This window comes from Silene latifolia, chromosome 1 (assembly GCF_048544455.1).
Source record: "Silene latifolia isolate original U9 population chromosome 1, ASM4854445v1, whole genome shotgun sequence".
In the NCBI taxonomy this organism is placed as follows: domain Eukaryota; kingdom Viridiplantae; phylum Streptophyta; class Magnoliopsida; order Caryophyllales; family Caryophyllaceae; genus Silene; species Silene latifolia.
The window spans coordinates 22,962,172-23,033,665 of record NC_133526.1 but is presented as its reverse complement, the minus strand read 5'-3'; the positions used below and the strand labels follow the sequence as shown (position 1 = coordinate 23,033,665).

At 34.4% G+C, this 71,494-nt stretch overlaps 8 protein-coding genes and 1 long non-coding RNA gene across 13 annotated transcripts; 6 read left to right on the top strand and 3 right to left on the bottom strand.

Annotated features, from left to right (window-relative positions):
* The first annotated feature begins 9,436 nt into the window (after positions 1–9,436).
* LOC141655872 (uncharacterized) lies at positions 9,437–11,028 on the top strand. The gene is made up of 2 exons (XM_074462909.1): positions 9,437–10,679; positions 10,805–11,028. The coding sequence occupies exons 1-2, from the start codon at positions 9,472–9,474 to the stop codon at positions 10,815–10,817; spliced, it is 1,221 nt and encodes a 406-aa protein (XP_074319010.1). The 5' UTR covers positions 9,437–9,471; the 3' UTR covers positions 10,818–11,028.
* A 6,678-nt stretch (positions 11,029–17,706) lies between these two features.
* On the bottom strand, positions 17,707–18,962 carry LOC141641956 (uncharacterized). The gene is made up of 2 exons (XM_074450596.1): positions 18,913–18,962; positions 17,707–18,580 (listed from the first exon to the last, which is right to left on the bottom strand). Exons 1-2 carry the CDS (start codon positions 18,960–18,962, stop codon positions 17,707–17,709), a joined length of 924 nt encoding a protein of 307 aa, XP_074306697.1.
* A 12,799-nt stretch (positions 18,963–31,761) lies between these two features.
* Positions 31,762–34,683, bottom strand: LOC141655795 (uncharacterized). Its single transcript, XR_012548201.1, has 3 exons — positions 34,445–34,683; positions 34,247–34,277; positions 31,762–32,289 (listed from the first exon to the last, which is right to left on the bottom strand). It is a non-coding gene; the product is annotated as an uncharacterized LOC141655795 (long non-coding RNA).
* A 713-nt stretch (positions 34,684–35,396) lies between these two features.
* Positions 35,397–36,290, top strand: LOC141641947 (uncharacterized). Its single transcript, XM_074450590.1, has one exon. The coding sequence runs from the start codon at positions 35,397–35,399 to the stop codon at positions 36,288–36,290; it is 894 nt and encodes a 297-aa protein (XP_074306691.1).
* Positions 36,291–39,154: 2,864 nt separating this feature from the next.
* On the top strand, positions 39,155–43,453 carry LOC141601308 (uncharacterized). 5 transcript variants are annotated; one of them, XM_074421590.1, is made up of 5 exons: positions 39,173–39,277; positions 39,691–39,779; positions 40,971–41,548; positions 42,293–42,448; positions 42,970–43,453. In XM_074421590.1, exons 3-5 carry the CDS (start codon positions 40,994–40,996, stop codon positions 43,312–43,314), a joined length of 1,056 nt encoding a protein of 351 aa, XP_074277691.1. In that variant the 5' UTR covers positions 39,173–39,277; positions 39,691–39,779; positions 40,971–40,993; the 3' UTR covers positions 43,315–43,453. The 5 variants fall into 5 exon arrangements, with proteins under 5 accessions (XP_074277683.1, XP_074277694.1, XP_074277691.1 ...); XM_074421577.1 differs by having other exon boundaries at positions 39,187–39,277; positions 39,691–39,774; XM_074421582.1 differs by lacking the exon at positions 39,691–39,779 and having other exon boundaries at positions 39,155–39,277; positions 40,950–41,548.
* A 1,102-nt stretch (positions 43,454–44,555) lies between these two features.
* Positions 44,556–50,920, top strand: LOC141601302 (plant intracellular Ras-group-related LRR protein 7). Its single transcript, XM_074421574.1, has 10 exons — positions 44,556–44,986; positions 46,955–47,024; positions 47,832–47,878; positions 48,587–48,695; positions 48,782–48,867; positions 49,125–49,215; positions 49,909–49,994; positions 50,271–50,357; positions 50,464–50,596; positions 50,676–50,920. Exons 1-9 carry the CDS (start codon positions 44,888–44,890, stop codon positions 50,572–50,574), a joined length of 786 nt encoding a protein of 261 aa, XP_074277675.1. The 5' UTR covers positions 44,556–44,887; the 3' UTR covers positions 50,575–50,596; positions 50,676–50,920.
* LOC141641938 (uncharacterized) lies at positions 50,620–54,088 on the bottom strand. The gene is made up of 2 exons (XM_074450579.1): positions 52,875–54,088; positions 50,620–50,809 (listed from the first exon to the last, which is right to left on the bottom strand). Exons 1-2 carry the CDS (start codon positions 54,086–54,088, stop codon positions 50,620–50,622), a joined length of 1,404 nt encoding a protein of 467 aa, XP_074306680.1.
* Positions 54,089–58,937: 4,849 nt separating this feature from the next.
* On the top strand, positions 58,938–64,432 carry LOC141601299 (uncharacterized). The gene is made up of 3 exons (XM_074421569.1): positions 58,938–59,352; positions 60,350–60,838; positions 63,337–64,432. Exons 1-3 carry the CDS (start codon positions 59,146–59,148, stop codon positions 64,177–64,179), a joined length of 1,539 nt encoding a protein of 512 aa, XP_074277670.1. The 5' UTR covers positions 58,938–59,145; the 3' UTR covers positions 64,180–64,432.
* Positions 64,433–67,188: 2,756 nt separating this feature from the next.
* On the top strand, positions 67,189–68,280 carry LOC141641931 (F-box protein CPR1-like). The gene has a single exon (XM_074450575.1). It carries the CDS (start codon positions 67,189–67,191, stop codon positions 68,278–68,280), a length of 1,092 nt encoding a protein of 363 aa, XP_074306676.1.
* The last annotated feature ends 3,214 nt before the right edge of the window (positions 68,281–71,494 follow it).

Genomic DNA, 71,494 nt, shown 5'->3' with positions numbered 1-71,494 from the left:
TTTGATTCGCAAACCCTAATTACGCTCATGACACCCGTAATAAACATGTAAACAACATACGAGACATAATTAGAACATTAAATCATATACAAACATGCGAAAACATAATTAACATGATAATAAACAATCAAAACATGTACTAATCATACAAATCAATCATTAAATCACATTAATTATATCAATTGGCATAAACACAATTAAAGGAAAACACATAGTTACCTTTTTAGCAATTAGTGATTCAAATTAAGAATGAAAACTCCATGAAAGACACGACCATCAAATCCTTGTCTCCAACGCACATGTCAACTATCCAAAACCGCCTTTAAGGACGCACGAACCCATGTGCAAGAAGTCGTGCATGCAGATCCTCTTTTAAAACGTCAAAGGAATGACACAAAACGAACCCTTGAAAACACCGTGAAAAGATATTCTTCTTTACCCATAAAATAAGAGACCTAAAACGTAGGTCTAAAGGTCCATATAAATAATCTCCATATAATTTGTGTATGAGTTTTGAAGAAGAAAACATATACAACAATGGAGTCAAAGGGAGAAAAGAGAACAAAAGAGAGAAAGAGGAGGAAAGACGTGCGGCAATCTCATGGGAAACAAAAAGGAGAGAATGACCTAGTTGCTTGCTAGGTTAAATCTATTTATAAGAGGATTAAGTAATGGGTTTTGGGTCCATTAGCTCATATAATGGATTATCTGATTATAAATCGGATTGCACCATATTAAAACGCAAGGAGAGCTTAAATAAGAAAAGTAATTATTAAATTAAAATAGTAAAATCGTGCACGGACGTTTTAATCCATACAAAAGTAGGTCAAAACGAGAAATAACAAAATAGAGAACGGAAGCGATAAATATATATTTTCAAAATACATTATTAAATGTCGAAATAATTAATTTAATAAAATACTTTTATAATAAAATTTTATTATAAAATACGGGGTGTTACATTATGGGTAGGTCTAGGGTGGTTGTTGTGGTGGAGCGTGGTGGCTACTGGTGGCAGGACGATTGTTTTGGTTATTGTTGTTGTTGTCAGTCTGTTTTGGAGGTAATAAGGGAGGACGCGCTTTGACACCAGGTTCGACCCAGCCAAGGAGGGCCACTGGACCACACCGAAGGATGACCACGAGGAGTGCCTGGTGGTGACTATGCCTATGTCGATGCTGGTGAAGTAGAAAAGCGGGTTTTCGGTATTGTGGTTAGATGTTGTGGCTGTGGTTGTGTCGGGGAGGAAGGGGAAATTGAAGAAGGGTGTAGCTGGTGGTGATGGGCTCGGTGGTCAGACCAGAGCTTGGTGGTGGCAGGCGTGGCTGGGGTGGCTGCCACGGCCTGTTATGGTGGTTGATGACGGGTGCAAAGGAGGGAGCACGTGTGTTGGGTGTTTGTGTTTGATAGAGTGTGTAGGGTGTCTAGAGCAGCGTGGTGAGGCCATGGGTGGAGGCTGCTGGTGGTGATAGAGGGGTGGTTGTGTAGGCGATAGTGAGGGCTGATGGTGGGAGTGCTTGGTTGTAGTATTGGTGTCGGGAAGATGATGTTTAAGGTGGGTTTGCGGTTTTCGGTTTTCGGTGAATGCGTGTATGTACGTGTATGGGTATGTCGTGAGGATTTGTGGGATTATGGGTGATAGTTCACATTAGGTATAATTTATTTGTTAGTTGAGTTAGTAAATTAATCAAGTTTAATTAAAATGAGTCGGGATAATGGGTTAGTGAGTTATTAACCCGGATTTAATTAATTGTTGGAATATATTAAATTATTATTAGAATGTAATTCTTGTTTATTATCATTTATTTAGGTATCGACTTTGTGAGACGGTAATATTATTACTTGATTGACGTGCTTGTTATTCGGGTTTGTTGAAGGAAGGTTTTGGTATTATTATTATGCTTACTTGACTCGGAATTCGTTATCGAGGTAGGATAGTTACTCAATCACTTTAATGTTTACTTGAATGATATTATCTGATTGTGTTGGTCGAATTGTTGGAATTGTGATGGATGATATATGGTTGTTGGTTGGTTGCTTTGAGATAATTTAATTATTGACTACCTGAGCTCGTGACTGAGATGATTTGATTATTGACTACCTCAACTCGTGACTGAGATGATTATATGATTTGGTTTCCCCAGCCTCGTGTATGGGATGGTAAGTATAATATTGTTTGCATATCATATCATGAGCACTTGCATTGGTTTCCCCAGGCTGGTTCTGTAGGACTTGTCTCTGGGATGTTATTGAGATTACCCCGGCCAGGGATTGGCGGGATGAACGGGAGCGTCGGAGGATTGATCATGAGCATGCATTGCATTTGCATTTAATATTGTTCTTATATTCATTTATTGTTGTTGTTTGGCTATTCCTACTCAACCTCGTGGTTGACAGTGTATTCGTGAACACATGTGCTGAACCTTAATGGGGAGCAGATTTGACAGGTACTAAAGATTAGCTGACTTGGGAGCTTATAGGAATGCGTGAGGACTTGGCCAATCTACCTAGAAGTCTAGACCACATAGAATATTTAATCACTATATTTATTTCCGCTGCGAGTTGTAATTATTTTATATTAAGTTTTAGTTGGTTAAGTTGTAATGAACATGTAATCGCTAAGTTTTAATGTAAAGTACTTTGGTGAGTTGGACTTTGTTATTCACTACCTCGGGAAAGCGAGATGGTAACAGTCCTATTTATTTGGGAATGTCTAGCTAAAAGCTTCTGAATAAATGGGGGTGTTACACACGAGATAACATCTGAATATGAATATGAAATGCAATAATGAAACACACCACTTAAAAGCCTCCTCCAACCACAACTTCACATTCACCTCAACCGGGTGACGACATCGCAACATCGCCACCAAACAGCCGGACCGCTGTCCGTAAAAAGGTACTCGGGACGCACCCGAAGTACCGAACCCGGGTGCTAACCGATCCCCTGCCAAATTTGTGACACTACACGAATCCCTCCGTCCTCAAGCTATAAATGTGCACGTCCTCCTTGGAGTGGGAAGCTTCCAAGGAGCGACATGAGCGTAAGACGGTCCCCCGAACCACCTTACATCTCCTCTACAACAACACAACACAACCACAACACCACCAATCTCCACCAACGCCCACAAGTAACACAATAATCACACAATATACTAAGTATGATGCTTTCTCATTAAACATGAATCTCTATTATGCCATGAACACATCTGCCTAGGGCTGCACATAAAGTAGATCGGATGGGTAAACCGGACCGGCCGGTCCGGTCCGATCTAGACCGAATATAATCCAGTCGGGTATTTGGGTCCATATAAATATTGTGACCGGTCTCCGGTCTGGTCTGGTCCAAGCAAAAAAAATCACCTTAAACTACCTTTAAAAATAGAACTGGTCTGATTCAAACCCGAAAAAAAACGGACCTAAAGGATTTTGGTCCGGTCCGGTCCGGGTTCCCACCTAATAATACTCGACCGAGTGCCACCTACTCGGTCGAGTATCGGTTATACTCGGTCGAGTCTTATGCACTCGTTCTAGCACCACTCACTACTCTACTTGCAAGCAACACTCTCATCAAGCTTAAAGGTCCTCTCATCATTCCCAAAGTGTCTTTTATCACTCTCGGTAAAACTGGGTATTCCACCAGGTGTTTTATATGACGTCATTATTAAGATAGGTAAATTCGTTATACTTGTCGATTTCATTTTGTTAGTTATGGCGAATGTTCGAGTCAAACTTAATGAGGTGTGATAAATAAATATGTTGGGCTATGTTCTTATTGGGCTACACAATAGGAGTATCATCATATCATATATTATATTAAAGCAGAAACCATCTGTCACATGTCATCGGCAGATGGTTTCTGCCACATGTCAAATACAAATGAATTTAGCCTTTTTCTACAAAAATATGGGTAGATACAGTGTATATGTCAGTGGTGTAATTCTAGGATAACAATTGGTAAAAAAAAATGGAAACCTATATCTCTATATGCCATCAATTTAACCGTGCTCCTTAAAATCCGCGTCTAATCAAGGAAATGATCTTCTTTTTCCATAACTATAATCTCTCATATATATACAAGAATACAAAAAATTCAAAGTACAGATTTTGGTATATATTAATTATGGTATATAAATTATGGAAAAGATATATTATAAGACCTAAAAATTACGCAATCATACATTCATATCATATATTATGGGAACAACAATATAAGGTAATTTTTTTTAATTGTGGAATGAGAGTATGCAGGATTTATCTCCAGCATAATTACCTCCATCAATCTAGGAGCAAAAAAAAAGGAAAATACTTCGGTATAATTTTGTGACCATAATTTATTATATCTACTTTATATTATTCATAAACTATGGTGGAACTAGAATGAGTTGTTAGAATATGATAGATACACATATTATATTATATCGTTTCTAATTACATTATAGTTATCTATCTACTTCTCATATTCATTGTGTCATTCTGATAATTTAAATAATGTTTCTAATTTTTATGATTTAATTACATTGATTTGCAACCTTTATCTATGTTTTCCTCAAATCACATTATACGGATTAGTTGGTTTAGGATGTGTTTATTTGATATGTATAGCCCGTAAGTCCCAAAGATGAATCAATCTTAGAGCGCTGAGGATTTGAGGTGTGCATCCCTTAACCGAGGTATGTAATTTCAAACAACTTTTCTTTTGTTATAGACCATTGTTATTAATTTTGATTTGAGTATTTATGTATTCGAAATCCAATTGTTATATTGAACTTGGCTTTACGTTTATGATGAAAGGGTCAATAATGCATTCAAGCTATGTGTGCCTCTTGCAGTGAGTTATCATGTTATTTACATTCTTTTTATGGTTAGTTTTCACGGTAAGTATTCGTTCCTCAAGTTTGTATTTATTAAAAAGTTATGTTTTCATGACTATGTTTGAGAAAATTTTACTCTAAATTGTGATTATAGAATAGAACTTTTATGTTCAAATATAATAGATATGTACAAAGTATGTGAAATTACTCAAATTTCGATTTTTTGGTTTAGGTCTGCAGTCCGCATCTTTATTCCTTGGTATGATATATACAATTCTCAAAATTTCTTTGCATAGTTCTTTAGAGGTTCTTGGCATAGTTAATTAGTTTATATATTGAGATATTTTCTTTTGTTTCTTTAGGTTTGTATGTGAAAGAGGGCGAGTATCTTAAGACGGGAAGAAGCACCCTGAAAGATAATCCTCCATATGCCTCGGTCTACTTTTTACGTCATCGTTTCACTTAAAAACTAAGGAACATGGGAGAATGTATCCTTAAAAAAATACAAAATGAAAAAAAAACAAAGACATTAGCCATAATGTCTTATAAAGCTAAAAGATAACAAATAAATACAAATCTTAGTTTAGTTTATATGTACCACTAGAGGATGCACCTTAGGACTACATAATCAATTTGATAAATGCAAAGTTTTGTTGTCCATTTTGATAACTAACATTTTATTTAATTACGGTTTTAATGGTGAAGTTCTTCAATTATGTATGTTATATCCCACCTTGATATTTAATTTATCACTCCATCAAAAGTTATTGAATAAGACGGTTTTAATATACTATTATATGATTTGTCACTCCGTATATGATTTTTATTGCCTTCTATTATTATAGTGTGCAATGAACAAAACTTTTGATAGCTTACAATTTATACCTAGCGAGTTGAATGATCGGGGTTGTATTTTAATGAGTAGTAATATGTAATTGATGTGTATTGCGCTGAAAAAAGTTAAACTTTGTTTAGTTTCTCAAATATGTTGGTTATTTCCGTATTATAGATTGATAATGACAAAAAGAGATTGAGTCAGTAGCTAAAAATGATGTCCGCTCAAATTTTACTAGAAGACATGACAAACTAACGTCGTTAATAGTCGTGGTCAAATTTGAACATTGATTGCCGAAAAGTGAATGTAATCTTTAATTTAGATAGGATTGAGTAATAGTTACTACTCTATATGTGATCCTAGACAACACGATTACACGAGTATGGTATAAGAAACAACTTAATGCGTTCAAGCTAGCGAAATTCAATAAGATTAAGAGTCGCCACATAATCAAAATTCAATGTTTGCGAGAAATATAATTATTTCACCAAATGATCATTTTAAAATCAAATTGATAAAAAAATCAACTTTATGTCTTTTATAAATAATATACAAATAAATTTTTATTTTTTAAGAATTTTGACAATTTGTGGACCATTTATCATCAATGTAAGAGTTATTCATGAAATTTATAACATTTTTTTTATTATAGAAGGATGTAAATTGTTCACAGACGAATAATATTGTATAGTAACACGGTTAAAATTATTACAAAAAAATTGCTACGATTCAAATAATAATATCAATATAAAATAATTTTTTGTGATAGTTTAATGAGAAATAAAAAAACTGGGTTGCATTTTACTCTTAATTAAATTCATGGGCCTTAATTGCTATAAATGAAACTTATGAAGCCTAACTTCACCATTGTTTAATTCAAAGTTGAGGGGTTCATTGTCATGTTGGAGATTTTAAAAAAAATCATAATAACTCAAACTCGCCTCACGGCTAGGGGTGTTCATTGGTCCGGGACCGGACCGGACCAAACTCTATGGACCGAAGACCAAATAAGAGTTAAAAGGTGGACCAAGGACCGGGCCATATTAATATTGGTCCGGTCCGATCTGGACCATAAAAACGCGTGGGCCAGACCGGACCGAACCAAATGGACCAAAGTGGACCAAATATGATCGTCATTGACATTGTTTATGAAGAGTCACGGACAAGGGCACCTAAGAGGGGGAGGGGGTGAATTAGGTGTCTATTTAAAAATTTAGCTTAATGAAAGCTTCTTTTAAAACTCTTAAACACTTTAAACAATGCTTAGATGAAAGGAGGAGTCGATACTTAGAACTAGAGAGTTAGAAGTACTAACAACGATTCAGCAAGCAGAAGTTACAGTGTACTCAACAGTTGATTCTGTAGATAAAAACGTGAGTAGAGTGTGCAGCGGAAATAAAACGAAATAGACACGACTAACGAGGTTTTTAAAAATTGGTTCGGTCACTACTCCGCGACCTACGTCCAACGCTATTTTATTAAACGTCTCAGAAGTAAACTCATACAAACTAAGACCACCCCGAATAATAAAACAACTCCCCAACCTACTCCGGTTGCTAATGCTTAAAATCTACTCCGCTTCCAAGACTTTTGCTTTGGGCTACTCCGCCGAAAGACTCCTTGCTTAAAGCTACTCCGCAATAAGACTTTTGCTTTGGGCTACTCCGCCGAAAGACTTCATGCTCAAAAGCTACTCCGCTTCGAAGATTTCGTGCTTAAGGATAACTCTATCCTAAGACTTTTTGGTTCTACCCGTTTGTTACAAGACCACTTATCTCAATATTGTTCACTCAATTGAACGGAGGAGATAAAGTTTAAGTACAAAACACGGGATTCTTGAACACGACTAAAACGATTAGGTGCAACAACAAACTCAAGTAAAAGACTCAAAAGATAAATAAACAAACTTGCAAAAAATTCAAAGATTTTGAAATGATAAACGGTTTTGCAAAGTTAATTTACTCGATTGAAAGCTTAAGTCTTTTTCAGTTTAAAACTCGTTTGTTGCACACTTGTAAAAATGAATTAAGCAAGCTATTTATAATGTTCAAGTAGTATACTTTACATTAAAATATCTTACACTCATAAGCACAAGTGATTAAAATAATGTAAGTAGTTTGCTTGGGCAACATGCACAAGCCATCCGAATTCCTCTACAAGCAACCGAGTATTCTTCCTCAAGAAATCGGTGCCTAAGATTGCAAGAAATCAGATTGTGCACACATACAAAAATAGGCTGGGTTTTTCAACAAGAAACAAGCATAAAATAGGCTGATTTCCATAAATGTAAAAGCAAACAACCCATTTATAGTAAGTGTCTTATTGTGCAAGAAACTCCTTAACAAGTCATTGAAAGCTCTATATTCTTTAAAAGACTTCAAAATAATTCCAGAAAACATTTGTGAAAGTTGAAAGCACTTTAACAAAGATTCAAATATTTTCGAAATATTTCTTTCAAAGACGAGCCTTAATTAATTGTTGACTCAATTGTTGTTTTTGCACCTAAACGTAAATTCGTGTTAAACGATCACCTTACAACACATGACATTAGCACTAATGACTATCTTCAACTTTGATCTTCATGATGACATTCTTGATAACCTTGAATTGACAATTGGAGCTTCATGCTACATGGTTAAACTTAAGAGGCACACAATTAAATAACAAATTAGATTAATTTGTCTTAAGGCATCATCAACACTAGCTTAATCAAATTGGGTTTCTTCAGTTTAGCATAAAATTAGAATTCAAGAAGTGCGTAACGATCAAAATAAGCAACATTATCTTCTTACTAGATTTAAGTACATATAGTACACATATTATAATACGTGTAAACAAAGTAGAAAGTAAAATCAACATTATTAGAATTTTAGATATTCTTTTTTTTATATAATTTCGGTCCATGGTCCGGTCCGCGGTCCATTCGGTTTGGTCCAGGACCGGACCGAAGACCAAAGTAAAGTAAATAGGTGGACCGTGGACCGGACCAAATAAAATCTGGTTCGGTCTGGTCCGGACCAAATGGCCTGGTCCGGTCTGGTCTTTGGTCCAGACCACTGAGTGAACAGCCCTACTCACGGCTCACGACAAGGTGACTGGGTGAATGGTGGATCGCGAATTGTGATGGGTGACTGGTGGGTGGTGGACATGGACATGGCCACATGGGTCACGATTGGATGATCATGACACGTTGGGGTTGGAAGTTGACCGGTCATACTAACAATGTTTTATTAATTTTCTTTACTACGTTATGTTATTCACACATATTATATAACAAGACGATCTCATATGTCAATACGATCTTTTTTGCATAAAAAACTTATTCATTATTGCTACTAATAAGTGAATGATTTATATATAATATGATTGTCTTACAATATGAGACCTTCTTACTACATGAGATCGTCTTAAACAGTAATTACAATTTGTTCATATAATTTGGAGACATTAGCATAACATTTAGCACATTTATAAAATAAAATATAACACATGAGAAGGTAATATAATAATACTAAGTCTCCCTTAAAACTCGTATAATTTAACAAGATGAAAAGAAAAAAATCACAATGTACTGTGAATAAAATTAACGAGATATAACTTGACAAATATATACATATAAATAAAAATAACTTCTAAAAAATTTCATCTAAAATCTACTAATGAATTAAGATATGCCATATTTAAGATATACTTTGATTAACACTCTATATTGCCACCCGTGCAGTACACGGGTTCAAAACCTAATTATAATTAGATATTCACTCAATCTTGCACATTGCACGCATAAATTTGGCGCTCTTAAAAATCGAAGCGTTTCCCAACAATGGCGGTCGCAAGAAGACGATGTTTCCTCTCTTTTCCATCTGAATTATGGACGGAAATCCTATTACGTCTACCGATCAGGGTCTTACTCAGGTTAAGGTCTACTTGTACCCACTTTCGCAACTTAATCGATAGTGATTCCTTTGGTTTCTTGCATTTCTCTCGTGGTATGCGTTCGCCTGAGTCCTCTAAGCTAATAGTTGTTCGTAGAAACAATAATATGGTTATTGGGAATCAATATGTCAAAAATGCTGCTAATGATTTTTTAATGTCGAAAGAATTTATCTTTCCCATCAATCTTGAGCAAAATTTTAAATGTGAGGCTGTAGGTCATGTTAATGGCTTGATACTCCTCCATAAATATGTGTGTAGGGCAAAAAACTGGAATTCAGCTTCCCAGTTAATGGTTTGGAACCCATTTACCCACAAAAGTTTTACCATACCTAAGTCGCCCTTGTGTTCGAGTGGGATGATGCATAATCAGCCTGCTAGTATTGCCTTTGGATATAATGGTAAGGATTACAAAATTGTAGTATTGGTTGTTGATTGTGTTTCCGATGAAACACCTGAGTATCGCGTGAGAGCTGAAATCTTTAATCTTAACACCAAGTGCTGGAGTAGCGGGAGCTTTAGTTGTGGCACGAGTTGTTTAATTCTCGGACCTAAAGTTACGTGTGGAAACTCTATCTTATGGTTGGCTGGTCTTCCTCCGGATAGGATGGGAAGGGACAATTATGATGTTGAAGGAGAATTCGTTGATGATGATAATCTTGAGGAGGATATCAGTTTCTCTTGTCTGTTTTCTGTTGATCTACAAAATGGGTACATAAACACTCAAGATCTACCACATCCCCTGTATGACCCTAACGAAGAACCTGAAATTGTCAGAATCCCCCTCATCTATAACGGGTATCTTTCCATTCTAATGAACGGATGTCAAGATGCCTTGATTTTTCAGTTCAATGGTGAATTGTGGCACGAGTTGTCTGATTATGAGGTAGACGAGGAGCTGAATGATTCATTGGTATATAGGAGGGTGACCAATGCAGTCTTAATGGATACAAATCTTGGTACTTTTCTGTTAGTGAGCATTCATGGAGGAGGCATGGTGTCTTGCCAGCTCGAAGCAGGAACTACAAAGCGGCTTATTGCTGGCTCAGACTTCGTTGATTTATATGTAGAGAGTCTTCTTTCTCCATCAAACCCAAGGTTCTTTCTTCTTTTCCTGAGCGCTTGTCTTTTGATATTTGCTTAGTGAATGTATATAGTTCCTAGTATTGTTTTCTTACGACACTATTGAAAAGTCTACTGATGATGCAAATCTTGTATTGCAGTGGCTTGACCTAGTTGCTGGTAAAATTGGTGCTGAAGAGGTTTAAGAAACTTGATGGGCATCTACTCATTAGTGTGTCCCTTCAGCGTTTTGGGTTTTTCTGTAAGTTTTGAGGAGCTAGTTCTTCAATGGGATGAATCATCTCTCTCTTTTTAATTCCTATGCTAGACATGCTAATTTTGGGTTCAGTTAGGTTTCGACCTTTTTTAATGGGATTTTCAGTTGTGAAAAGATTTGAACTATGAATTATATTTTGTGTTCTTCTTGATGTTTTTCTATCTGTTCTCTCTGTTATGCTTTAATTGTGTTGTAAAATTGCTAGATACAGGGATTTCGAGGGTGGAGAGACTCTTTCGGGGATGGAGATTGTTTTCTGGGTGGGTGGTTTTTGGAACCGCAGCAAAAGTACCCGTAGTCTATAGCTGCATACTTGCATCACTCACATGTATCAGGATCCACCTTCCCCTCGTTTTTAATCTTCATATTTGTCCTACTTATTCGTCTTATTCCTGTAATCCTGTCTAAGTGTCTGATGCCGACACCACCAAAACACAATTGGATGATATAATCAACAAACACTCGGGCATGTACCTTGTTGATGTCATGCAACTTCAGTTCCCACTTTCGCTATGCTGCAATTGCTCTTATCCTTGTTAGTCATATCTCCATTCTTGCTCGCATGGGATTATTCTCTCTTGAGGTAGCCCTAGAAAACGCCACAAACACATTGTTGGCAATAAATACTATGTTAATCTCCAAAGAATCCAGTCTTCTTTGTAAAACTTGCTTAGGTTCATGCCTAGAACTATGTTCAGACATGAGTGCAAATTTGGAAGAAAGTGTTGGTGAATACGAGTATATGAATGGAGAGCATGAAGATGTTACTTCTGGATAAGTGCAATACTCCAAGCATCCCTCATATGCGAGTGCAGGTTTGAAGGTAAAGGACTTGGGTCTTCTTTTTCAGAAGAAAAATACTATCAATCTCAGATGTCTGCCATTTTTCTTTGTATTATAGACTTGATAAACCTAGCTTCAAAGTCAATACCCTCTGTCTCGGCTTGTTATGCTTACCTTGATACGAATGTCACTCTTCCTCTGTGAACATGTCTTCTGTTTTGTGTTGTGAGCAAAGACGGTTGAAAATTGGTGCAAAGTTTTGATGTGGTGGCGTATTTATTTGTCATTTTAACCCGACTGTTGTAGTTTAGGTTAATAGTATTCAGCTTTTAAATTAGTGAAGAGTTGGAGGTTGGATATTTTCAGAATATTACATTAATGTGAAATTGTCGCCTTACAGTTTCTGTTGAATGAATGTGTTAAATTATGTAAGGGACTATGGACACAGCGTTCACAATGTTTGTCATGAGTTTTTTATTTTTTCAATACAATCTTTGTTGTAGTTCTCTCTAGGCTTCGTATCAGACTGTCAACCATATTCTCGGGCGGCAGTGTTCTAGGAACTCAAAGACAACTGGATGTTTGAAGGTCCTATAATGCTGGTTTAGCTTTTATGTTCCATTTTTTCATCCCGGTCCTATAAAGCATATCCAATCAGCTATCCAATCTTTGTTGTAGTTCTCTCTAGGCTTCGTATCAGACTGTCAACCATATTTTTTCTGATTTGATGCTTATCATCATCAGTAAATCTTAATATTGATTTGATTCTGGTCATCTTCCCAATAATTAGAAATATTGAATTGAAATGCATATATGCATCAAATAGGCTGGTTGAGTGCTGGAATTTGCATTAATCTTCACTTTCAAATGGCAGGAAAGTGACTGAGAAAATAAACTGCGGACATCACATTGTCTAGAATGTCTTTTCAGTAAAAATACTGATGTGTGTAAGGTTTTACGACCAAATTTAGTAATTGGGCAGTAAGTTAACGGAATCAAGGAAGAACAAAAATGATTCTGAAATTGATAAATATAAGGTAAGGAACATTTATTTTTGTGCTAACTAGGCTTTTCTTGACCACAAACTCGTGTCTTCTGTGGCTTTCATTATTTTGATCCCAAACTTGTGACTTCGAAATGCAGAATAAGACATGTTATTGCAGTTGAGAGGTGAAATTGTCAACATCTAAACCTAAAAGGGAGTAAATAGTGAAGTCTCATATGAAAAAATGGCTTTTAGTGAAAAGTTAGTTCATGTTTTATTAACAAGTCTCCTTCATGTGATCAAGTATGGACTATGGTAAAGCTGCTAATACGGTGAGTGGAGGAATGGAAGTTGATATCTCCCTCATAAACAGACCTGTGTCACATCAATACCTTGTGAGTCAGTCTTGTAGCTCTTGATTGATCATTTGCTTTACTTTGTTTTATTCTGAGAGATTGTGCTATTTTACTCTTATGTGCTTGAGTGTTTTTATGGTCATGTTGCGGGAGACTATGGTGCTGTTGTAGGAGACCGATGTTGCGGGACAGTATGGTGCTGTTGTAGAAGACCTATGGGAATAATGGGAAGTCAAAATAGGCGCTTGGGTGTACTGTGCATGACATGTTTTGAAGATGCAAAAGAACTTGTTCATAGGTATTGTGATCCATAGCATAGTACTCCATATAGAATATCTTAAGAAAAAAAGAATATGTCAGGAAATTCTTTTGTTTGGGTATTTGCGTTAATCAATGAACCAGTGATTGGTTAAGTTGTGAATTTGAATGTCTATATCATTTGCCATTTGTTGTTAGGTCAGTGATATTTTAGTTGGTGAAATATTTTCTTAGTGAATTTGATGAATATCTTTGAACGGGAGAATTCTGAGTTCGGGTTTTGTTTTGCGTGAGGACCATGACCATTATGCTCTATGTCATGCGAATGGATTTTCGGATAAATTGGTTTGAGTGATGTGTATTGGGTTTATGCTGTATGTCTGTACCTGGCAGCTATATAGCTTGTTTAGTGATGTGCATAGGAAGGTTAAGCTTGCTGTGTTGCAATTTTATAAAGCTGATGGCAATGGGAAAGTGCAGAGGTTGAGGGAAGAATGTCTTAATGCTGAGTGTGGTGCTGGTAATTTTAAGACTAATCATTTTGGTAGGCATTATCGTGGCAAGTGTGGTCATATTTTCATCGGAGGGCTTAGGTGATTGATTGATAAGCTGGCTTTTGGGTTTAATTTGATGGGCTGTTTGTGGATTAATTATGTTTGTTTGTTTTGTTTATGTAAGACTTGATTAGTTGGATGATTTATATTATCATGTTGGATTTTCACAGATTTTCATCATGATTTTTATTATTTGGTGAAATGCAGGCTTAATTGAGTTTGTCAGAAGAATGGTTATGATTAATTGAGTTTTTTTCTGGGTTTTGGGTTAGTTTGATGCTATTTGTTGTTAATCTGACGCTTCAGTTCAATGATGTGTTGGCCAAAAGGTTTGGCTAGTGAATTTATTCAATATATTTAAATATATAATTGAAATGGGAGAATTCCGAGTTTGGTAGTTATGTGTGAGGACTATTATACTGTGCGACATGGGGATGGAGTATTCGGATGAAATCTGTTTTAGTGATACGTATTAAGGTGGTGGACTATAGTGTTGTATTATTTTGGGAAATCAGACTTTTATGGTTAATCATTTGATAGTCATTATTGTGGAAAATGTCGTCTTACTTAATACTTGTGTTTATAAGAAGGCTGGTGGTGATTAATTGAGGATCTTGTTTTTGGGGTTTGAGATGTTTTGGTTTGGATTAATTATGTTGGTTTTGATTATGTAAGACTATTGGTTGGATTTCACAGTTTTCATTTGGAAAATGAGATAGCGTGCCGTCGGATGGTATTGAGTTTTGATACGACCCTCTCACAGGTAGGTCTATGTTTTACGTTTAATCCATCTCTGTGTTTTTCTTTTTCGAATATTTGAAATATTTTAGGTTATGGTGTTGGTTGAAATTTTGGGAATGTATTTGTGCTGTTGTGTTAATGTTTGATTTGTAGATTCTGGAATTTTTGAAAGGTTGGTTTGTTGTTAAATTGTGTAGCTTTTATTATTGGTTGATGGTACTATATTTTGACCCCCTAAAAATTTGTTGGACTATAAATAAATGTGTATACCAGGGCCTAAGTCAGAAGTTTTTAACACTGTTTTTGAGAAAAGCAGTAAGATTACCTGTCGTTTTTGCTCTGTTATGTAGATGTTTTGAATGGGGTACGTTGTTTGAACGGAAAAGTAATACAAGGGACCCTTCTATTGGTATTAATCCAGTACGCGTGTTGGATTGTAAATGTGCGGTTATTGATCAATGGTAGTGTGTATGCTTTACCATACATATTGTTGGATTGTAATTGTTTTTTCATTTTTCTGTGGTTGGCTTTCTGCAACGACTTTAAGTTGGGAGGTATCGTTTCAGAAACTGTTGCATAACACAGTGAGATTACCTGTTGTCTTTGTTGTGTTAGATGTCTAATCTTATTCGGAGCCTATGTTCTGAAAATCTTGCTTATGTATAGGATTCTAAATGTAATATACGCATGTATTGTACTGAGTATATACAGAATACTTGTTTGATATGTCATCCTAGAAAATACGAAAATGTATGTTTCGTTAGCCTGTCTAGTTATCAAACTATTTGCTGAATGATGCTATTGATATTTGCATTGATAAGATGCCTGATTATTCCCCCCCTCCCCCCCTAATTTAGCCTGTCTAGTTTTTGCAGCATGTAGATTAATATTGATGAATATACTCTGTAGGCTGCCTTCTTCTTTTGCTATGGAATAATAAATGCCGGAAATGATTGTTAGAGTTGTTGATAAGCTCAATACAGTTAATTGTGCTGCAGCAGCATGTATTTTGAATCAAAGTTGCTGTATTTGAAACTGTGTTTAACTGGTTGGTTGCGTTCTTCATTACTACTATTGCTGCTGATGTTGTTTCTGTTGTATCATGATGTACTGATGTGAATCCGATTCTATCAGACATAAGACCTATGTCTGCTGATATATTTACCAGCTTTCCTACTACTAAATGCAAAATTCTACCAAATTGTTTCGAGTTATTTTGGGGTGCATAAAAGATGTTGTATTCCATCGTATAATTAAGCCAGATATAAGATGGTGTGCATAAAAGATGGTTTTGATTTACGGCTCTTCAACCTGAAACTCAGACCTTAGCTCTTCTTGCTTTCTAATTTCCTATTGCGGTCATTCGTTCCCTTCTCATTGCTGCTATTATTGATAGAGTTTCAGACCAAAATGGTAAACTTCTGGTCACGTGCAGATATGTCACGTCAAAGTCCGCCTTACAGACAAAACAACTGTTTATTTTAGCCGTCTTCCGGTCATTCTTTTTTCTAGGGTGGGAAAACATACGTATTTCAGCCTTGTAAGCGCATTCCCCCTGAAACGTCAAGTAAGTCTTGAACAGCGATAACATGTCAAATGTGCTAACCATACTCCCGAGAACAACTTATAGCCTGCAAGTCTAACACTATGTGATCTCTATGTTTGTTTATAGTGTACCAATGGTTGGTTGGCGCAGCGGTAGCATGGGGCTGCGTTTGGTAGGGAGGTCTGCGGATCGATCCCCCACAACTGCGATTGGGAGGGGTTTAAATACCGTAATCCTTGGACACGCCCCGAAATCCGGATTAGTCAGCCCAATGTGGTTCGGATTACCGGATGGTTTACACCAAAAAAAAAAAAAAAAAAAAAAAAAAAATATGTTTGTTTATAGTGTCTAACTTGCTTAGGCTATGACCGCCACATTCATCCCAATTATGTCCTCTATCTCTTCGTTTACCATTCGATCACACCTGGTGAAATCTCGCAATCCTGGAGATTGTCCATCTGTGTTATGTTTGATACTTTGATCTTATAAAACTCAACTAAACTTTGAAATCAGTGATTGTGATGCTGAAATATTAGGCTTCAAAAGAACGATAAACAAAGGCGTAACCAATATACCGAAAACTTTTTGTAATAATTTGTATTAATTGCTTTCGCATTATAAATCCCGTTACCAACCATCAAAAGCCAGCCGTAACCAACCCTCAGAAATCAGCCATAAACCAACTCTCAAAAGCCAGCAGAAATGGGCTTGCATGGTGTGATGTATGCAAAATCAGCTGCACGAGCAGTGACAGTCTATTCACCGACTTGGAAAGAAACACAAAAGGAACTTGGAGATTCTCCGGAACTCAATCCCGACCTTCACTATTCCTCCATCATCTTCTAAACCATTGGACCCTGTCTCCAACGTCACTATTCCTCCGTCATCTTCTGAATCATTGGGCCTTCTGAGCCTTTTGATTCCGTCTGTTGCACAAGTAGACAATCTTGAACCTGTTGTGGGTCCCATGCCTGAATCTAAGACGAGGAAGAAGAAACGATCTCGATTGATGGAGCCCAAGGATTTACAGTCAACGAAAAGGAAGGTTTTGGAGTGTGTTGCCGATGCAAATGCAGTGAGAACCGGTGATATATGCAATGTGGTTTGTAACAGTGAGACGATGTTCAGTGCTCATATAGTCATATTGCTGGTCAAAAGCTGGAGTAGCTACAAGTAACCATGTCGTCGCGAGTTCAACATAACACAAAATACCCACTTTGTAATTCAAATATTTTGTACATGCGTGTTTAGGTCATGCATCTACATTAAAGAGCAGGGCTTATATTTTTACAATTGGTCTCCTTTGTGACGGGTTATCATTTGTGACGGATATTTTGTGAGATAAAATGGTAACAAAATGGGTTAGTGGAGAAAGGGGACCACATAAATAGTGTTGCAGAGAGAGAAAAAGTGGGTACATTGTGAGGTAAAATGGTATCCGTCTTCAGCTTGTGACGGATATATCATGTCTTCAATGAGAATTTGTGATATTTTTATTCTTTTGGAGTTTTGGTTTGTGTTGTTTAGATTAAAACAAGTTTTTTTTTTTTTTTGACAATCGGGTTAACGAAACCTACATATTTTAATAGCACGCTTAGCTATCCTATGAGCGGCTTTATTACAAATTCTAGGAACATAAGCAAAAGTAATACAATGAAAGTTTGCCGCTAGATCGGTTATATCGTCAATAGTGTTCCTTGTCCAATGTTTGAGTTGAGAGAACCGTAGGACTTGGGCAAGAACCTGTAGACAATCAGAGAAAATGTTTATATGGAGGATGTTGCGCGAGAGCGCCCACTTTAAGGCTTCCCTAATTGCCAAAGCTTCCGCTTGTTCAGCATTCTCCGCCATTCCTTTGATACAGAATTCAGAAACAATATCATTATCAACAAGGATGCATCCGCCAAACCCAGCAGCAAACTCCTTAGACCACGCCGCATCCACATAAATATGAGACCGAGAGCAACTCACAGAACTCTGAATTAGAGGAAAGGGTACTCCATTCCTAAGATTAGTCAAGTCCTCCTCCATCGGTGTTTGGTAAGCTATGGACCCCGGTTTCCCATCTTCAGCAGAAAGAGCTAAGTTAAGGGAGTCTTGATAAAGAAGGATAGCACCAATAGGGGAGCACTCGGTGCTATCAAAAATCTTTTTGCACCTTACCACCCAAATAGTCAAAAAGGTACACAAAAAGGAGAGACAAGCCTCATGCTTATTATCAGCCTTAAAAAGAACAGAGAGCCAATTGCAAACCCAAGACCGGAGACTCAAATTATCCCCTGATTGTGCCCTAATCCCCAGGAGACTTCCAGCCGAAACTCTGTTAGCAAATGAACAGTCCCGGAACAGGTGTTCCGGTGATTCCGTTTCTTGTGAATCACAAAGCACGCAAGTAAAAGGACCATAGAATTGATTAGAGAAATTAATGGTAGAAGTTCTAAGATAAAGTATGAATTTGAGAATTACTGATATTACAAAATAAAAATCGAGTATTTTTGTCAATAGAATTGATTAGAGAAATTAATGGTTCAAGGTGACTTTTTTTAAAATCGAAAGTGATGCATATTTATATGTTGATATAACATTAAAGAACATACGAAGGAAATATAAGATATGAATGAATGCACTTATTAAAAATGAAGTACCAAGATTCGACTTTTTAAGGTATAAGATCTATATTGTTGGGAAATTCTAAAATTGTCCAATCATTAAGGTAGGAATTTGGTTATATACATAATCCTCTATATTTTGAAAAGAAAAAAGACATACCTGTGAATCAACAAATAATAGTTCAATGGCATCGAGTTTCTTCTTATCATCTTTGTTGTTCTTGTTGCTAAATTCTGGCTTGGACCATTTGTGAACAACCCTAACATTCATTTGAGTAAGTCTAACTCCATACTTGAGTTGACTAATAGTAAGAACATTTGTCATGGCCAGAACGTAGTTGCTCTTTCATGTACAAGTTTTACTCTTTCACGGACTTTTTTTCATAATTTTTCCATCACCTACCCTTATTTAAAAAAAAAAAAGAAGAATGTTCTCCCTTTTCCCTTTCATCCAAAAAATTGATCAAATTCCTAACAAATTCAACAATTATACTTATAAATTTTAATTCACATATTAATTAAGTACTTCTAATAATTCTTTTTTCAATCTATGAGCATCAGTTTGATATATTTAAATTAAATTAAGGGTACTTCATAAAATTACACTACACTTGGAAATTTGATCTGAAAATTCAGTTAGAAAATCGAAAATCCAATAATCAATACGTAATATTTGAAAATTCGATCTGGAAAACATTTGTATGAGAATAGTAATAAGGGTACATCGGCTTTGCATATTAGTACTGATGGTGTATGAATCATAGTTATTGTCCGCCATTTTTTAGTGTCCCACTGCCCATATATGACATTGATGCCCATTTATGACATTGATAATGGTTCTACTTGAAATTGGAACCTGTTAGAATGATTAGCGCTTGGCACCATCTCGTTAGTGTCATGCTCATCCATTTCATGCTATAGAAATTGACGGTGAAAATGCTATTAAAGAGGTAGACAATGGTGTTAGGCTTGGGGAAACTGTTATGGCGGGAAGGGGCGGGAGAGGGGTGGACGGGTGGTGGCGGCAGGAGAGGTGGTTGCCTTGTTGGGTAGTGGATGGAGAGTTGAAAGGGAGAAACTAGTTAAAAAACTAGGTATAAAAATGAGAGGGGTAAAATAGTAAATTATGTACATGAATGAGTAAATCATGTACATGAATGAGCAATACCCTTTGAGAAATTGAGAAGAATAATATGAGAATAGTTTTACTGTTTTTTTTTACAGGGTGAAAGATGGAGAAAGATGTGGAACGTATGAAGAGGAAGTGAATGGGAATTAATTAAAGAGGTTTATAGAGAATATAAAGAATTATGGACTGTTTTTTAATAGGGTATATTAGGGGTTTATCGTATAATTTATATTGTTTGTTGTTTTTTTATGTAATTTAATATCGGTTCTTTTTTCCGGTTTTTTAAAAGGGTAGATTAAGGGTTTTATGTGTAATTTATGTAGTTTGTTGTTTTAAATGTAATTTATATGGCCTGTTTTTTTTAGTAGGGGTTTTTTTTAATTGGGTCTGCAATGGGTATGTTGATGATTGGGTTTCTTATGGAAAATTGAAAATTGAAATCTGCTTGAATCAGCCGTTTTTTATCGAAAATTGGGCTGAAAATGTAAAATAGAATAACTGGTTTAATATGTGAATGGTGATTAGTGATTTTTTTTATGGAAAATTGGGTTGAAAATGTAATAATTACACACGGTTTAATATGCTGCTTGAATGGGATGTTTTTTTATGGAAAATTGGGGCAATAAATAACACGGTTTTTATGTATAAATTAAAATCTGAATGTTGCGTTTTTTATGGAAAATTGGGGCAATAAATAACACGGTTTTTATGTGTCAATTGAAATATGAGTGGTGCGTTTTTTATGGAAAATTGGGGCAATAATTAACACGGTTTTTATGTGAAAATTGAAATATGACTGCTGATTTTAAACGGCTGACATGGCAATATGGTTACTTTTGATTAGCTGAGAAAGACTCGGATTGTGAGAGTGAAGGAGAGGGCTTTTCTGAATTCTGGTTGCGCCACATCAGCAAAATTACAAGATTCTTTTATATATATAATGATGATCGTATTTGGTTCTACTAGTTAATTATTAGGGGTTGGTTTGAGCTCTTCGTTTGCGTTTTATGATTCATGAAAATATTTCTAATCCAAATATCCAATCAGTCAATATGATATTTTAGAGGCCCAACTTATTTTCCTCCAGCAACTCTCCTATAGGACCGTCCTATAGCATAGAACTGGCCCAAAAGGAGAGAAGCCCAAAAATAATACTTCTAAGTTAATTAGTATTCTATTTTTATTTTAACAACACGACATTTTATGATAAAAACTAACATATTTAAATATACAATTTATTAATATAAAATTTTAGGTTATCAAAATAAAATATTTTTTTACAAGTATATTAAGGACTTTTGGTTATTTGATTAAAAAAGAGAGCTTTAAGTAATTGTTTGGGCTTTTGGATTATGGGCTGGTCTTATGCTATAAGACAGTCCCATACAATAATTTATGTTTTTTTATTTGTTTAGAAGAAGAACAAGTTTAGATCCCGCGCAATAAATGCGCGGTATTTATAGAGTTCTTATTTTTGTATTACTAGATCATATTAAATTAACACCTCATTAATTCTTTATATTTATATACAAAAAAAAAAATCATATCTCACGTCATTATATTATGATATGAGAAAAAAATTGAACCGTAAAATTATTCAAGAAAATTGAGTAATATTGAACTATAAAATAATAGTGGTATCTTATTAATTGTTCATTTTTCTCGTTGTATTTTGTTTCGAGCAAAAAAAAATTAATACTGAAAATTAATAAAAGTGAATTGAGTAATATGCTTTTATATAAGTGAATTGAGTAATATGCTTTTTTATATATATATATATATATATATATATATATATATATATATATATATATATATATATATATATATATAGAGATTGAATCATGTGAGGCACCCTTCTTAGGGTGAGGCGGCTGAACCCTTTCTAAACCATTAGATCTAATTATTATAGCCTCATCAGATTATGACACGTGTTCCATACAAAACACATCTAACTACTGCCATTTCCCTCTCATACTCACTCATTTACTCCGTACACTCCCACTCTCTTCACTTTCTCTCTTTATCTCTCTGTCTCTCTTTTTTCAGTTCTTCTTCAGCTCGTCTTCAGCGCTACCACTCAAATTTTGATCGCCTTTTTTCAGTCAAATTTTGATCGCCATTATCATCCTGAATTTGATCGCCATTATCATCCTAATCTAGGTAATTTCGATCAACTAATTTTTCTTTTGATGCATCTCGATTTCATTCTATATTCATCACACTAATTTTCGATAAACTTATTCAATTTGTTAGAATTTTCAATCAAGTAGTTTAATTGGTAAGTTTCGCTCTTGGTTTGTATGTTTTGATCGATCTCTGCTTGTTCGTATGTTTCATTCTCTTTATTTACTTTTTGATACCTAGATTTCGATTTCTGTTAAATTTTGGTCATAAATTAGTTTAATCACCGAGTTTCGCTCTTTTTATTTGCAGGTTTTGATCGATTTCTCACTTTTTCGTATGTTTCTTTCCGTTTCTTTACTATTTCGTACATCAATTTCGATTTTTCTTAATTATTTTCTTAAGTTTTGGTCATAACCTTAATTTATTTAGTTTAATTACTGAGTTTGACTCTTATTTATTTAGTTTAATTACTGAATTTGAAGATGTGTGGTGTTGGTGGATGAGATACAGGAGGTTAACTGAGATGATTACGGTTCGATGTTTGAGGTTAATTCTTTGGTATTGATTAGTTTAGGCATTCGATGAGTATGTGGAGGCTTCGTAAGTGATGAGTTAAGGAAATCTTTGTAGATGCTATGAATCTATTAGTTTGCGGGTTTATGTTTCATGGTTTCTTTCGGTTTTGTGTTATGTTTAGAATTTAAGCCCTCAATGGTGTGGTGATTGTCATGGATGGTGTGAGTCTCGAGCACTTGTATATCTGCTGCAGACGATAATATGATTTTTATAGTTAGTGTCCTTTGTAAGAGGGGTTGTTCTTAAAACTGTCATACTTCGCATGCATTACTCATATACGGTAGTAATAGTTCTTGCTAGCCCTTGCTCTTTGTTTCACCACCTTTTTTACCTTCTTTTCACCATCATTCCCTAACCATGTAAAATTTATCCTCAATCTAAACTAGGTTTAACATTGTGAAAAGAACATTGATGAGTAGCTTGGAGCAAAGCTGGTTTCCTGTGGGCTAGGTTCCTATGATTGTCTTTATGTATGTGTTTAGAGTGCCTTACTCGGGTAGAAATGAGAACTCCCACTTATGTGCTTAAAATTCAGTAAGCTAGTGCAGAATTAGAAGCCAATGTTATCAGCCTTGTTTCTATTCCGCAATTTTATTTGCAGGTTTTGATCGATTTTTCAGCTTGTTTGCTCGACATTGCTAATCCGTCTGCTTCATTCCAATACTATTGTTAATACTTACTGTTAACTACTAGTAGTTACTCTTTACTTTCTTGTCTAATTATTGACCGTACACTTAGTGTTTCAGATCGAGTATTGAATTTTTCATGTCATTTCATTACTAGCACATTTTGTGTGCATTTGGACCTTGTTTGGATCTTCGAATTTTAGGTTTTTCCTCTGTTCATTTACTCGCTTCTGGTAGTGTTATCCAGCCCTAACTCTGCTTAATTTGTTATTCTGGATTTTGTTTTTCGAACCACGAATAAAGTTTACGTTTTTGGCTAAAAAAGTACGTCGTACTGGATTTTCAAGTCCGGTAAGATTTTATCGGGTCTAAATGAAATCAGAAGTTTGTTTTTCGTTTGTGTAGATACAAAATCAGAAGATGGTCTACAGTTTACTACTAATAGAAAACCGTCGAGAATGACTGAAGAATCAATCGCTACTTATCAAAATGTGACCGAGTTAAGGAGTGCTTACACCCGGGAATCATCTCAATCATCTCCTTTGTTTACTGTGTAAGGAGTGCTTTCTGGAGCAGTGAGATCAGGCCTGTCTCGTAGGTCTTTATATTTGTTCAAATTAACCAGGTGATTCCTGATTATCTCACAAAGTCTGCGAAATTCAGTAGTTCTTTTGTAATTCTTACAGAATTGGAAGGCACGGTGAGCTGTCATCTGTTGAGTAGTGGAAATTCAGGCCTGTCTCGTTTGTGTAGATACAAAATCAGAAGATGGTCTACAGTTTACTCCTATGCCACTACTTCTGACAGATATTATAGTAACAAACAAGTCAATGTATCGGCTGGTGAGTTATGGCGACTATATCAATTTTAGTGTGTTGCTAGACTAACAAATTTCTACTACACTAGCCCATTAGCTCAATTGGTAGAGCATTTGTGCAATTGCGCAAAGGATGTAGGTTCAATTCCTACATGGGCTTACTATCATCAATATATATTTTAACGAATAATTGTGTCGTATATTCAAATTTGATAATATAATTCACTATTTCACTTGTATGATTAGAATTGCACACTCACATGTTTATAACAAGGCGCTTTCGTGAATCAAAGAGCTTGTTGTGTACATGGTTGATTGAACGATATACTAGTATAACACACTTAAATAGTTAAATGAGTAGAACAACACACTTGCGTCATTAGAATCACACTCCTAAAAATGAATAATTCGGGAACTGGGAAACCTCGATTATGTAGTTGACGTATTAAATAATGCTACTAGCTTAGCTAATGATCAATCAATTGATGTATGTAATGCTACTAAATAACCATACCTAATTGTGAAATGAACTTAATCACAATGGGAGATTAACCTACTCGATCACATTTACTCGTCTATGTAGGAATTGAACCTACATCTTGTGCAATGGCACAATGCTCTACCTTTTGAGCTAATAGACGTTAATCTGCCGCAATAAACCGTTATAAGAAAAGGAGGAAAATAGGTGATTTCGACCATTTATGACCAAGTTTCACAACATTGTCTTCTAACATTCACAATATAAGCTCTAACATTCACAAAATAAGGTCTAGGATTCACAAAATAAGAAAAAGAGCAAAATAGGTGATTTCGACCATTTTATGACCCAATTTCACAATATTGCCATTTAGTTTCACAAAACAAGCTCTAGGATTCACAAAATAAGGCATAAGATTCACAAAATAAGAAAAGGAGGAAAATAGGTGATTTCGACCATTTATGACCAAGTTTCACAACATTGTCTTCTAACATTCACAATATAAGCTCTAAGATTCACAAAATAAGGTCTAGGATTCACAAAATTAGAAAAAGAGCAAAATAGGTGATTTCGACCATTTTATGACCCAATTTCACAATATTGCCTTTTAGTTTCACAAAACAAGCTCTAGGATTCACAAAATAAGGTATAAGATTCATAAAATAAGAAAAGGAGAAAAATAGATGATTTTGATCATTTATAACCAAGTTTCAAGATATTGTCTTCTAGTTTCACAAAACAAGCTTTAGGATTCACAAAATAGGGCATAAGATTCACAAAATAAGAAAAGGGGGAAAATAGGTGATTTCGACCATTTATGACCAAGTTTCACAATATTAACTTCTAGTTTCACAATATAAGCTTTAAGATTCACAAAATAAAGTCTAGGATTCACAAAATAAGAAAAAGAACAAAATAGGTGATTTCGACCATTTTATGACCCAATTTCACAATATTGCCTTTTAGTTTCACAAAACAAGCTCTAGGATTCACAAAATAAGATATAAGATTCACAAAATAAGAAAAGGAGAAAAATAGGTGATTTTGATCATTTATAACCAAGTTTCAAAATATTGTCTTCTAGTTTTACAAAACAAGTTTTAAGATTCACAAAATAGGGCATAAGATTCACAAAATAAGAAAAGGAGGAAAATAGGTGATTTCGACCATTTATGACCAAGTTTCACAACATTGTCTTCTAGTTTCACAATATAAGCTTTAAGATTCACAAAATAAGGTCTAGGATTCACAAAATAAGAAAAAGAGCAAAATAGGTGATTTCGACCATTTTATGATCCAATTTCACAATATTGCCATTTAGTTTCACAAAACAAGCTCTAGGATTCACAAAATAAGATATAAGATTCACAAAATAAGGCAAGGAGAAAAATAGGTGATTTTGATCATTTATAACCAAGTTTCAAAATATTGTCTTCTAGTTTCACAAAACAAGGTTTAGGATTCACAAAATAGGGCATAAGATTCACAAAATAAGAAAAGGAGGAAAGTAGGTGATTTCGACCATTTATGACCAAATTTCACAATATTACCTTCTAGTTTCACAATATAAGCTTTAAGATTCACAAAATAAGGTTTAGGATTCACAAAATAAGAAAAAGAGCAAAATAGGTGATTTCGACCATTTTATGACCCAATTTCACAATATTACCTTTTAATTTCACAAAACAAGCTCTAGGATTCACAAAATAAGGTATAAGATTCATAAAATAAGACAAGGAGAAAAATAGGTGATTTTGATCATTTATAACCAAGTTTCAAAATATTGTCTTCTAGTTTCACAAAACAAGCTTTAGGATTCACAAAATAGGGCATAAGATTCACAAAATAAGAAAAGGAGAAAAATAGGTACAAGCAAAGCAACAAAACAGAACACCTAAATTTGACTTCCGAGAGGATCCTTGAAGCTGCCCAGGATTCCAAATTACCGCATCGAGTGGTTTACAAACTCATGATTAGAAACATGGTAAAGGGAAAGTAAAATTCTCACAGGTCGTATTTGCCGTTGTAGATAGAGACAGAGTACGGGGTGTTCTACAAGCTGACTTGGGCAGTTTCTTATTTAAAGTGCAACATGATTGCCATAATAACAAGCAAGTTGAGGATGCATTTGATTACGAAAGTCTCAACGAAAACTAGAGAACGTAACAAAAGAAGCACAACCTTCGTCTAATTTATATGGTCTCCTTTTGAAGTTGGTCAGATTTCATTAACTATTATGTATTCGTCAAAAAAGTTGTTCGAATTTTCAAGCCCCTTGTTACATCTGTTATTAAATAGACCCGCCCTTATTCGGGCTCTTAGAAATGTGAGATTTTTGTCAAGGTTGTTCAAGTAGAAAACAACAAGGACTCTACATGTCAGTCGTTAGAGTAACACTAATTAGTCGTTAAAGTAACACTATTTAATCTATAGAGTAACACTTGCGAGAATACCAATGGAATGCATATTGGGGTGACGACCAGACAATTAAAGGTGAAAGGCGAAGGATGGTACCTGAACCTGGGTTTCTAAGCATCATTATCATCATTACCTGACTTTCTACTCACTCAATCTTATCTTATATTCCATCTGAACTACTCTATGGTCTTGTGGGAGAAAGACCAATTTTGTTTGTGTACCAGGATAAGACTAATCCAACTAGAAGAAACAAGAAAGCTACACAATTAAAAATTGCATCAATATAAGAAAGAACAATGGTCTATATTGAAACAAATGGGACGTAATTAATTATACAATAGATGACAAATTATAGCAAACAACAACAAAATTGAATTAGTAATCTTCAACCCTCCGCTGCCAAAATTCTTTCATATAATGCAATTTCAGATAGCTCATCATATATATAACAATGGATCAACATGTTTGTAACAATGAAATTAAGCACGGGGTAATTAAACAACATAATCAACATCAAAATAGATGCAAACAAATAAGTAGATCAAAATAGATGCAAACACAATCGACATAATCAACATCAAAATAGATTCAATATTATAATGATTCAATATCGTAACATTATTATAAAACTTAATCACACAAAATAGTTAATGGAATAACAGAAGTTCTAACCATTCAATTACAAAATTCAAATTACTTCTGCAAATCTGATAGAGAGAGAGGGGGTAAGTATTGGGCTTTGATATGTTCGCCTAAGTTAGGAAGAATTAGTCCACCCCAAGTTTACTAAAGTAATTTGGTGAGACCGGCCGCCTCGCCATAATGAGGTGCCTCACCGGATCCGGCCTCGTGTTGAGATCAAATGAGTCCCCCTCCTAAGTGTGAGTCCATAAGTCCTCCTTAGAGCTCTTGGATGAGCACTATGGAAGGCTGAGATTGAAGACAAAAAACAAGGGATTAATGCCTAATTAAGCCCACTCTCTCACTACCTTAACTAATCCACCATAATTATCACTAATTCCACTATATATAATTTATCATCACACCCATTTATCTCTCATCCCACACAATTCATTCACCTTCTCTATCAAAAACCCAATAAAATCAAAAACCAATAAATTCAAAACCTACAAATTCAAAAAAAATTCCCCCTCTTTTCCTCACCAACTCACCCCCTCACGCAGCCGCCACCAGCCACGCATCCCGCCACCTCCTCACAGCCACCTCCCCCACGCAGCCACCACCTCCACGAGGCCACGACCCACAACTACCTCCTTCCCACGTCAAATCTGCCGACACACCATAACCGCAGCCGCCACCACCCACGCATCCCACCACCTCCTCACAGCCACCTCCCCACGACCACAACCACCGCCATCCTTACACGACACACCATAACCGCAGCCACCACCTCCCCCTCATTTCTCTTTTTTTCAGATTGCACTCACCACCCACGCCCCCACCCCACACCAAAACCACCGCACACCCACCACCCACCACACGACTGCCTCCCTCCTCTCCAACCCGACACCACTACAACATCTCCTCTCCAACTCCACACCTTCACCATAACCGACTGCCTCCCTCCTCTCCAACCCGACACCAACTCGGAACCACTGCCACATCTCCTCTCCAACTCGACACCACCGCCGCACCACTCTCCACCTTGCATTTAAGCTGCCACATCTCGTTTATTCTTTTTATTTTATTTTTATTTTTTCAGATTTGTTGTTTGTGTATCTTTTTGTATTTTGTTTTTTGTTTTGGGTTTTGTTTTGTTTGCTTCTTTTGCATATTTGTTTTTTAAAGTTTTGATGGTGGGGGTAGAAAATGGTCTGTTGTGTTTTGTAGTGTTTTGTTTTTCATTTCCTTTGTTTTTGGTCGTGTTTTTGTGTTTCATTTAAAATTTCGTGTTTCGTGTTTTTGTTTTTCATTTAAAATTTCAGATCTAGTATTATTGTGTTTTTAGCTTTTTGTTGTTAGAATTACACATTTTTCTGTTAGAATTACACTTTTTTCTGTTAAAATTACACTTTTTATTGTTAGAATTACACTTTTTTCTGTTAGAATTACACTTTTTTTCTGTTAAAAATACACTTTTCTCCATTAAAATTACACTTTTTTTGCTAGAATAACACTTTTTTCGGCTAAAATTACACTTTTTGTTGTTAGAATTACACTTTTAATTCGTCTTGTGTGCTAAAAATTACACATTGTGTGCTAAAAATCTCGCATTTATATTTTTATTTCGTTTTTTTAATTTATTTTGTTTAAATTTACCTATTGTGTGCTAAAAATTATGCTTCCAATGATTTCAAAATTCAAATTTTGAAATTCCCGCCTCCAATGTTTTCATGCGATATTTTTACTCCATTTTATGCTTGTTTCTATTAAAATTATACTTATTTCAATTAAAATTACACTTTTTTCTGTTAGAATTACACTTTTTTCTGTTAAAATTACACTTTTCTCCATTAAAATTACACTTTTTTCTGTTAGAATTACACTTTTTTTTGTTAAATTACACTTTTTCTCGTTAGAATTACACTTTTTCCCTGTTAGAATTACACTTTTTTTGTTAGAATAACACTTTTTTCAGCTAAAATTACACTTTTTGTTGTTAGAATTACACTTTTTTCGTTAGAATTGCATTTTTTCTCGTTAAAATTACACTTTTCTTCATTAAAATTACACTTTTTTTTCTGTTAAAATTATACTTTTTTCTGCTAGAATAACACTTATTTCTATTAAAATTACACTTTTTGTTGTTAGAATTACACTTTTTCCTGTTAGAATTACACTTTTTCCGCTAGAATTACACTTACTACTATTGGACTAATGTTACACTCTCCATGGACTTGGTCATATTCTCATATTCTCATTAGACTAATGTTACACTCTCAATGGACTAAAATTACATTCTCAAAGTGATTTGAAATTATACTTTTCTCGGACTAAAATTACACTTTTCTCGGACTAAAATTACACTCTCATTGGTGAAATTACATTTGCCTGGACTAAAAAAACTTTTCTCGGACTAAAATAACACTCTCATTGGAATGAAATTACACTTTCCTTGACTAAAATAAAACTTTTTGTCGTTAAAATAACACTCGAAAAATGCTAAAATTACAATAAGTTGTGATAAAATTACAAAAAATTAAAACATTCCTTAAAATTACACTTTTTGCTGTTAGAATTACACTCGTAAAATCCTAAAATGTCGAAAACTTGTCTCGAAAAAAAAAATGAAAAAAAAACGAAACAGGAAAAATGTTAACAAAATTTTCATAAACTTCAAAATTTTTTCCGTTGAAATTTCAAAATAAAATCCGTCAAACCGCAATTTTTTCCGTTGAAATTACACTTTTTTCCGTTGAAATTACACTTTTAAAACAGTGAAAGTGTAGTAACAATTGTATAAAAGTTTCAGTCCAAAAAAAAAAATTACGCTCAAAAAATTTTTTTTGTGTATAATTAATCTATTAGTGAATGTATAATTAAAGCTAGAGAGATAAAGTGGATTAATTAGTGTATAGGAAACTCATTAGTGTTAAGTATACTTTTTTGCTTTCAATCTCAACCATCCTTAGTGAGATATCTAAGGGATGTAGTGAGGACTTATGGACTCAAAATATATGGTGGACTCATTAGAACTTTACTCTCTCTCTCTCTCTCTCTCTCTCTCTATATATATATATATATATATATATATATATATATATATATATATATATATATATATATATATATATATATTTCTAAAAAAGTTTTCTTATACCACAAAACTAATGGTTATAGTTTTATATCGTGTATACTTTAATTAAAATATTATAGTTTAGTATTTATTGAAAATTATATATATTGATGAAAGATTAATTTTAATGAAAAGAAATATATAATAAAATACATTGTAATTATTAATTTCCTAATTTTAGTGAATACAATTATCAATACATTCCTTAATTAAAAAGATGCTTTTTGGAGGGAAAACTTGTAAGTTCACCTATTCATTTAGGGCATGTTTGGCCTCGATTATCAAAAATGAGTTTTTGTTTTTGAAGCTTAATTTTTCAAAAGTGTTTTTCAAAAGTAGAAACAACAAATAGTTGTTTCTATTTCTAGGGGTAAAAATATGGATTTTTAGCTTTTGAGAAATTTTGTTTAACTTTTAGAAAACTATGTATTTGGCCAAAAAAGTGTTTTTGAGTTCAAAAACACTTTTACAAACTAGGCCAACACACATTTAGTAAATAAGTGGATTCTGTTAAATTTGGATGAATTTGTGGGGCCAATTTTATATTAGAATAAGTCTCTTCATCATAATTAAATATTGTTAATACTAGTTTAGGGCCCGTGCAAAGTTGCACGGGCATATATAGATTATATGTCAAAAAATATTTTAAATTGTTATAGCTAAAACATTGTACTTTGTATTTGTTTAAATATATATTGTAAATTAATGATTTATCACATAGACTTGTCAAATACAATTTCAATATCTCTATATTAATTAAGTACTTCGTATGTTAAATATTTCAATTATAAACAATCACTTAGTAGATCAAGCCATATTGAAATGATAATTGGAATATCGTCCAGAAACGGTAACAAAGCAATCGATTACATTAGTTCATAGTTATACATTTCATTTCATTGGGACCATCAAAACTCAAAACCAAGAGAACCTTTGATAGAGTACTTGCTGTACTTTTTTCAAAAAAAAAAATGGATGATTAACTAAAATGGGTAACCTCATAACTGCAATTCATAGCAAAAAACCTCATCAACACATACCTTTGATTATGTATAAAATGTTTAATCTGTACAATCACACATTTTTTTACTATCAATTGATAGTTTGGAAAATTATTTGGCATAGGGCAGATTCTCTCTGAGCCATGTTTCCAAAATAACATAATTTGGTACAATTATTTTTTACCATCGTAACATAAAATCTTCTAAACAAAATAACATACTCTATTATATGAGTGATGCTATAAAACAAAACGATAAACAAATGTATAATTGAGTGGTTTAATTGAAGATATGCACAAGATTTCCATTGTGCTAAAGATTAGTGAGAGGCATTTAAACTACAAAAACCCAGTTAGGCAACAACAGGGTCATTGACTTCTGCGCCATCAACCCAAAGTTTCATTTCACAATTCACGAATAGGCAAATTCCATAATTGTATCCTTCTTTGGCTCCTTTTGACCAGTTCGTTCGACTGGATCAACATCCTTTTGTGGCGGCTGATCGAATAATGTCATAGTTTAGGTAGCTGTCATTCCTTTGATGACTTCAGTAGATTTATCTTCCGTATGAACCTCCTCTGTTTTCAGTACCATTGTCAAGAGGCCTCCTACATTAAACAATAAATCGAGAAGGCAATAACAGATAATCAACATGAACTCCAAACATTACAAAGCAAATTATGCAACAAAAAGACAATTATTCAAGACAAAAATACAATACAAAAAAAGAAATTTAATACTCCTTTTGTCCTGATCATTGTTTACCTTTGGCTTTGTCATAAAGACCAAGGACTCGAGGAGAGAGAAAGGGCCGAATTATTAGATAGCAAATAGATCAAATTAGTGTGAAAGAGTAGATTGTCAATCAAAGACATTCCTAAAATAAAAAGGTAAATAATTGAATGAGATATAACAAAATGGAATAGGTAAACAAATGACCGAATACGGTGGGAGTATAAAGAATTTATTCCATATCAAATGACAATTTTAACAAATATAGAGTAACATTTTAAGGAATAGCAGACAGATAATATTATATTTAATGAACATAATAGATACCAGATTTAAAAGATTCAAATGTGATATGTTTAATTTTGTGGGTTAATACATGTTGTGGGTGAAAAATAACCTATATTTCAAATCATTACCCTTGGGCAATCAACCCTAAAAAGGGACTTTAGGGGTTCTTGACGCATCTAGATTTTACCATCTCACGTTAGAAACCCTGTTGTAATATGCTCGTGCTTCCTCTAATATAAGAGTAAGTTATATTAGAAGTTATAGTTGTTGTTCAAACTCGAACATATGTTAACGTAATAAACTAATTCGAAGCGTATGAAAATCCTCTATGCATGCATAAAACAATCATTGCCAAATAACAAACCTTATATCTCAAAATTCAACACTTAAGCTGTGTAAATAACAAAAATCCAATTGAATAGCCAATATTGAAATTCAATATACTAAAATATCAAAAAAAAAAAAAAAAAAAAAAAAAAAAAAAAAAAAAAAAAAAAAAAAAAAGAGAGAGAGAGAGAGAGAGTAAGAAAATCAACTTTTTTCACTCTAATACACTAATTCACACTACTGAAAATTTAAAAAAAAATATATAGAAAAAGGGGGGGACAAATATATGCGAATGTTGTCCATATGACTTAATATGACTTCTGATATTATATTTTAATTCGTTCCATTCCAAACTATTGAATCAAACGTCCCCTTAAATTGATTGTTTAGGATTACCACAAAAAAAATTGAAACCTACAACTATACTTCCAAAATGAAAACATACCATGAAGAATCACATACTAAAAACTCTTTTCGTGAAATTGAATAATCAATGCCTGATAATCAAAACCACATACGTAGTAAGTAGTACTCCCTAACTGCTCTGCGTAGTTTTGCCACCATAAAGAGTTGTGTATGAATCATTAACATTCTCTTAAAGATATTCATATTCGTAGGTGTCAAACTAATATACGAAAAATTAGAACGCCCAAAGTTACCCTATAATTCACGATTTAGAAGAACACAATTCACTCAAAATTATTGATATCATCTACTTATAAGTTACTTCCTACTTATAAGTTACTTCATCCGTATCAATCATTTTGTTTGTTTTTTGTTGTGAGAAATACTTTAATCAAATGTGCACAAATGATTGCGACGGAAAGCGTATAACACAATTCTACTAAGTTCCATACATACACAACCATTGATGATAATAAACAATTTTACCAAATACAACCCATCAAATAACACGTTATTCTTGATTTACAGTTCGAACCCAGATAAACTATATAATCACAGGAAAATTGAAAATTAAATTGCAGAACCATTGAAACTTATTTGAATGAGACAAAAATACTGGTGTTCCTCTCCTCACTAATATAGTACAAAAACCCAGCCAAAGATGAACTTATATCAAGTATTATGACAAATAGATGATTGTAAAAATTTAATTAACTTGCAGAATTTCAAAACACAAATTCTTAAATCGAGTATTCGAACAGCGTGAAGTAAAAACATAGGAAAAATTGTACTAATACAGATGAAAGATAATACCTCAAGAGAAAGCCGATGTGATGCTCTGGATCTGTAAGTCATAATCATAAAATGTAATTAGAATCTAAATTAAAGTACACCGTCACTTATAAAAACCACAGAGTAATTAGTAGGATAATTAATAGTTATGGTCTTATGGAGCAGTAAGTAGTTGAAAAATATTAATCCTTACAAATAACAGGAAATTATTTAACATACTTGATTTCGAAAGTGTAATCCATACAAAAATGAAATCGGTTGATAATTGTTTGGATGATGAAGGAGGCCGGAGGAGGCAGGATTGAAAAGAAGGAGAAGAGAGACGTGAGAGGCGCAGATGGATTAGGGAAATTGGAAAGGCTTTGACTTTGTACACATTAATTAGGGTTAAGTAGGTTGTGTAAATGTTGGGCGGGAATTTTCTTATTGTAGGATTGACACGTGTATTTAGGCTGATGTCATAGGTTGTTGTTTTATAGTTTTATATAGATAGATTTGCCCAAGAGATCATGTTTGTTTTTCTTAGGAGTGTATTTTTTATATTTTTGTTCCAAGAGATTATGTTTGGTATAGTCTCCTGGTAACAATAGTCAATAGGTTGTTTCGGAATATTGTTAGCTACTCCTATTTCTATCATATATATTATATTTTTATTCCAAGAGATTATGTTTGGTATATAGTCTCCTGGTAACAATAGGTCTGTTTCGGAATTTTGTTAGCTACTCCTATTTCTATCATATATAGAAGTATATTATTATATGATTCACTGTTATCACGGTTCTCTATAAATACATAGTGCGTTCCAATCATGATTGACAAAAAGAGAGTAATTAAGTAAACCAACTGTAGGAACCAGAACAGAATGGGCAGGATTTTATTAATGGACATTGTAGAGTTAAGCATCCTCCCAAGATTACCAGTAAAATCCTTATTACGATTCAAGTGCGTATCCAAATCCTGGCAAACTCTAATCTCTTCCCATAATTTCATCCTACTCCACAACAACCTCTCATCGGATAAAAATCGCGTCCACATATTCCCTGGAGACGCATATACCTTGCACCTCCACTACCTTGACTCTCCCCTCGCTCCCCTTTCATTCTGCCCTTACCCTTACCCTTCCACTTTTCCAAAACAGACGTCGATCCTTCACCCTCAATTCAAGGACGAGATGACTATCCTCGCCTCTTGCGAATTCTTCCTCTTGGTAAGCCGCTGGTTCTCCCACTCCTCTGGCCTCATCTTGCTTAACCCTTTTACACGTCTCTACCGTGAAATCCCCGACATTGTGCAAGACGAGACAATACTGTCTGGCATTCCAAAGTACGAACTGTCTTTTGACGAGGCTCACGATGATCTCAAAGTCTTTAGGTTAGTTGGTTGTTTTTATGGTGGCCGTTCTAATGGCTGGAAAATTACGATTTTCAGTTTAAGGACCAATGTATGGACATTACTTGAGACTAAACCAATGATGAATCCGTCGTATCATACGACGTATAAATATCTCTGTGTAAACAAAAATTTACTCTATTTACTTTTTTGCTATTACGCTGTTCCCTGGTACATGAGAATCGGCTGTTTCGACATTCGGGCTGAACGCTGGATTAATGATATTCCTTTGCCTCCTAATCTGGATATTTCCCACCTTAGCGTATTTGATGGGTCCCTATGTGCTTTAGGGAGTGACGGCAAGGAACGGACTTTTGGTACTAGGGGTCCGAGGGTTACGAAAGAATATACTTGGAGTGTATGGGTTATGAAAGATTATTCTTGGGTCAAGTTGATGACTATCCTTACTACCCGTGTAAGGGACCGTTATTACAGTCCTATTGCGTACCGCAAAGGATCACGACACGAGATATTATGTAGACAGCTTTTAAGCGCAGAACTGTTTTGGTACAACCTTAGAGATAAAGAAATTACCAAAGCCGATTTCAAAGGATTTCCTGAAGATGGGAGTAAATATAGTATAAACCTTTTAGATCATATTTGCAAAGAAAGCCTAATGAGTTTTCCAACAACGTTGCCCAGTGGAATTAGTGATGATGTACAAACAGATGCCTGATACGATTCTGGATGTGCGAGTGCAAGAAGCAGAGTTGAACTCGATCGGGTCTCCTCAACAGACATGCAAATCGAAGCATGGGAGGGAGTCCCAATCACACAAGCATCGGATTGTCCAGCTTAGTCCAAGTTGGATTAATATTTCTTTATTAGTTTATATTAATTACTCCCTTTGTCCCAGTCATTTGTTGTCCTTTTCCATTTTGGGGTGTCTCAGTTATTTGCTATATTTTCTATTTTAAGAATGAACTTGATGAGTAATTTAATCATTCACACTCAATTTATTCCACAACAAATGACCGGGACGAAGGGAGTATCATAATAAGGCAATTTAGAATGTCGTCATTAGGATTAAAGACAATTTCAATTGTCCGTAGGAGTAAAGTAGCTGTGTAAAATGGTTCAAATTAGGAGTCTCGATGACACAAGGAAAAAAGTTGTTTGTATTGGTTTAGGAGTAGTCATTTATTTAACTATGATATTCATTCAAGTTTGAACAAGCCTGAATTTTATTAGCAATTTTGGTTTCCTGTGTAGGCCTTTTGCTTCTTTAAGTACTTGCTCCTTTAGATTAATTATGTTTAGGTTTTTGGATTTTCCTCCTGTGTAGGCTTTGAGCCTTTGATATTGTCTATATTACGATTGTATATGTGAACTACAATATAGTTCATAACAGTTGTCGTGAACTCTGGAAGAATCGTCCTATTGTGTGTACTGTAGATTTTCCAGCATTATTACATTTTTACTGTTACGGATATTCATGGATGGTTTAAGATTTAGCAATTTAATGTACCTTATTTGTGCATATAGAATATTTTTGATTCAAGTATTAAATTGTGATCGCGTTACTTTCGTCAATAAGAATTTGTTAGCCTAATTGAGCTAGTTCTATGATATTTTTCAATTCAGCGCCTAGATTAGCTTTTATGTTTTCATGTAGAGCTACTTTTGATTGTGACTAGAATGTTATCTATAGTAACAATGTTATCATATAAAGCAAGAAAGTGCACGAGAAAATAAACTGCGGGCATCACATGGTTTAGAATGTCTTTTCAGTAATACTTAATGTGTGTAAGGATTTACGACCAAAATTAGTAAGTTAACGGAATCAAAGAAGAACAAAAATAATTCTGAAATTGATACATTTATTTTTGTGCTAACTAGGCTTGTCTTGACCACACACACTTGTGTCTTTTGTGGCTTTCATTATTTTGATCCCAAACTTGTGATTTCGAAATACAGAATAGGACATGTTATTGCAGTTGAGAGGTGAAATTGTCAACATCTAAACCGAAAATGGAGTAAATAGTGAAGTCCCATATGAAAAAATGGCTTTTAGTGAAAAGTTGCTTCATGTTTTACTAATAAGTCTCCTTCGGCTTCATGTGATCTTTTTGGTGTAATGTGAGCATTGTGTGGTAAAGCTGCTAATATGGTGAGTGGAGGAATAAAATATGATATCCATAGCTAGGGTTTGTTATTGGCGGAGTAATGACTTTGGGAGTGAAATTTTTGGGAAAGGGAAAAGTATCATTGAGAGCCTTTTAATATCGGGGACTTGGGCAAATAAGCAATGGAGGAATGGAAGCTGATATCCATACTCATAATAAGTAGGTTTAACTCTTTAGCTTCAACTCAAAGCAGATGTGCATTTGACAAGCTGCATACTTAGTGATTTATTTGGGATAGCTAACACTTGTTTTAGATGTCCAGTATGTAATAATTGTGAGGCATTAAGACTGCATCCATCTAGGGTTGAACTGTAAATGTATCGTGCCTATTCTCACTTGAGTTCGCCCAAAAAACGCCACTAACTGTCTAACACAATGTCAGTTATAAATAGTGTGATATAAGCACAAACAAATCCAGTTGTCTATGTAAAACGTGCGTAGGTTCATGCCTAGGTTCTTACTTGTGATTATATGAATGAAAAGCATGAAATATTTACTTGTGGATAAGTACAAATGTGCAATAATGCAATCAACCCTCTAATGCAAGGGTAGGTTTGCAGAGAAAGGACTTAGGTCTCCCGACCTCCTCTTTCAAAGGAAAATGACTCTTCATCTCAGATATGTGACATGGTTCTCTGTATCATAGACTTAATAAGCCCGACTTCAAAGTCAATAATCTTTATCAAGGCTCGAGCTATACTTATCAAGCTACGAATTTCACTCCTCTTCCTCGATCGACATGTGTTTCGATTTGTGTTGTGAGAAAAGAAGGTTAAAAATTGGTACAAATGGATCCATAAATTTATGCATCCAATCCTACTGGGCTTTAACAAGTAGACACAATATTAAATCTTTCTTTGAGACTTATAGAGGAATAGGTAGTTGCGGCATAATGCAACATACATTGCTAAAAAATGTCGCCGTGTTAAATTAAAACCAAACCAACAATTCTTATATAAATTGTATTACATATAAGCATTATTGTAAAACCAAGTGATCATTCATGATTCAGCTAACAACCTCCACTAAAATAACTTTCAACAATCACCATTTTTCATAATAAGGGCACAATATCTTTCCTTATATGGTTTTACAATATGATTTTGTAAAACCGAATTACAAGAAACTTATTCAAACCAAATAAGCTTTCTCTAAAAAAATCAATTAAACTGGAAAATGATTTTACAATAGTCTAGAGGTGTGATGGCAAGGTATTAGAGGTCAATTATGTAAAACAACTAGTCCTGTGAAGAGTGATTTTACACTAGTTTAGAGGTGTAATCAAATGCAGGCTTGAGCCGAATATAGGCCGGGATTATGTTCATGTTTACTTTTTGGCCCAGGGACAACCAGGTAAGTGGTTTGATACGAGTTACTAGCCCAAACCTTCATAATTTTCTTAAAATACCCGCTTATTTTGTAGGCCGGATATACCGAACATAAGGAAGGGAGCAACCCACGACTTCCCCTGTATTTGGTGTTTCTCATAATTCGCAAACGAAGAAAGCAACCATTATTGGCAGTCAGTTTCTTCTAGGTATTCTTCACTCTTTATTTCCCTCTCAATTATTTCAATAGCAATTCAATTCAATTCACTATTAGCTTAAAAATCATGTTTAGGTTTTTGAATTTTTCCATTGATTTAGATTAATTAGGTTTAAATTTATTGTACTTCTAGGAACTTGAATTAAGGTCATTCTTTGTTATTTCGATTGTTATCGACTGATGCTCATAGGCTCAGAGTAGTCGTAGCTCGTAACGCCACTCGAAAATATATTGTTAAGCTACTAACGAGTGACCGAGTACGTTTTCTCTTTGACGTTAGTATTCCCAACTTTGAGGTAGGCGGGGTAGCTTATAATTTGGGACAAGGGTTTCTAAAATTCGTAATGTTCAAATTCCGATTCATGTCCATAAAATGTGACTAAGTTTTTATGCTGGCTGCCACAGACCTACCGCAACCCTCCTCCTTTATCCGGGCTTGGGACCGGCAGTGAATGCCCGAAGACACTCACAGGCGGAGTTCTAAAATTCGTAATGTATTTCAATTAATTTGGGATTTTATTTATTTATTGTTTTAGGCGTATTTTGGTTTCAAGTTTTAGCAATGTGGTGAGCTGATTGAGCTCCTTTGGAAAATTTATTCTTTCTCCGTTCAAGACATTTTACTAGAGTTTTCAAAATCCGGTCGAATAATTTCGAAAAATGTAGTGAATTGGGGGTGAAAGGGGTGTTCTACACTCTTTATAAAACCCTCGGTTTTTACAATGTCGAATTAGGTATAACTCGTGACAGAAAACAATAATTTGCTCAATTTCGTTATCAAGCCATGAAATAGTAGGGTGTGATAAAGCGAAAGAGAGGAGTGGCTTTTTTAAAAGATCTACGACCAAAGTTGGAGCTATTTTGACGTTTAAATCGAGTTCCTCAAACACCCTCTTCTGAACAACACTGCGTTTTATTAGCAATTTTGGTTTCCTGTGTAGGCGTACTTTTTTTGCTTCTTTGTAAATAATTGATGCTTATTCATGCGATTTTGAATTTTTTGGCGAGAAATCATGGATTTTGCAAGTATTTAGTTGCTTATGCTGTTATTACATCTGACTGTTGGGTCGGATTAATTGTGTTGTGATCGGTGGTGCATTATTTGTGGTTTGAAGTGCCAGTACCTGGACTACACACATAATGTTTGTTATAATGCTTCATTGAGTTTTGTCAATTATCTTTTTGACTGCCATTATTGTTATTGGATTTTCTATTTTTTGGCTGCCCTTACTCTGACTCTTCTTATTTACTCGCGTACCCGTGTCCGACACTCGACACTCAACACCTCATTTTGAGCCAAAATATGCAATTTCTTATGAAACAGTCGAATCTGACTGTGTGAGATACTTCTAAATTATTTTAAGTAACATGGAGCTTTGATATTGTCTGTATTACGACTGTATATGTGAACTTACTATATAGTTCATAAGAATTGTCGTGAACTACGACTTTCAGCTGTACGGGCCATTCTACTGTCCTGGGATTACAGGGTTTAGGGTTTTTCGATTTGCTTTGAGCTTTGATATTAGTATATGTTGGCTAATATACTCTGGAAAAATCGTCCTGTTGTGTGTGGTACTGTAGATTTCCAGCAGTATTACATTTTTACTGTTACGGATTTTCATGGTTTAAGGTTTAGCAATTTATGTAGCTTATTTGTGCAGATCCGAATTCTTAAATTGTAGGTTTTTCAACTGGTAAGGAAAAGATGAAGAGAATGATCGCCCTGGGTTTTGAGGGTTCAGCCAACAAGATTGGCGTGGGTGTTGTAACCTTAGATGGAACCATCTTAGCTAACCCACGCGACACCTATATTACCCCACCTGGCCATGGGTTTCTTCCTCGAGAAACTGCACACCATCACTTAGAACACGTCTTGCCACTTGTAAAATCCGCCCTTATGACTGCTGGAATAACCCCTGATGACATAGACTGCCTTTGTTATACCAAAGGGCCTGGCATGGGTGCCCCCTTGCAAGTGTGTGCAGTTGTTGTGAGGGTTTTGTCACAGCTTTGGAAGAAGCCGATAGTTGGCGTCAATCATTGTGTTGCTCATATTGAGATGGGGAGGATTGTTACTGGGGCTGAGAATCCAGTTGTGCTGTATGTCAGCGGGGGTAATACACAAGTTATTGCCTACAGTGAAGGCCGATATCGGATATTTGGAGAGACTATTGATATAGCAGTTGGCAATTGCTTGGATCGGTTTGCTCGTGTTTTGACATTGTCCAACGATCCGAGCCCTGGATACAATATTGAGCAGGTAGAACAGGCCGCTCTTATCCGTTGTCGTATTAGCAGTTTTCTTCTTGCTTAGCCTCTTCCTTTCTCTGTCATTAAATATTTTTCAATTCAACCATTCACTGGTTAAAAGAAGGTGTTTGCCTGTAAATTGTGATCGAGTTACTTTCGTCGATAAGAATTTCTTAGTCTAATTGAGCTAGTTCTGTGACTTTTTGTGATTGAATTGGTCATCACAAATACAGGTAGAGTTTATGGCTATTACATTGTTCAATGATCAGGGGATTTTGGATAGAATAGGGGACATTTGAGGTAGCCAGACAGGGATAGAGTCGTCAAAAGTTTGAGGTTATATTGTTAGAGTATCCTTTCAGTTATGATATATTCTTATTCACCTTTACTGTTGTCTGATTTTTTTTATTAGTTTTATCTTTTGATCAATAAAAAAACAGTCCACCTTTTTACCTCCTAGAAAAAGGAGTTTTTTTTTTTTTGGACAAGTAGAAAAAGGAGTTTAGGTGGTTAGAAAGTTAGCATAGAGATTAAACTGGATACCTGTGTTTGTGACGCTTCAGTTGGTTCTCTGTATTTTCTTTTCTTTCTTTCTTATGGTGTCGATGTGTTGTCTCTACTGGCGTGGGTTAGGCACAATAAATTTGAGTCCTGATGTTGTTAAAAGTCCACCGTAGAAGCCTTTTCTTTTCTCCGGGTCTGTTTGTGTGGCAAACAGCTCTTGTGACTTAAAACTCGTTTTGTTGGTGATCAGCTTGCTAAGAAAGGAGAAAAGTTCATAGATCTTCCTTACGCTGTCAAAGGAATGGACGTTTCTTTTAGTGGTATATTGAGTTTTATTGAATCTACGGCTGAAGAGAAGCTCAAAAATGACGAGTGCACACCTGCAGATTTATGCTACTCCTTACAGGTATGCACTATTGTAAATTGCATTAACTTTACAGTCTATATTATCTAGACTGTCACTGACGGTGTTGTACCCGTATCTGACTGAACATTCAAGGATATGATATGGTAACAGTACCTAATCCTTACCAATTTGGCATTTCTCGTAGAGGAGCCAAATATGGAGGTCAGCTTGACAAAAATAGTTAAGTTACTTTTATGAATTACTCGTATTTAGTAGGACATCCAATTATTTTAAGCCTTAGTACTCAAATATCATGTTTTCCTCTTTAAAAATGCTAGATATTTGTTCTGAGCAACTGTCTGCACTTATGTATTGTCAATTTAAGTCCGAGTTCCCGTATCTGAAAATATGAGTGTTGTTGAGTTTGATAATTTTATGTAACCATGTCCAACTCTCGTATCTGAGTTCAATTAACATAGTCAGACTCTGAAATAACATTGAACACCTTGAAATAATTAGATTGTTTGAGGAAAAAAAATATATAAGTCGACATTGATTATGAATTTAATGTTTGGTGGTAGGAAACTCTATTTGCTATGCTAGTAGAAATAACAGAACGTGCAATGGCTCACTGTGATGCAAAAGACGTTCTCATTGTCGGGGGGGTGGGTTGCAATAAGCGGTTACAAGAGATGATGGAGACAATGTGCTCGGAGAGAGGTGGGCGATTATTCGCCACTGACGATAGATACTGCATTGACAATGGGGCTATGATTGCATACACCGGGTTACTTGAATTTGCTCATGGAGTATCTACTCCTTTTGAAGAATCGACATTTACTCAAAGATTCCGAACTGATGAAGTTCATGCCATTTGGAGGGAGAAAGAATCGTCCAACGGCTACAACAGGGATTTGAAAATGTAACATTGCTTGTTTCTTTTCATACTTGATGAACCTATTAAACATGTAAAAGTAAATCTTAATTCTTAGGTAGCTGACTAGCAGGCTTGATTATTGTACGAGTACTATTTATTCATTGCAGTAGTAAAATCTGTTGTATCAAGTGTATGAATTACGAAACTTGTTAGCCGTCTGAGAGCTTCTGGACTTGTGGTGTTCGGACAGTATGACCTTCCCAGCTACAAAAGCCTATGAATGTCTAAATGTAGACTCAACCCAGATACGCGTCAGATCTCGCTACAAATATAGGTAATTCAAGATGATGAGGTCGAATATAGCACAAGCATAAAGTAGCTCATATTCGACTACTGTCCCATTTTATTCCGGAATGTCTAAAATTTGTATTTGTTGATCAACTGCGTACCACTCCGTAAGTCTCTGGTGTATAAGATTCTTACAAGTGTACAAAATAGATTTCTTCCTTTTATCTCCTGGAACATGGATCCTTCAAAGCTTGGAAAAGTCTTATTATTCCGATTTTATTCCACCAAATTTCTGCCGGCTTTCGCCTTTCGGAAGCAAATTCAAATTCAAAATCTTATGTAAAATCGCCTTATACAAACATTGTTGTAGAATAAAATCTTCTAAATTATCTTATTGTAACATTTTTTTCCTGAATAAGTTGTAAAACTATTATAGTATAAGGATCTTCTAAATTTAATTCGGGAATCATTGAGGTTTAATTGTTATGAGTGTACTATTATTGGGTCATTCCGAATAAGATTTACTTTGACTTCTCGGTATTTTGAGTCTATGGTTGTGATCCTAACATTTAGGTCGTTTGGGTTTGGGGCCTTACCTAATGACTACTTTTTTTTTTTAATAAACCACTTTGGTCAATATGAAATTGGTAATATTTGGTCGAGTTAGTTTCGGTTTATTACGACTTTTAGTTATCGATTCAGGTGAGATGGTTAAGACTTAAGACGAAATAAGTATATATCAAGTCTAAATTCACCGTCTCCCTCCCAAATTTAAGTATTATTTTGATTCCACTTTTATATAACAACAATATTTCTCTTTCGCTTACAAATAATTCGATATTTTAATTGAAAAATTATTTTCCGTTAAGTCAACTCGTCCCAACTCATTTCAGGTGTTACAAATCATTTTAAGGTATTATTACAGTCAATTGACATCCTATTTAATTCAACTTCTTATAATCCCACCTTACAATCCATAAATCATTAGTTTACAATCGATATCGGCTCAGAAATTTGAGATCGATCGACTATATAAATTGAGCATTTCGAGAAAAACTGCCACCAAGAGGGAAGAGAAACACCAAAGAGACGCGGCATTTCCACATATAAAATCATCCATTTTAACAAATCACAATCATAAACCTCTGACTTTCCCATAAAAAAAAAACCATCATTTCAATCACTTCTTTCTTCTTTTTTACAGATTTTCCACAAATTCAACAATCAATATCGCTTCAATAATCCCTTTTTTCATCTGGGTATTTTAATTTGTGCTTACCAATTTCTTTAATTGATCATAAATTGGGTTAATTGTTTATTGTTGATGTAAAAAAATGGGATGTGCTTCAAGTAAAACCTCTGATTCTAAAGCAAATAGGGTTGCTAGATGGAGTTCTACTGGCATTGTTGCTTTACGTGACTCCAAATTAAAGGTCTTTCATTTTTTGAATTTTTTGTTTGATGATTTATAAATTTATATTCATTGTTATTTTATTTAATTAAATTCTGGGTTTGTTTTATTATGCATGTTTATGTCACATTTGAGTTGATTGTTATTGGTTCAGTAGATTAATTGAAAGTTGTAATCTTTCCACTTTTTTGCCTAATTTTCGATAATCAGTGTAATGTTGAATGTAAATATTCGGGTTGATCATGTCATCATTGCATAGTTTTAGTGTTGAAAATTTGCAATTGAAAGATGTGGTAGCAGAAATTTATTGACTTTTACATGAGATTGATTGTGGTGGTATAAGTACTATATGTAGGGGTTGGAATTTGAAAGATTGTTAATCTCCGTCTGACTCAACGGGTTCTTTACGTTTTTATTATATTGGCAAGAGTATTTTAATCAAACGTAAAGAATTACTTGAGTTAGAGGAAGTAGCTTTTGAGTGATTTTAAGGGATGTTTGATTGTTTGGGATTGCCCTGCATGATCATATCTATGGATGTTGTAAAGTGTGAATTAGAGATGATTGACAAAACATTAAGGAATTGTTTTCATGCCTACATGTTGTGGGTCTTTTCGATGTTTCTATCTCTGAGATTAGGTGGATGATTCATTGATTCATCAAGGGTGGTGAAACTTGAAAGGAAATGATGAGCTGTTTTCGACTATGTAGTTTATACAATAGGAGTAACGGGGGTGATGAGTAGTGAGCTGTGAGCATATTGGCAATGATTAGCATAACAATGATGTGTAAGACATCTTGAGTAGTAATTTTAAGAATGGTGAGATGCCTACAATCAATCTTTGGGCGTAGGATTAGTTCATGGTATGAGGAATGAGCGGAGTTCAGTTGTACATCTACATTAATTTGACTAGTCTTTTTGGTAGGTGTCTGAGTGTATCCATCTTCTTTGTCATACAAAATCATGCTGTATTATGCTCTTTCTAATTACTTCATTTTTTGACGTTGTGTTGAAGCATGCATACCAATTTTAGTTAATGGCTTTTGACTAGTGTTATTGATTTGGCTCAATTGTACTCACTCTGTTCAAGCCAATTCCATCATTTGATTAAATACACATCACATGTATTGAACTAATGCATGGAATTGGCTTGAACGGAGGGAGTGCTTCGTATAATGTTGTACTACCTCGAACCCCATGCATGTCTAGAGTAATGAACTGCGATACAAGGATGCTTTTCTACTTGTTACAATTTCTGGAAGGAGTACACGTGAAATAGGCAGCAGTAGTTTCATTATTTCTGTATTTACTCCATTGAATTGACAGTAAGTTCCAAAGTGCTTGTATTCTAAGGTCATAATTACTAACGAAAGAGCCTTTAATTTGTTATTTAAGATTTCTTGTATAAAGGTAGAGTGGTAGCTGAATTTATGAGGACATTTACAGTCAGTAGTACATGGATATTGGGCTCTTATGTAACCTTGCTGTCGTGATACTGATATAGAAGGTCACTTGGAGTTTCATAGGAATTTTGAGGGTGCCTTTGGTATAGACAATTTTCCATGAATGTTAGGAATATATTTAGGGTTTTCCACACTTGGACTTTCCTTATGTTCCCTAGTATCCTACAGTGAGGACAGTGGTGAGGTTATAGCCCACTCGACTTTTTTTTCCACACAGTAGTCCGATAGTTTTTGTTACTTGTCAAACTCAGGTGATCTTCGAGAACGTTGATGTACATACAACTTATGGCTTTACTTTATCCTATGAGCAAGTATTTTTTGTTTTCTGAGAATTATGTATGCATGCGCAGATTGTAAAAATTGCTGTGTGATCACATTAAAAATATAGTTCTTGTAACTTGTTAAGTGCTGCATGTTTGGTTGAAATAATAGACATACTTTCTCACAAGTATCAGTTCTGTGCTTGGGTTTAGTCATTAGAGTATGTTTGTTTTCTGCTATCTGATGCTGTCTATGATTTCAACAGACATTTCCAGATGAAATTCTTGAACTTGGCAGAGGTGTACGGACTGTTGACTTGACACACAACAAAATAGGTATCCGTCGCTACTTTTTGTGTGTGTGTTTTTTAATGTATTTGTTTCCCATTGTTCTACCTCTGTTTCAAGTTTCCCACGACTTTGTACTGTAGTTCTTAGTACCTAAACCCCTTTCGAGACCAGGGCTTCTTGTCTTGTTAGCAGTCCTAGTCTCATAGACAGTTAGACACAGAGGCATCTCGATGACTACATCAGTAATCTGTATGATATTAAACTAGAATTGACTGGCAAGCTAAGTTTGTATGTCTACCTTTCTAGGGTATATTTTCAGTGCATTATATTATGTAAATTATTCATTGCATTTATTATTCATGCTGTTAGTGTTTTTATTTAATTTTTAAAAATTTATTTGTTCTTTTCGGATTTATTATACGTTTTTACCAACAACTTTGTTATATATTAATACTTGGTTCACTTTTAAGGTATTCCGGACCCTTAAGTTTTACTTCGATTTTCATAATCGTTTTAATTTTTATTCTCGATTTAAATTCTAAGTTTTTATAAAATAAATCCGGACTTCGATTTTAAAACCTATAAGTTTACCTTGACTTTTATATTATGTTTAACTCCCCTTTTGTTTTTCACTTTTCCTTTTCTATATTTTCGCATTTTGAGGTGTGCGATCACCCGTGGACGGTTCTAAAGGATGATTCATGTCAGCCGACCCCAAATCATTTTGGGATTAAGGCTCTGATGTTGTTGTTGCTGTTTGGTTTAACATCTATAAAAAATTTCTGTAGGGTACTTAAATTGGCGTTTCTATGTTTAAATACATGACCAATTTTCCTTTTGTACCTTGTGCAGTTGATATTCCAGTAGAAATCAACAAATTGTTCAACATGCAGCGTCTGGTAAGACCATTTTAGCACTTCTAAATTTTAAACCTGATTAATTTATCATTCTTATTGTACTACACTAATAATAAAAATTTCGTGGAAGGTAATGACTCTTCTAATTCATGAATCATTTGCTTGAGAAGCTCGCATAGCCACTTATTGAATTAGGATCTCAAGACCCCAATATACTAAATGATACTCGAGTTTTTTTGTTAGTTTATTTTATTTTCATGAATTAGATATAAAGTAAACTCCCTTAAAAATATTGCAAAAAATAATTATAGTATTAAGAAAAATATCGAGCTGCTCACGAGCTTTTTGAGCCGAGCTTGTCCTTGCTCGGCTTGACTCGCAAAGGACCCGATCCAAACGGGAGCTCGAGTCGAGCTCACACGAGCCGAGCTTTGACTGAGCCGATCTCGAGTTGCTCACGAGGTGTCTCGTCTCATTACCACCCCTAGCTGGAATCATTCTGATTTTGCAACTGATCTTTAGCGTTGTTGTGCATCTTTATCATGTTGATCAGACTAGGCACTTCACGTCAACATCTTATACTTACTCTTCTCTATGGGTTTCTTCTCTTATTGGAAAAGCATGCTATCCTGTTGACTCCCTTTGAGCTTTGTCATTGTTGTTCTGCCATCTTATTTCTCTTTTGCAAGATTTTAGCAACCAATAATTTTGGGGAAAGTAATGGTTTATCTTGTACCTTTTTTTATGCAGATAATAGCAGATAATCTTGTTGAGCGTCTTCCAATGAACTTGGGGAAACTCCAATCCCTGAAAATAATGACACTTGACGGCAATCGGCTTACTGGCTTGCCTGATGAATGTAAGATTTACTTACTCTATTATAAGTGTTAAGTTTTATGCCTGTGATATCACTGTGCTTATTTGTTGATGAGGTCTGTTTATTAGTGGGGCAGCTGATACGACTTGAGCAGTTATCAGTATCTCGGAATTTGCTGACTTACTTACCTGAAACTCTGGGCAGTCTAAGAAATGTAAGTATCCGGATAATACATGGAATCGTGACTTCTATTTTCTTCTTTCCTAATATTTTCTTATTTGTTGTTTCCTACGTACTTTTTATGCGTAATAGTTTTCATTTTTTTATGGTTCGGATACTTCGAAAGTACCCTGGATGCCCCACAATTTATTTGACGTTTTGTTCATTATTTTCTGTTTTTTTTTTTCCTTTTTTTTTACCTTTTTAAAAAAAACTACTTAACCATCTTTATATTTGGTCTAATTTTTGCAGTTAAAGCTTCTAAATGCTTCAAATAACCAAATAACATATCTTCCTGAATCCATTGGGAGCTGCTTTGCTCTTGAGGAGCTTCAGGCAAATGGTATGTTTATCTTTTTTTATGGCTGGTAGTCAACAACTCAGCCTCTAAGATATATGCTAGCGCTGTAAACAGGCATAGACTTTCAGTTATAAAGATAGCTTGTACTTGCTTTTATTTTTATCATTCGCTAGAGCATTATTGGAGTCAATTCGTTTTCTTTCAATTTAAATTTAAAGCTGTGCAATGGTTATCTTCAGCCTTTTGCGTGAGAATGGTAAATATGGATACTGTGTAGCTCTTCTCTTTTTCAATTTCAGAAACCACTTTATTGCACAATAGTAAGCTATATTTGAATTTTCATGAGAGCAGCAACTGCCATTAGTATAGTACATGACTACGAGTCAGGAGGATTACAGTTTCATTTCTTAAAGAGTCGTTAAAGGGAACTTGGCTGATAAGATCTTCCCTTAAAAAGCAGTGACTGGCTGTTTCACTGATGTTAAATGATGCCTGGCAGTCTGGCACTTTGCACATTAGTGTGTATTTCGGATAGAGACTACAATATCCTGTAAGCATTGACAAGAATGTAATGATATGTTATTATGTTATTCCACTGACTTTCTAAGATCATGGGTACAGCCTAGTTTTGTGTTTTTTGGTTCCTCGTTCTGACTGTCAGGCTCCCTTTCTTTTCAACTTGCAGTTGTGAAATTTTGTAATGGATCCCTTTTCATGTCTATCTTCGATCTGCAGATAATTCCATTGACGATCTTCCTCAATCAGTTTGTAATCTTATTCATTTGAAGTCGCTTTCTTTGGATAACAACAAAGTGAAACAGGTAAGGTGGCTCTGCTTGCACGTATCAGCTTCTTTTTCTCTTGTTCAAATATACTGCATATAATATCAGCAACTATTTCCATTCAGTCATTTAATCTGCCAACTTTTTTATAAATTTAGTTTTTAACTTTTAATTGTATGTGAGTGGAAACGCGGGATTCCAGCCTGTATGTTGGCAAAATATGGGTTTTAGTAAACTAATAGTTCTATTTTGAGCATATTCTGACCGAGTTTTGATTAGACTTTTATTTATCTTTATATATTGTTTTATGTGTAGATGCCTTCAACAATTCTCAAAGAATGTGTAGCTCTGCAGAGTATATCCTTGCACAACAACCCTCTATCTATGGACCAGTTTCAGCAGGCATGTATCTTCCCAATTTGTAGTGTATAGGACCTCTTTCTCACTGAAAGAACGTAACCATTTAAGTTCTGTGGGTAATATACTTGTTATTTATTTTGCACATTAGATGGAAGGCTATGGAGAATTCGAGGCACGGAGGAGGAAGAAGTTTGACAAACAAATCGACTCAAATGTGATGATGAATTCAAAGGGTCTGGACCCGGGTGTTGATTCATGATCCTGTGTTTGTGTTATTCGTGGTAATTTTTATTAATTTGTGATTCTATTTCATTTTATTGCGAAGTACTGCAATTCTTGATGGTCTTCTTGTGCTTGCAGGTGACATATACTGGTAACCTTCTTGGACAGTTTTGGCACCATCGTTTTGAACTTCATCAGCTAGCTTGTCGTTACATGCCATGTTGAAAGCGGCCTCTGTAAATGGCCTCACATGGATCTCGTGGAGTCGATTGCTGCAGTTTACATGTACATAGCAGCTGTTGTATAGTACTTGCAATCACATTAACTGGATATTGATATACAGACCTCTGAATTTATTAAATTCCAAACATTTTTTTGCTCAATTTACCTTTTGCTGTCATTAGAGCTTCACAGAGTGAGCTACACTCATCTTAGTTAAGATTTATGACATTTAGCTGCTTTTTTATTGCGTCTTCTCTGCAGTATGAAAATGGGTTCACAAATCCCGATTTTTTAATAAGAAAATGAGTTTGTACCACTCGATAATTAATGAAATTAACTTCACCGCACTCACAAAATTCTACATTAATAAAATAATACTTCATTCGTCCTGATAATTTGTTTACCTATTCCACTTTAGGATGTGTTATTCATTTGTTTACCTTTCTATTGTGGGAAGGTTTTGTAATGATAATTTGATCATCTTATTGCACTATTGTCCATGATCGGGACAGAGGGAGTAGAATTTAGAAAAAATAAATAGTGCATCAATTAAACACAATTATTGAAAGAAAATTAAATTGTTGGATCTTTAATCATACTTGTAATTTATTATCACCAAACAATAAGTAGTTTCTATAGTTAACATATAGCACTACCAAACAATTAAAGTGGCCACCAAACATTTCCCTAAACTCTTGTTTAAGGAAAGTGACTCAAAATTCCAATACACTTACCTCTAGTTACTTCATCAATTGCTACTTTAATTACTCCTACTACTAGTATATGTTAACTTGTCAATTTCACTCCTAAAAAACTTCAAGTAGGTCACAAAAGTGTCTCTTAATCTAATTAATTATGTTGAAATCTTTTCCAAATAGTTCGCTGATAATGCTAAAAAAACCACCTAATTATATGCATAAATATATTTTCGATTTATATCAGGAAAAGTTCGATAATTATCGCAACTTGATTTAATCGCACGGGCAACCATCCTAGTTACTACTACTATATGCTACCTTGTCAATTTCACTCCAAAAAAACTTGAAGTAGGTCACAAAAGAGTGTCTCTTAGTCTAATTAATAATGTTGAAATCTTTCCAAAAAGTTTGGTGATATTACTAAAAAAACACCTAATTACTAGTTACATGCTAAAGCATAATAGAGCATAGAAGAAGTGAGATGGGTTGTCATGTATAATATGGTAGGTGACTAAACAAAACAACCAACCTATCTTCACATGCATGCTATCTTTGTGTACACTACTTAACTATTAGAAATCCTTTACTTCTCCTCATTTTCTTCTACTTTGTCTACTTAGTTAGTATCCTTTTTTTCTCCTTATTTATTTATTATTTACTTCCTTATTTATTTATTATTTTATTTTCTCCATTCTGATCATTTATGTATCTGATAAATGGATAACGATATATATGGGTGATCAAATCTTTTATCATAATTATTTGCAGGTAAAAAGATAAATAAAACGTCCAAAAAAAGAGATAAACAAATAATTAAGACAAAACGAATATTTATTTATTTATTTATTTTTGCCTTCCACAATCCCATGTTCTCAAGCAATCAACATCTTAAGGCATTTTTCTTTCATAGGAAGTAAGTATAATCATAACATGTAAACAACTTTATTGAACTTGCACACACTTCTAGCAAGTTTATACTCAAAGTATATGCCTTAAATTCAGTAGAAATCAAGATCTAACAATGTATACATGAAGTGCACTTTAAAGAATCCACCCATTGTTTTTTTCTTCACTATAAAACCAAAAAAACTATTTCGAGTACCAAACGCGTCACCTTTTGCTAGTAAAGGCAACAAAACTGAAAAACAATGTAATATGAGATTGCATATATTACTCTCTTTATCCCGACATTTGCAGAAGTGTTTGAAACAATGGGGTAATGTTGTCGATAAGGCCTGTTACTAGACAACCCGAAGAAAGTAATCAATATAATCAATTGGATATTACACTTTAACAAAAATGTACATTCTTGAATTCATATAATAATCTTTATAATCACAAACTAAAATACATTTCAATTAATCATTTGGAAATTAAACTCAACAAACTCTCATGTTTGTGAGGATTTTCAACCCACCAATATGGTTTGATAAGTCCAACAATAGAACTACTACTAACTGAAGTAGTACAATTAGCAGTAACATCCTCTTCATGAACATGTTCAGGAAGAAGATTAAGATCAAGCATATCCCGAGGTTTCGAGCTTGATGATCTCTCAATAACATCATCAACAAGTTGATTACTCTGACTAATCTTTGCTTCATTATCATTACAAGCTAAGAAATGGGATCTTTTGTGCCCTCCAAGTGCCTGTCCTGATGAAAAAACCCGAAAACAGATTGGACATTCATGTTTTTGAGCAATTTTCTTAGACAATGTTGGTGATGATCCTAGACCAATATCAGTAAAAACTTCATCTTTATACTTTGGGGTAAACTTTTCATTAGAATCTGGAGAGGAACACTCAGCAATGCTCAGAATCGCTTTCTCGTCGCGCTGTAGTGGATTATACCAGTCCTTTTCTTCCTGCAATTTTTTGTGACTAGCTTTGTGTCCTCCTAAAGCTTGATAAGAGTGAAACACTTTGTTACAAGTAACACAATCAAATTTACTTCTCCTTGTGAATAATTCTGTTTTCATTTGATTTTCATCAAATTTACCTAATTCATGATCATTGCTCATTAGATCAGCTGATAAAAACCCGGTTTTCGATTCTCGACATTCCTTCATTTTCACACTTCTATTCTCAGAAAGATTAAAACTTTGTTCATTTGACAAAAACCCATTTTCTGAAACTTCAATCCCTTTCATTTTCACACCTTTCTGCAAATTTTCAGAAGCAACAGACACCAGTTTTTGTTTTTCTCCATTTACTGCAGTAAAAACAGCATTCATCTTTTTCCCCTGAACTTTTTCTACCCTCTTCCTCTTATTCTTACTACTTTTACCATGAGAACTTTTACCATCTCCCCATGGGCCCATATCTCTAGACAGCATAATCAAACACATTGCAATATCAACTTCTTGTTGTTGCTGTTCTTCTTCAACCACTTCAGACAATGAAGAATAAGAACTGTTACCTGCAAGACATGATCTTTTACTCAGTCTCAAGTTTCCGGCCTCGGTTTCAGATGATACTGATGATGTTGTTGCATTAGACTTCTGTTTCTTTTTCCTTTGCTCTTTTCCGGGTTTCGGCAAATGACACCTTATGTGACCTCCTAGTGATCTCCCACAAGCAAATCTCTTCTTGCAGAACTTGCATACATGCTTCAATTTCTGTTCTTCCATAATATAACAAAAATATTGATAAAATAATTATGAAAATACTAAATAAAACTTAGGAAAATAACAATTTTGTTGTATGAATGAGATGAAAGTAAGAGAGAAAAGTTGCTGTTTTTAAGTAAGGTTAAGATCTGAATTGATGCACAAAAAAAGGTTCTTTTTTTAGTAGAGAAGTTTGTACACTTTTTCTCACTTACTATAGCTTGTGGGTAGTTCAAATATTGGGAGATTAGCAATTAAAACATTTTTTAATATTATGATTTGTGTTTTTTTTTGTGTGTGTAAAGGGAGTTATAAGAGCGTTTTTAACGCCGACGGATTTATATTATGGTTTGTGTGATGTAAGTTGATGAGCAAAAAATTCTACTATTTTTTGTTACAATTATTTAGCTAGGTTGTAGTTATAGTAGTAGTACTTAAGTAGGAGTAAGTAGTAAATTTGGTGAGGTGGGAGAAATCCATGCATAGAAGCAAAGGGAAAAAGGGAAAAAAAAAAGGAGAAAATAATAGCATGTGTGCTCAACTACTCAAGTGACCCTTTTGAGCTTACTCTCCAAATCCATAGAGGGTCATGTTTTATTTATTTTTATTATTTGTTCATATTAAGAAATAATTTTTATTCTTTTTTTATTTTTTTCAAAGTAGAAAATAATTAATCACTTTATTGTAGACTATCTTAAATTGATAATTTTAAATAATTAAGTTAGTTATATATTATTGAAAGAATAATTCGAGAGTGACAAATTCGAAGTTTAGAAGGCATGACTCAGACCATAAATATTCCACAAAATTACTCTTTAGAAAATAATCCTCCCCCCACCCCCCCCCAATAAAAATAAACTAAAAAATAACCACCAAGTAATCCCCTGGGAAAAGAGTTACGTCTGAGAAACCGTCTCTCAATAATTTATTAATTGAGATTTGAAATTATTTTATCAATACTATATATTAAATCCAGAAACCAAGGGACTTCAATGTAATTAAAGAAAGTTATATAAATTAATTATACTATATAGTTTTAAATCAATAGCACCGTGTGATGGACCCGATTAAGGGATCTCAATGCAAATATTATATAGTTTGGGTTAAAATTAAATTATATAGAAGCTTGGTAATTTTCCTAAACATTTGTAAGAGACTAAAAGATGATCAATTTCCTTAAAATAAAATAATTAATTAAGATGATCAATTTCCTTAAATAAAATAATTAATTAAGATGATCAATTTCAAGGAGACTAAAAGAAAGAAGATGCTTGGTAATTTTCCTAAATATTTATAGAAGACTAAAATATGGTCAATTTCTTTAAAATAAAATAATTAATTAGTATAAACATGCACACTTATGGTATTAATTATTATCATCATCATAAAATTATATTAAAGTTAAAATCTATGCAATTTTATTAAACTTTATAGTTTATTAGATGTTAATTATTTAACAACAAAAATATAATAAGTAGGTTATAAATAATTTAAGTTAGATTGCATAATATATATATATTGCATAATTCTTTCGATTTGATTTAATGCATATATGTAATATATTTATATAAATATATAATCCTCTTAAAATTGCATGCCTAAGTAGTAAAAGTAATTTCGTCAGTAAAGAAAAGAATTGTAGTAAGATTTGATATAGTTATATGATAACAATCGCTCATTTGAATAGTAAAAGTAACAATATTATCAGCGAGATTAGTGAAAGTGGTAGAAACAACAATGGGAGTAGTGAAATAATCAATATTAAGAAAGTGGTAGAAACAACGGGAGTAGTGAAATAATCAATATTAATGCGGCAATAGTGAAAGTAACAATAATTACGGTGTGAATAGTGAAATTATCAATATTAATGCGGCAGTAGTGACGGTAACAATAATTACGACGGGAGTAGTGAAAGTAACAATAATTACGGGCAAGTAGTGAAATGTTATTACTATTGTTTCATTAATAAGACACGTTCACTACTCTCACTGTTAATATTATTAATTTCATTCACGAAATATCATGTTAATACTATTATATTCACTACTCATCCGGTTATTGTTGTTTCTTTGACTACTCACGCTTTTTTTTTCTTGCGGCTTTATCCATTCCCGTTAATTTTATCAAACTCATATTTAAATAAATACCTTTTTTTTCCTTAAACTAAATTGTTAGCTAATTTTTCATTCTTTATCCGTTGTTCCTATTGTTACTTTCACTATATTTGTTATGAGTGCCCTATTACTTTCACTACTCCCACCGTCATTATCGTTTATTCCACTACTCCTGCATTTAATAATGTTAATTTTAATACACCCGTTGTTAATGTTAACTTCATTACTCACGTTGTTATTATTGTTATTGTTACTTTTATTAGTTATATGAGTGATTACTATCATATTTGCTACATCCAATGTCATTGCAATTATTTTATCAAACATAATTTTTAAATTAGTTGATTATCTAATTTTATGAAATATACAGATTATGGAATATTGTGTCGTTTGATTTTTTTAAATCAGTTGATTATCTAACTAGTTTAGATCTCGCGCAATGAATGCACGGTATTTATAGACTTTTTATTTTTGTATTACTTAATCATGCTAAATTAGCAGTTTATTAATTTTTCATATTTCACGTTATTATTTTTTGAGGAAAAAAATTGAACTGTAAAATTATTCAAGAAAAATAAGTAAAATTGAACTGTAAAATAATAGTGGTATCTCATTAATTGTTCAATTTTCTTGTTATTATATTTTATTTTGAGCAAAAAATAAATTAAAACTGAAAATTAATCAAAAAGGATTGAGTAATGTGCTGAAATTTTTTTTTTTAAAGTATTTTTTTATACCACAACGCTAGTGATTCCAATTTATAAATTCTCTCAACTTTTTTTTGTTATGAAAGTAATCAAAACCGGATATAATTTTGTTTATACATAGTATGAATAGTATGAGTCAACTCATTATCAAATAATAATATCAATAAAAAATTTAATAGTTTATAGTCTTATATTATTGATACTTTAATTAAAATATAATAGTTTAGTGTTTAGTGAAAATTATATAATTTGATGAAAATATTAATTTTATTGATAGAATTTTATAATGAAATACATTATAATTATTAATTTCCTTATTTAGTGAATACAATTAAATTATCAATAGTTTCCTTGTTTAAAAAAAATGTTTTTTGGAGGGAAAATTTGTGAGTTCACCTATTCATTTAGTAAATAGGGGATTTTATAAAATATACAGATTATGCAGATTATGGAATATTGTATCTTTTGAAACAATTCTGATTCATTTCCTTTTACATAGTTTCCAAAATATAACCTACTTATATTATATTTGTTTATGTTAAACATCTTTGTACATCTAATAAACTTTTAAACTATATTATGGATACATTTAATATAAATGGTTTACAAATTTACAATCTAAAAAGACGGGGAGTTAGACGAAGATGTGGCTCACACATTTAAAGCGGGATGATTGAAATGGAAGAGTGTTTCATGGTTTTTATGCGATAAAGATATGCCCTAAGGATTAAAGGAAAATTTTTATCGCGCGGCAACTAGGCTTGCCTTACTTTACGGTTCCGAGTGTTGGGTCGTGAAACATTGTCACATTCAAAAGATGAGTGTGGCGGAGATGCGTATGTTGAGGTGGATGTGCGGACATACAAGGAAAGATCGATTAAGGTATGAGGTGATTAGGGAAAAGGTAAAAGTAGCGCCAATAGAGAACAAGATGATGGAAAATCGACTAAGATGGTTTGGACATGTGAGAAGGAGGCCTATGGACGCACCAGTTAGGAGGCTGGAGACTTGGGGACAGAAAAGGTCCCTAGGGGTAGAGGGAGATCGAGACAGACATGGTTGAGAGTGATAGAGCACGATATGAGATTTTTGGGGCTTGAGGAGAGTATGGTGACTGAGAGAGCACAATGGAGGAAAATGATACATGTGGATTTTTAGTATTTGATGTTTTTTGACATATTTATTGTTCTTATTTAATTTTTAAAAATTTATTTGTTCTTCATTCTCTCCTTTATTACACTTTTTTTACTAACCACTTTCTTATATATTTTACTTGGTTTACTTTTAAGGCATTCCAGATCCTTAATTCTATTTCGATATTCAAAATCGTTTTAATTTTTATTTTCGATTTAAATTTTAGGTTTTTATAAAAGAAATCCGGAATTCAATTTTAAAACCTGTAAGTTTACCTTGACTTTGTATTCCATTTCGCTCTCCCTCTTGGTTTTCATTTTTCCTTTTTGTATTTGCATTTTGAGATGTGCGTTCATCCATGGACAGTTCTAAAGGATGATTCATGTCAGCGACCCCAAATTATTTTGGGATTAAGGCTCTGATGTTGTTGTTGTTGTTGTTGTACTAATTATGAAAATATGTATAAGTGAAAGACTTTTATAATATGAAAAAAGAAGTAACACCAATTCTCAAAGACCATCTTAATTTAAAACAAAGCTCATAAAAGATTAAATAAAGATGAAAATAAAAGAAAATTGTGAGATGTCTAAATTTAAGACTCTCTTAAGCAAAATTTACCGCCATTTAGTCATAAGTGAAAACTTTTTCTAAAACAAACTTGTATGCGAAAATGAAGGGTTACTCGGTAAATGCAAAATTAAATGATCTAATGATAACTGATAAGGTAATTAAAAGAAGGATAATGATAAATACAACCCATTGTATTTAAGAAATCAAAAGAGCAAATAAATTCTTAATATATGCATTAATTGTATTGATTAATGTGTAATTTATTTCTTAATTACTAAATTAATACTCAAATTAAAATGTATTTAATGTTTAAATACAAGGTTGTATTTAACATTACCCAAAGAATCTAAATCAACATTGAAACCATAAACCAACCGCACATGTCACCAGTAATCTCACTTCCGTCCACCAGTCAATCCACCCTTCACAAACCCTAATTTCCGCAAGATTCACCATCATCAACACCTCAATTCAATCCCAATTATCACTAACCTAATCCCCAAATTTTCAATTCACCAAAAACCCAGATCAAACCCCCAAATTAATTTCAAAAATGTATGAAACAGTAAGTCAAACCACTTACAGTAATGTTTCGTATTACGAAGTTCAACCACCTCCAAACCCTAATTTTCCTGCTACCCATTTCCAATCTCAACCCATATCCGACCCGTATTCCTCTTATGGAGCTTACCCACCTCCAAATTATGCAACTTTTCAACCTCAACCCTCTTATTATTCTGACCCAAATGTTATTCCTCCTGTATGTTAAGCTTTTTTATCATTTATTTTGAGTATAATTTTGTTTTTTTATGATTGAAATGGTTATATATAATGAATTTTGATGTGTTTTTGTTGTATTATGATGTTATTTAGTTTGATTTATTGATGATTTCATGGGTTTTTGATCAATAATGCAGTAATTTGTTAAAAGTTTGAATCTTTTTGATTGAGTGAATGTTAATCCTTTGAATGAGTTTGTTTGCCTCGGTAGAGTCCGTCTTTCAGTAGTTATGTTGACTTAGAATGAAGAATGCGACCTGATAATGGTGGTACATATTCAATTTATTGTCGAATTGCTGGAATTTTGTTTGCTGCACCAATTTGTGAAAATTTTGAATTTTTTACTTTTTTAAATGTTACCCATTAAATAAGTTTCTTCACATTGCTGTTTGTGTGTTGCCCCTTGTTGCGAATCTTGCGATCATCACTGTGGAACATTTGTATCGCGAATTCAAATTGGAGAAAGTCTGTCTTTCAGTTGTTATAATGACTTAGAATGAAGAATGCGGCTCGATAATGGTGCCCAATTCTACATTAGCTCTATAAGTTTTGTACTTTATTTCTTCAGTTCAGTCGCTTTGATTATTGCTTAGTTGCTGGATTTTTGTTTGCTGACGTAGGAGAATTTAGTTTTTTTTCCTCAATTATTTAACTCTTGTAAGTAGTGTTTAAGTGGTTTTAAGTTAATGCGCGCAAAGTTTGTTTCTTTTTTGCTTAGGAATTCAGGCAACACCGTTCAGGTATTAATCCTCTTTGTTAGTAATATGTAAGATTTTGTGGTGGTACTTATTGTTGTTTGAGTGTTGCGTTTCATGGAATTTTTTATGGTTGGTTAAGTAGGAATACTAGCTGTATGAATTAGAACGAAGAACGTGGTTCAATAATGGTGTTGCTTCTCAATTTTTTACTGTTGTAACTGTAGGGAGTATAGTGTCGTAGATATCTATAGGTTGTAACTGGGTGCTTTTAAGTTTCAGGCTATCCAACCCTTGCAGAATGAAGCCATTCCTTCAGCTAGTTATGGAACTCCGATGAACACATTTAGCCAATTCCCGAAGGTTTCTAAAAGAAGAGTGAAGAAACCCAAAGTGATTAAAAAGAAAAAAAGTGTGAGTCAGAGTGTATTCTGTAACCTATGTAAGATTGAGTGCAATAGTGTTCAACATTACGAGAAGCACATATCTGGAAAGAATCACAATAAAGCTATCAAGAAGACGTATCCGACTATGGTTCCTTCCTCTGGGCAATCATCTCAGGGGAACAATGCTAGTAAAACAGGGACATTAGGTGGAGAAGGCGGGCCTGGTGTTTCAAATGTACCCGCCAATTTGGAGGAAAAGAAACAGAAGCTTCTCGATGGTGGTACTACCATGCAGTCTCTTAGGTTATGCAATATCTGCAATGTTGCTTGTAATGGTGAAATAGCCTTTTCTGATCACCTTATCGGGAAGAAGCATATAGCCAAGGTAGTTTACTTCTTCAATCCTTTTTCTCCCAAAAAATTCAGATGTGCTTTCAAGATGTTGCCATGTTCCTATGCATTTGGAGGATTTTATTCGATACCTTATGTTGAATTTGCATGCTCCATTTACAAGTGTTGTATACTTGTATGTGACATATTTATCTTTCACATCCAGCTTATGTATTTCCGCATGTGTGACCTTGAAAGATTAAACATATGATTGATTTAAAATGGGGTGAAGGGGCCTAGATTTACATAATAAAGGCTGTTGAAGAAAATAAATACCAATAAAACAAAGAAACTTTGATGTGTACTTCGGTGCACCTTTTATCTTTTCTTATAGATGTTGTGCAAAACGATATCCATCATTTTCCGATGGAGTGAAATCTGTGAAAAAAACTTCTTTTTCTTTATGACTTTAGGATATAGCGGACTAGTCAATCTGACTCAAGAAACTGTTTTCGCTTTCTTTTCATGATGCGGTAGATTGCCCCATTTCCTTTTTCTTTTCTTTTTCTTTTTTCTTTTTTTTTTTTTTTTGAGAAGTTTGATTATCCCATTGCTGGTTATGAATCTGTTGGAAACGTCTCTGACTCTCTGCTATAGCGGGGATAGGCGGCCTGCGTAGTCCCCTGAGCAAGAGTTTCTGTGTATGTTGACTTTAATAGCAAATTTTCTCGTACAGCCGCACTAATAATTCCTTCTGCTTCAGCTGATGAGGGCTTCAAAATGAAAAAAAAAAAATACTGTTGTCATGATTTTGGAAGCTGTATAGAATTACCGACTTTCGGAAACGTTTTTTTCTTTAAACAAAATTTAGTATTATTTTTATGCTCCTGCTATTTCGAGCTTCAACCTGGAGCCTTTTTTTTTTTTTTTTTTTTTTTTTTTTTTTTTTTTTTTTTTTTTTCTTTTACCATGTACCATCCTATAAACCTGTATCTTCAGTATAGATGATCTTGCCCAACTGATGAAATAGAGGATTCACATGGTATGTAGTATTTAAATGATGTAATGAAGATAGACCCCAAATTACCCTGAAACTTCTGATAATACTAAAACAAAATCCTAGTAATACTAAAAAAATCAACATTGTTAAGTTGTCAAAATGTCTGCTTGTTCAGATAGTATCGGGATTTTCAGGTTATTATCAAGTATAATAGCATTCCTAAATACTGAACGTTCTATAAACTTCTGAGTCATATGCTTATTGAAAAGCTGACAGTTGCAACTTTCGCAGTAGCTCCCAATAGTGTGAAGACGGCGATTTAGCATTTGTCAGACAGGCTTTTTGGTCATGAAAACTTGCTAATTTGCGGATTTATCACATATTTCATAGGCCTACTCTTTCCCCTAATTGATCTGTCTCTCACTTATAATATTATTGCACCACTTTGATATGATGACAATTTGTGAGAGATCAGAAGAGTGTAGTGCCAGGAAACTGGAGACTACATTTTTGTCCTGAGTCCTGACCTACCTCTACCCTACAGCTGTGTATTCTCAAAAGATCCAGGTGAAGCCGTGGAATTATTAGGAGTTTAGGACTTCGGGTACTCCCCTTGATCATAATAGAACCATTCCGTTTCACTGAATGAGTACTGATTCAAGTTTTACCTTTGTCCTGTTTTTCTCGCTCTTGATTGTAAGTTTTTTTTGTTCGAGACTTGATTAAGTGTTATGCACCCAAAAGTGTGTGGATTATGTTCTGGATAATTTCTTGCCGATTCCTTTTATGGCAATATTTGCACTGCTTGTTGCATGTGGACCCTCTCAAAACTAGCCTACTGATCACTAATTCTGCCTGCCTTACTGGTGGAGCTCTATGTTATCGTTAACGCTGGGATACCTTTCACTGTATATTTTGTATGTTATTTGTCGATGTGCTTAAAATACTCTCAAGATCAGGAATGTAAATAACAGGGAGCTTTTGTTTCCATGTAAAGTGATTGTGAGGGAGACAATCTTTTTATATGGCATAGCCTTCTTTGCGAGACATTTCGATCCTCCTTTCATTATAACTTCCCTTATTTCTTTAATAGCATCTCGAATACTAGCCATTATAGGGCTCCAGAAGTCGAACTTTTGAAGGGGTTCTTGAAGAACAGAAAGTTTGCCCACTTTTGGGCTCATAGCTATATGCTTTTATATTGAGATGCTTTCATATGCAATAGCCAATAATTTTATCACATACAATGATAATTTTAAATGACTTTGATCGCACAATAGCATGAGTTAGTATTTTCCTTCAAACATTCCGTTTGAGCTCCTTGAAAATGTTTCCCTTGGGCACATGCTAGCTAAATCGTTTATTTATTTATTCATTCATTTATGCTGCGTTTTTTCGCTGCTGATTTTAAAGGGTTTTATTCGAAATGATGAATGTTGTATTTACTTTAAGTTCTCATGGAGATGCGGAAGACGGTATTTGTGGGGATAGAAGTTTATTTGTCATATTAATCTTACATATGCTTGCTCTAATTGTTTGGATTTTTATTATAGGAACGAGCTCTTAATATAATCACCAATCCAAGCACCGTATCTGTCGGCAATCCCGTTATCAACCATCAAAAGCCAGCCGTAACCAACCCTCAGAAATCAGCTGTAACCAACCCTCAGAAGCCAGCAGGAGTGGGACCTGCATGGTGTGATGTATGCAAAATCAGCTGCACGAGCAGCGACGGTCTCACCATTCACCGAAATGGAAAGAAACACAAAAAGAACTTGGAGATTCTCCGGAACTCAATCTCTGACGTCACTATTCCTACGTCATCTTCTAAACCATTGTACTCAGCCTCCAACGTCAGTATTCCTACGTCATCTGCTAAACCATTGCACTCAGCCTCCAACGTCAGTATTCCTACGTCATCTTCTAAACCATTGCACTCGGTTGCCTACGTCAGTATTCCTCCGTCATCTTCTAAACCATTGGACCCAGTCTCCAACGTCACTATTCCTCCGTCATCTTCTGAACCATTGCACCCAGTCCCCAACGTCACCATTCCTGCATCATCTTCTGAACCGTTGGGCCTTCTGAGCATTTTGATCCCACCGGTTGTACAAGTTGACAATCTTGAACCAGTTGTGGGCCCAATGCCTGTATCTAAGCGGGTGAAGAAGAAACGAGCTCGATTGCTGGAGCCCAAGGATTTGGAGTCAAAGAAAAGGAAGGTTTTGGATTGTGGTGCTGATGCAAATGCAGTGAGAACCTGTGGTGTATGCAATGTGGTTTGTAACAGTGAGACGGTGTTCAATGCTCATATTGCTGGTCAAAAGCACATTTTGTTGGTGAAACAGGCTGAAGCTAGAGTAGCTACAAGTAACCAAGCGGTCACGGGTTTGTAGTAGACACCAAATATTTTGTACATGCCTGTTGGGTGGTCATGCATCTACTACACTAAAGAGCAGGGCTTATATTTATTCTTTTGGGTTGTAATGTTTAGATTAAAAAAAGCTTGAATTGTTTTGCTTTTTGCACCACCAAGCTCATTTCTCATTTCTCATTTCTCATTTCAATTTCAACTAATATAGTAAGATAAATATTGAACAAAAGTATGGAAATGAAATAAAATGACGGAGTAGCTGTTTCAGGGTTTGATCAGAGTTGCCTGGTTCATTAATTCATCATTGTGCTGCTTCAAGTTCAAATCTTTACTGATCTTTTGTGGGTCATTCTTAATCTTTACTGATATGATGGTTCAAAAAGTGGAGGTTTGATTTAACTTTCTAGTACTTTTAGCTTCGTCCCTAGTCCCTAAATCCAGGAGTGTAATAGCTTATCTTGCTATGGCAAGTGGAGAAGGTGAAACAAATTGACGCACTATCATACTTGAGTAACCTGTTGGAAGAGCTGAAGGTTATGGCCGTCGACATGAAATCTGAGATTGAGAAGTTAGTATTGCTCTATCTATATTGCTGCTATTTGATCTACTACTATGAGTTTTTGTTAAGAGATTTTCATGCCACGCTTTTTCAGCGGAAATAGAGCTTTGGGGGCAATCTTGATAAAGATGTGCAAACTTTGAATGATCGAGTTAGATATGCTAACCAGCATGGGCGCCGGTTGCTTGGGAATTGATATTGGATCGCTCTGCCAAATGTAAGTCTTCATCTAAGAGACTGTTTCATAATAAATTCTCTTTTGATTATACATATATATATACTTGAGATTGGGCTTGTTTCACAAATTATACAAGTATACAACAATGTCAATAGAAACCAGAAGAGTTTGCATTGCTTATGTTAAAAATTTAAAATCATTTACAAAGGGTATTTAACCGTTTTTCGCACATTAATCACATATACCTACATATTAAAGTGATTTTATTTTCATTCTATTAATAGAACAAATTATTAGCTATACTCTACGGTATTATATCATCTAAATTTTTATTTATATTCCATATATTTTTTTATAAAATTCTACTAATTTTATAAAAAGAAAAATAAAGGAGGCTCGTGAAAGTTTTGCACGAGTTTAGCGTGTATCGAAACATTACCTTTTCTGCGGCGCTATTAGAAGTATTATTTTCCGATACGTAGATGGTTTTTTTAATAAGCCCTTTTCGATTGTCTTTCTCTGAATCCATTTTTGAAATAATGGTCAAAAATAAAATATTTGTCGTTTTGGGTCGGTTTTGAAAATATTTGTCAAAATGGTGTCCACGTAGACTCGGGATTTCTGGACCTAAAACACGCCACTACCAATGACATGTTTATAATGAGTACGGAAAGAAACTTCATTAAAAAATGGACTAAAACAAACACGTCATTGAGAATGGCGGGTTTCGGAGGGGAAACACGCCACCCCTAATGGCGTGTCTTATGTAATTTTTTTTTTTTTTTTTTTTTTTAAGTTCAGTCAGGTGAGGAAAAAAATTGTTGTAAAGACACGTCACTACTAATGACGTGTTTCCTTCACAAAACACGCCATTAGTAGTGGCGTGTTTCAGGTCTAGAAATCCCGAGCCTACGTGGACACCATTTTGACAAATATTTTCAAAACCAACCCAAAACGACAAATATTTTATTTTTGACCATTATTTCAAAAATGAACTCTCTTTCTCTCTGTATTTATTCTATTATCATTATCCTATTTTAACTACGTATTGAGAGAGAAATCTCTATTGTTGATCACAAATTCTCATTTGTGACGGACGATATTCGTCACAAGCTTGTAACGGGTCAAATAAAACCCACCTGGGTAGATAAAGACAAACCATTTGTGATTCCCTAAACACTCTTACTTTTGTCTTATCTACCCAAGTGGGTGATACTTGATCCGTCACAAGCTTGTGACGGATATACCTGTCACAAGGGAGACTTATTTTTTTTTTTTTTTGAGAAGAACTCACAAGGGAGACTTATTGATTATTGATAGAGAGAAACCAAAAATGAATCCCTAGAAATTAAAATGAATCAGCTCTTCATTTTCTTTCTTCCCTAGCTTTTTGTTCATCTTTTCTCTTTGAAAAGGGTTATTCAGTTAATTTTCCTGTTCTAATTTTTACCTTCTATAAGATCCGGCTGATTCTACTCTCCATCTTTAGCACCGGAGAGTTAATTTCAGTCTTACATCTTTAGTTTGAAGGTTTAAATTAAACGGGAATTTAAACAGAAATTTATGAAATCTACTATGGGGTTGATTTTACCAAAATCCAATTAGAAATTGTGTTGAGAGTTTTGGTTTTTTTCTCCATTTTTAGGGGTTAGTTTGGAATGGGGATTGAATCTTTAAATCTGTTTTGATGATTATTTAATGATTTTGAATGGTTTGTTAGTTATAGCATAGTGTTATCGAGTTTTGGTAATTTGACTCTCCCTTTTCAGTCTTATATCAATATATCGATTGATTTTTTTATTTTTATTTTTATTTTCTTTTCTTTTAGTTTTCAGAGTTCGGCAAAAATTTCTTTGAGAGTATACTTTGCCCCCTTTGTTTCCCTCATGTATGTTCTTTGGGTAGTTTGAAAGCTTTTGGCTTTCGATTAGTGCTGTTATAGATCGATTTAGATTGACCTAGTTTTCTTTCCTTGTCAAAAAAAAAAAAAAAATTTAACTACGTATTTGCAATCTAAATCACTCTTAGGGTATTTTAGTCTCATAATTAATTATTGCAAATATTTTGCCCAAAGAGATTATGTTTGGTTTCCTAATTATGATGCGTAAAGTATATCTATAATATCTATCCTGTTATTATTTGGAATCTTTCATATTACGAAAGTATTATATCGATTTACTGTTACCATCGTTTATCTTCAAATATTCCAATCATGATGATTGAGACGGAGAGAGTAATTACATAAACAGGACGGGGCGGGACGAACCACCGAATCCTACAACACAGAGAACAGAATGAGTAAGATACCAATAGACATTGTAGAGTTATGCATCCTCCCTAGATTACCAGTCAAATCCTTATTACGCTTCAAGTCCGTGTCCAAATCCTGGCGAACTCTAATCTCTTCCAATGATTTCATTCTACTCCACAACCGTCAGCGCGACCTCTCCTCGGACGAAAACCGTGTGCACATATTCCCTGGAGAATCGTGTACCCTACATCTCCACTACCTTGACGCTCCCCTCGCTCCTGTTTCATTATGCCCTTACCCTTGGCCTCAACCAATCCTTAGCAGCAGATTCTCGGACGAGATTACTATCCGCGCCTCTTGCGAATACTTCCTCTTGGTAAGCCGCTGGTACTCCCATTCCAGTGGCCTCGTCTTGCTTAACCCTTTTACACGCATCTACTATGAAATCCCTGATAACACACTGTCTGGCTATCCAAAATATGGACTATATCTTGACGAGGACCATGATGATCTCAAAGTCGTTAGGGTAGCTGGCTGGAAAATTACGATTTTCAGCTTAAAGACCAATTTATGGACATTAATTACGACAAAACCAATGATGTATCGGGGGTATCATATGGAGGACTACTATCTTTGCGTAAACAAAAATTTACTGTATACAATTCTTCACCATTACAATGATTACTGGAACATAAGAATCATCTGTTTCGACATTCAGGCCAAACAGTGGACTAAGGATGTTCCTTTGCCTAGTAATAATCCTTATGTTTTCGACTTATGTGTATTTGATGGGTTGCTATGTGCTTTAGGGTGTGACAAGGAAGCGGCTACTGGTACTTTGAGTGCGTGGGTTATGAAAGATTATTCTTGGGTCAAGTTGATGACCGTCGTTTCTAACAATACAGGGGACCGTGATTACCGTCCTATTGCTTACCGCAAAGGTTCACGACACGAGATATTATGTAGACGGATTTGGAGAAGTGAATTGTTTTGGTACAACCTTAGAGATAAAGAAATTAGCAAAGTCGATTTCAAAGGGTATCCTGAAGATGGAAGTAGTTATAATGGATACCATTTAGATCATATCTGCAAAGAAAGCCTAATGAATTTTCGTGGCGTTCGGCCACAAAGCTGAATAAGGGAACAACATGGGCCGGTGGAGTTAAAGAAGATGTACAAACACGAGACACACTCGTATTCAACACTTGCTGCCTGATCTTTGCGTTACTGACTTGCTGCGACTAAAGATAGTAATTCTAGCTGTGTAGTGTGTAGTTCCTCTTTTCCATGAATTGTTTGTTGAATTGTTGGAGTGACTTGTGATACTTCAGTTTTGTGTTATCTATTGTGTGAGATTTGGCTGTCGTGTCCATTTTCGGATTAGTGAATAACTGATCTCAATAACACATAAAATTAGTAGAATCATGGGTCAATTTTGTATTTAAGTCGGAATATACAAATTTCACCTCATATACGGTTTAACTTAATAGGGGCCATGTTTGGTTTTTTAACTATGATGCCTAAATCAACAGTTTCCTAATAACAATAGGCCTATTTTTTTGGAATTTTTCATATAATAAAGAAAGTGTTTTATATCTATAAATACTTCCTAGGTTCCAGTCATGATTGATACGGAGAGAGTAATTTGTGTTACATAAACCCTAGGAACTACGGAATACTCATAATGAACAGAATAGGTAGGATTCCAATGGACATCATAGAGTTATGCATCCTCCCTAAATTACCAGTCAAATCCTTATTACGCTTCAAGTCCGTATCCAAATCCTGGCAAACTCTAATCTCTTCCAATGATTTCAACCTCTTCTCGGACGACAATCGTGTCCACATTATCCCTGGAGACAGATATACCCTACACCTCCACCACCTTGACCCTCCCCTCACTCCCCTTCCACTCTGCCCTTACCCTTACCCTTGGCCTCGACAACAAACCCGTAGCAGCAGATTCTTGATGGAGATGAGTATGACTATTCTCGCCTCTTGCGAATGCTTCCTCTTGTTAAGCCGCTTGTACTACCAATCCTCCGGCCTCATCTTGCTTAACCCGTTTACACGTATCTACCGTGAAATCCCTAATGTTGACATTGGGTCACGAGACAGAATAAAGAAAAGGTGTCCAAAATACGGACTATATCTTGACGAGACCCATGATGATCTCAAAGTCGTTAGGATAGATAGTTTTTGTAAGGATGATCACCATGTCGGTGGCTGGGAAATTATGATTTTCAGCTCAAAGACCAATTTATGGACATTAATTGAGACTAAATTAATGATGTATCCGCTGTATGATGTGGATCAGCAACCTCCTAGTGTAATCAAAAATTTGTTGTATGTAAATTTTTGGCATTCCACTGATTTCCGGAACATGAGACTCCGTTGTTTCGACATTCAAGCTCAACAATGGACTAATGATGTTCCTTTGCCTTGTAATAGTCTCTATATTTCCGACTTGTGTGTATTTGATGGATTGCTATGTGCTTTAGGGGATGACAAGGAAGGGACTCCCGGTGCTTATTGTGCATGGATTATGAAGAATTATTCTTGGGTGAAATTGATGTCCATCGTTTCTAACCATAATTGGGACCTTGATTACCGTCCTATTGCCTACCGCAAAGGATCACCACATGAGATTTTATGTAGACGGAATCGTTATAATAATGAACTGTTTTGGTACAATCTAAGAGATAAAAAAACTACCAAAGCCGATTTCAAAGGATTTCCTGAAGATGGAAGTACATATAATATATACCATTTAGATCATATATGCAAAGAAAGCAGGGGCGTCTTAAAATAAATGGAGGCCCAGTGCGACATAGAAAAATGAGGCCCCAAATATGAATGCATAAGTATATTATAATTCGATGTTTGTATTGAATTTCATTAATAAAAGCTTGTAATCCGGTGACCAAAAGCGGAGGCCCGGTTCCCACGCCCGTGGTTGCCCGTGGCCTTAGACACCCCTGAAAGAAAGCCTAAGGAGTTTTCCCCGTGGCCATCCACAAATTAAAGCTGAATAAGGAAACATCATCGGCCTAAAACAATAATTATGACAGATGCATTATTGTTTTTATATATAATTCATAATTGATGCTGTGCTATTTGATAATCTGGCAATTTTAGTTTTCCAATTTGAATGCAGGCAAAGAAAATTGTAATCTAATTGCTATTTAGTTTTTTTTTTTTTTGACAACAATAATTGCTATTTAGTTTAATACTCTACTTAGATAAAACACCTAGGGGCACCTTCCATGGATAGCTGTAGTTTGTGCATAAGTCGCATCAAGGCGTAAGCGCTGCCAACTACTACTACTACTGTCCCCATATTTTTTTTTCATCCCTTTAAGGTCTTGTTCTTTCTCGTTTTAACTGAATGCAATTTGAAATTTGAATCGAATTGATGGGAAATGAGTTGAATCGAACTAAATAAAAATGAATCGATCTCGAGTGATTGATTGAGTGAATTGAACTAAAATAATATAAATATTAATATTAATATTAATGCTAAATTAAATAATAATAATAATAATAATAATAATAATAAATAATAATAATAATATAATATAATTTTATTTTAATGATAGCTGCGCGCATCTTATTATAAAAAAATAAAAAATAAAAAATTATAATAATAATATTTACCAGTTTAAAATAACAACAACAACAACAACAACAACAACAATAATAATAATAATAATAATAATAATAATAATAATAATAATAATAATAAAAATTATAATTAAAATTATAATTATAATAAGTATATAATATTATTAATATTATTAATATTAATAAAAACTATTAAGTTTAAGATTCACAAAATTGAAATCGGCTGAATTTAGTGAAACTAAAGTGAGGAATTTGAATGAATGAATGGATTTGAATCGAATCGAATAAGAAATTGAAATAAATCGAAATGAATTTGAAAATAAGCCCTGAAAGAACATGGCCTAATTCTTTTATTTACCCCTATTATTGTTTTTTACATGTTATCCCTCTTCAAAATGCTAAAATGGGTATTATTACACTAATTTATGTTGCAAGTTTGCAACTACACATTGTTTGCAAAACTGGTGCGCCTTGCGTACATGACGGCGTCCCTTCGCTGAGGGCGTCCCTTCGCTTTGTGGCTTGTGCCATGTTGCAACAGACTCTCATAATTCAGTGAGTCTTGCGAAGCGGAGTTCAAAGATTTACGGTTGATTGAAAGAGAGGACGATACGGAGTACTTCATTACAGGCCTTCAATTTTCATTTTAATAGAAAGCCAAGCCTATACAATGCTCATTTAGTTAGTAATTGATGATATTCAATATTGCAATACATAACTTCTTC

Coding starts and splice junctions, on each gene's coding strand:
- LOC141641931 (XM_074450575.1), top strand. CDS start 67,189: ATGAGTAAGATACCAATAGACATTGTAGAGTTATGCATCCTCCCTAGA.
- LOC141641938 (XM_074450579.1), bottom strand. CDS start 54,088: ATGGAAGAACAGAAATTGAAGCATGTATGCAAGTTCTGCAAGAAGAGA. Junction 50,810..52,874: donor GGACTTATCAAACCATATTG/GTGGGTTGAAAA, acceptor TGTAAACTGCAG/CAATCGACTCCACGAGATCC.
- LOC141601299 (XM_074421569.1), top strand. CDS start 59,146: ATGTATGAAACAGTAAGTCAAACCACTTACAGTAATGTTTCGTATTAC. Junction 59,353..60,349: donor ACCCAAATGTTATTCCTCCT/GTATGTTAAGCT, acceptor TTTAAGTTTCAG/GCTATCCAACCCTTGCAGAA. Junction 60,839..63,336: donor GGAAGAAGCATATAGCCAAG/GTAGTTTACTTC, acceptor TTTTTATTATAG/GAACGAGCTCTTAATATAAT.
- LOC141655872 (XM_074462909.1), top strand. CDS start 9,472: ATGGCGGTCGCAAGAAGACGATGTTTCCTCTCTTTTCCATCTGAATTA.
- LOC141601308 (XM_074421577.1), top strand. CDS start 39,738: ATGCCCGAAGACACTCACAGGCGGAGTTCTAAAATTC. Junction 39,775..40,970: donor CAGGCGGAGTTCTAAAATTC/GTAATGTATTTC, acceptor CTTAAATTGTAG/GTTTTTCAACTGGTAAGGAA. Junction 42,449..42,969: donor ATTTATGCTACTCCTTACAG/GTATGCACTATT, acceptor GTTTGGTGGTAG/GAAACTCTATTTGCTATGCT.
- LOC141641956 (XM_074450596.1), bottom strand. CDS start 18,962: ATGATAAGAAGAAACTCGATGCCATTGAACTATTATTTGTTGATTCAC. Junction 18,581..18,912: donor TATTATTTGTTGATTCACAG/GTATGTCTTTTT, acceptor ACTTTATCTTAG/AACTTCTACCATTAATTTCT.
- LOC141601302 (XM_074421574.1), top strand. CDS start 44,888: ATGGGATGTGCTTCAAGTAAAACCTCTGATTCTAAAGCAAATAGGGTT. Junction 47,879..48,586: donor TGTTCAACATGCAGCGTCTG/GTAAGACCATTT, acceptor TTTTTTATGCAG/ATAATAGCAGATAATCTTGT. Junction 49,216..49,908: donor TGAGGAGCTTCAGGCAAATG/GTATGTTTATCT, acceptor TTCGATCTGCAG/ATAATTCCATTGACGATCTT.
- LOC141641947 (XM_074450590.1), top strand. CDS start 35,397: ATGACTATCCTCGCCTCTTGCGAATTCTTCCTCTTGGTAAGCCGCTGG.